This window comes from Gossypium raimondii, chromosome 9 (assembly GCF_025698545.1).
Source record: "Gossypium raimondii isolate GPD5lz chromosome 9, ASM2569854v1, whole genome shotgun sequence".
Taxonomy (NCBI): domain Eukaryota; kingdom Viridiplantae; phylum Streptophyta; class Magnoliopsida; order Malvales; family Malvaceae; genus Gossypium; species Gossypium raimondii.
Genome location: NC_068573.1, coordinates 6,766,307 through 6,838,395, shown reverse-complemented (window position 1 = coordinate 6,838,395; position 72,089 = coordinate 6,766,307). Strand labels below are relative to the sequence as shown.

Sequence of the window (72,089 nt, the reverse complement as noted above, 5' to 3'; positions counted from 1 at the left end):
TAAATACGAATAAATAATATAATACATATGTAGTGGGCCATATTATCCAACACACATCATGCAAACACAAATATCAACATTCAAAAATCATAAGCATTAACAATCAACCCTAAAATACATATTAAAAGACAAGGAAGGAATGATAATCAACAAATTACAAGCACAAAATTTTAAAATAAATTCATATGAATTCATAACAGATTCAAAATAAAGCTAATAAAACAGACACTATATAAATAATAGTTTTAAATACATTTTAGAAGAAAATCAAAATTTATAATCATACTAGTACACATATTAATTTAAATAAGTAATAGCTATAGAGCGAACAACTTGATATAAATAATATATATATAATAATATTAATAAGTTGAAATAAATAAAATATATAATAAAGTAGGATTAAAAATATATATAAAGTAATAAATTTAAATAATACAAATATATATTGAGTTTCAAAATAAGGATACATGATAAATTTAAAAATAAGATTTGTGATAAATTTATACTATTAATAATGATATATTATAGAATTTTAAACAAAGTAATAATACCTAAAATTTAAAAACTTAAAACATTAATATATATATAAAACATGAAACAATATTAGATAAAAATTTAATTGTAAAATAACATTAGATTTAAAATAATGGTATTAAAAATAATGGAATATTAAAAAATTAAATGAAACAAGACGCAACATTGGACCAAAATGAAACAAAAGCAAAATATGGCGCTCAATTGAAAAGAATAAAAAATGATTTAAAAAAACATCAAAAATATATGGACCGATCGCGCAAATATCCCTCTCCATGCCAGGACGCGCGGATCTAGCCGCATCTGGGTCGGATCCTCGGGTTGTTGCCTAAACGGCGTCGTTTGGATGCTAGGAACCTTAGCCCAGAACGGCGTCGTATGGTATTATTATTTAAACAAAATTTTCTAAAAAAAAACATTAGCAGCCTTGTTTTTAAAAAAAAAATTCTTCTTGTTTCCTCTGCTAGGGTTTCGACCCTAGCCTTCAGCGCTGTCAGGGACTCCGTCGATCCTCGCCGCGATTACACCGTCAACGGTGGTCGGAGCTGCACCCCTAGGGGCTTTTTAGCTCCTCCTCGCGCGGATCCGAAGGCGTTACTAGGTAAGACTTTCACAAGCGCCGCAAAAAGTGCCTCTATAGACAACGCGTTAAATTAAAGAACATGACCTTTAGCGGCGCTTTTTATCACAAACGCCGCTATAGAACAAACCTTTAGCGACGCTTCTTGCAAAAACGCCGCTTAAAATATAACATTTAAAAAAATTATTTTAATCAAATAATATTTATTTTTATAATAAATATTATATTATGTTTTATTTTTAAATTTGAACTTTAAATATACTTTTAAGGATAAATAAAAATATTATTTAAATTAAATTTTCTATGAAAATTTTAACTTTAAAACTAAATATAAAAATTAATGAATTTAGTTTTAGAATTTAAAATAATAAATTAATAACACAATTAAAATCCAAAAGTTAGAACTCTAGTTGTCATAAATATTAAAGTAAAAATAAAAATTTAGAATCAAAACTAAAATAAATAATACCTATGAGAAACAGACTGACTAGTTGAACCTGCCTATGACTATACATATTGCAAGGTAATAAAAGATATAATACATTAACTTAATCAAGAAAATCTTGTAATGAACTCAAAGCTCTGATAAGAATGGAATGATCGGTAAACCATAAACCTTAAAATAAACCGTAACATTCATAACAATATTTAAACCTTAAAATAAACCACAGGGCTTGCATTCCATTTGTAACATAACATTCGGCAAATGCTAATTCACAAGCTTGCATGAATAGTGGTTACTATCTTAACTTATTCTCTGCAATACCTCGTCACAGCTAGAAGGAACTCAACTTCCCTGTAAACCTACGAGTGATTAATTTTAAGAGTAAAAACAATTGAGCATATCAGCTCTGATAAGAGTGGAATGATCGGTAAACCATCAAGTTCAAGTTCAAATACAAATGTATTTTTATGGAAAGACGAATAAGAGATTCAAATTGGACTCACCGATTCAATCCTGGCCATTTCAACCATATAACTCCAGGGCCTTTCCCGCAAAATTTATGTTAAAAGAATTATTAACACTAAAACAAATAGATATTCAGATGAATCACGTGTTACGAGACCCGATTCCTCACAAAGTTAACATAAGTTTTATCACTTAAAAAAGTAGTAAAAAAAACCACCAAGAGAAGCACACACTTGTTGCAGTTCAGCAGCTTTCATTAGGAGCATTAAATCCCCATACGAATGAGATGTTTGTACAACATTGAGAGCACTTGCCATAGCTTGACTAGTCTGTCGACAAACATACGACTTAATCAATAATCTAGAAAACCCAACACTACATATTTTAAATCGTCTAATAAAATTTTTAATTTTTCAGTATTATTAAAGTAGAAATGAAATTATTCTAATAAAGATGTTATTATATAGTACTGTTTCCCTAATTCCTCTAGCCACTTCTAATATTATTTGTGGTTAATGAGCTTCAATAGACAGTTTTTAATCTCCTCCATTAGATTTAAATAAATTACTGATGAAGAAAAACTCTTCTAAAAAGAACACAATGTTTGTAAAAGATAGATTTGCTGACAAGTTGGGTCTGGTTAAATTGGATGGGATTAAATCAGAAAAAAGAAGTTTATTTACCATAACATTCTAGTTTCATATTTATTCCTAGCTATCTTAAAAATTCAGAATATAACAGATGTGCAACAAATGATAAAAAATAAATTTACTATGCTGAACAATTGTATGAAATTCTCGCTTGTATAAACTCAAACATATCAAAGATATATGTAAGCAGTAATCAAAACTTACCCTCCAAACAAGATAAAACCTATAAGTATATAAGCTTCGTTACATGTTACCTTGGTGGAGCGGACATGTTTCAAGGATGGCTCTAGTTGATGCTCAAGCTCCTTTGAGTTCAATAGACCCAACTCTTCACCAAGGAGATTCCTGTTGAATCAAAGGACCAAACCAGATTGCACATAAAATTTCTCTTATTCAAATACTTTTAGTAATTACAATCATGGAGTAAGTTGAGTATACAATTTTTAAGACACAATCTATCAAACAGTCTGGGGTGTGGACATATGCTGTAACTCGTGATCAAAGAAATTAAAGTCACTGGCCATAGTAGTTTCAACTCAAAAGTGTCGACATGATTATGTATTTGACATAGGCATTTCCAATGTTTTCCCTTTATACTTGGAACCCCAGAACTTTATACAAAATATCTATGCTTTGAGATCTCCAATATGTATCAAGGGTGAGCAAAACAAAATAAGAACCACTCTCAGTTCCATTGTATATGTGCTATTCTGCTTTATTCTTTATGGAACATCTTCTTACTGCCTAAGTTTCATGACTCTGCTGCAATATAACTACCTTTTCGATTATAGAACATATTATATAATAAATCAAGAAACCAAAAAAGGCAGTAATTGCAATTTGTAAAAATCAAATCAAGCAATTTTCAAGATTTAAGTTCACGATTACCAGTAAGCCTTTTATCATTCAAGCATGTAAAAAAACCAGACCAATACTAAGCTAAACCAGATCAATACTAAGCTAAACATATATATATACATATACACACAAACCTCCAAAGCAGCATTGGCATCTCGAATAGCAGCATTGGGCTTTTTCATCTTAATGTAAACACTGGCTGAAAGGAGACAAAAGAACACTAAGCAACTGAATCATTCTATCAAATATAAGAAAATAAAAATAAGTAAATAAATGGTAAGTTGTGATTATTTACCTTCAGAAATGGCATCCACGGCTTTGGCCTTAGCTGAATGCGAAGCATCACGGTTATCATCGGCAACCTCCACAGAAGGGTCTCCCATCTATGAGCACCAAAAACAACACAACGAGAAATAACTTAAAAGAAATTAAACCAAAAATTAATAGAAAGATAAGAAATTAATAGAAATTAATACCTTCGCAACGTATAAAGACCCTCAGGCAAACGCTTTCCTTCCTTTATACAATCGTCTTTAACTTCTTAGCAAGCTCATATTTCCTTCCTTCAAATCTCCAACATACCTAAATTCCAAATAAATTTAGTTTTCCCCATTTTCCCTTTAATTGTTTTTTTTTAAGTACTAAGAGAAAAGGAAACAAACCAAATGAGTGGTTGATCGAGTCAAACAGTCGATTTAACTGGCACCGGCAACAAATATAAGCTTGATTAGGTTGAACCACTGCAAGCCGTGGTATCCACTCACTGTTTCCACCACTGGTTCTGTAATACCTCAACAATTTTTACAGTAAAATATTATCATTGATATAATAAAATAAGGAAATAAAGCGACAAAAAGGGGAAATTTTAGAGTTATGTCAACATTGGGAAGTATATTATGACATATTAGTTAAAGAAAGGATTAAATCGCAAAAGTGAGAAAAGTTTTGTTACCCAAGAGTAAATACTAAAAAATTTGAGGGGTTAAAGTGTAAATATGAAAAAGTTGAAGGACCAATGGTGTAAATATTTTAAGGGTGGAATGATCTAGAAACTAAGGAAAATGAATGGATTAGGACCAAATTGAAAAAGGTGAAGAATTTTGAGGGACTAAATCGTAATTTTACCAAATTAAGTGATGACTCAATGATGAAATTTTAAAAGATCATAAAGGGAAAAATGGTCAATTAGAAGAGAGAGAAATCTAGAAGATAATGATGATTTTGGAGATATTTTATATTAATTAATTAAATAAATATTAGTTTATTAGTATTTTAATTTGATTTTTAAATGATATTTTATTATTTTATTATTTATTTAGTATATATATAAGAAAAGGAAGATGAAGAAGCATGCAACCCACCATTTTTCCATACACCAACGTGAGAAAAAGAGAGAAAGAAAGAAAGTTTTGCTTTTTTTACAATTTGGTCCTTCCATAAAAAATTCACTATTTTCATCTAGAAATCAAAAGAATTTACATAGCCACCAAGAGAGGAAATTGATAAGGAGACTATGGGGATCTAGAATATCGAGTTAGATTCAAGAAATAAAAGGCTGGAGGAGAGAGAAAATCAAGTTAAAGATTCAAATCAATAGAGTAAGGTAAGAACATTAAGATTTCAATATATTTTTGAGTTTGATATTATTGAAAAAGTAGGAATTGATGTTAATGTAGGGATTTATTATATAAGGTTCTATATTCTTGATATGTTAGTGAAGGAAACAAGAGGAATTGATAGAAAATATTGTAGAGAAAGGAAAGGAGGGTGTTATAAATTTGATTATCAACATCTTGCACTAAAATAGTTTTGGAAAGCTGCAGTAGGTTAACTTTGAAAAATCACCATAAATTGTGAAAATTTAATTAGGGAGTGAATAAGATATGAAATGAAATATTAATGAGTCTATTTTTACATAAAAGAAATAGAGTAAGTAAAAGAGTTATATATATTGAGATATTTGAATTTTAGTGAGGCAATGTCGGATTGATTTAGGAATCCCTATTCTAACTTTGATAAATCATTATAAATTGTAAAAAAATAATTTTAATTTGTAATTTATATGCTTAAATTTATTAATGAGTCTAGTTTCAAGAGAAATAAACAAAACTATCATCTGAATTTTGTACTAAGAGATATTTGATTTTTAGTGAAGAGAGGTCAGAAACATCGAGGCGGTGAAACAGGGAATTTTTAAAGAATAAATTGTACCAATTGGCTAAACTAAAAATTCTGAAAATTTTATAGTAAAAAGATATATGAGTCTAGTTTCAGGTAAAATTAATGGTGCATAATTTGGAGTTTTTAGCTCCATATGAAAATAATTTAGTGATATTGACTCGGATAGACAACTTTGAATATACTTAAGGGTGAATAATGAAACTTTAGAAAATGTTATTTCTAAGAGTGTTAAGTACATTAAGGATGTGGAATGGAGTGGCGGATGAGGAAAATATGTGTGAATATTCTGATAATATAAGTTTATTTTAAAATAGCTAATTTACATGTTTTAGGTTCAATGATTAAATTGAATAAAAGTAAAATTTTTAGGGTAATTTTGTAAAAATGGAAAAAATGACGAAATTTCAAGAATTGAATAGTTTTATTATCTAAATTAATAAATTGAATGAAATTATTAATTTAGATCAAGATCAAGTGGAAAGTCGAGGGAAATGAAAAATTTCCAAAATGCCCTTGTATCATGGTATTTCTGCAATTTAGCCTAGTAAGTTTGTATTACTGTAATTCAAATCTAATTAAATGGAAATTTCTAGTGATATGATTTGAATTGTGAGCATGAGAAATTGTGAACTGAATCAAATGGAAATGAAGCATTGAATTGCATGGGTATGTATCGGGTCTCGTAGGCCCTATTTATTATGAATATAATATTTTAAGGATATATTGTGAAGAATTATAAAAGCATGTTAAAAAATTTTGAAAGTTTTAATTTAGATGAAATTTTATAACTCGGTTAAATACGTTTACAAGTGTATGTGTTCTAGTAATGCCTCATGCCCCATTCCAACGTCGAATACGGGTAAGGGGTGTTACAGGTTCCATCTTCTTTTTCCTTTTCCTCTAGTCCTTTAGTCTTTTAGATGAATTTCTTTTTCACAGAAAATGATGTTTGTTAACCGGGAAAATGGAGATTTTAAAAGTTTTCGAAGAGGGAAAAGTAAATAACAGGGCTCAAAGAACAATAATATATTCAACATTGCGAGCTTTTAAATACAAACAAGTAGTAGCCAATTACCCTATTGAAGATGAATCCAGAACTTTTTTATTACAAAGATTGACAACTCTACCTCCGACTTCGCCAATGCTAAACCCTAATTTGGAAACACCTGATACTTCAGTGATTCTTTTACTCGTAAGCATATTAGAGAGGGTAAGATCCGACGAGGTCGCTCTTAACGCCATGGAGACCGAATCGCAACATGTCGTTCTGGACTCCTCCAATTTCATGCCGAATGGCCTTTGGTGCCTCCATTTTCCTCTTCTTTTTTTCCTTTTGAATATAATCGCTTCTTGTTAAATTTTTCTTTTGGGATTTTTTTGTAATGTCGCAGTGAGGGAGGGAGGGAGAGAAAGCAAGAGAGACGGCGTGTTTGAAAAGTTAAGAGTTTTAGGGGGAAAATTAGGGGTTTCACTGGGGGGAATTTGGGGATAAATGGCGGGATTTTTTTAAAGCAAAATTATTCTTTGCGGCGTTTATTATAAAAACGCCGCTATTTCTTACCTTTTGCGGTGTTTTTAAAAAAACGCCGCAAAAAATCATTTCATTTTGATTAAAACGACGTCGTTTTGCTATGCTAAAAATCTCTTATTTTGTCTGTTAAAAATTATTAGTTAAGTGTTTTTATAAAACATTTATTATTACTATTTTTTATAAATTAGATTTTTTTAAATACCAAGTTATTAAGTTAGAAAACAGATATCGTATATTTTAATAAGAAAATAAATGATTAAATGGTTGTAATTAATTGTTAAGTTAGAATTATCCAAAATAAGCAATCAATCTCTCACATATCAAATTTCTATTAAAGATTAAGACGTTAATCATGATTTTATATTATTCTTTTCGATCTAATCTCCATTTTATTAGAGATATTTCTTCTTAACTAAAATATATACTATTTTGCTAGATCTAATTAAATTTAAATATAAAATAATTTTTATTGTTTTAAACAATGAAATGGGTGATTCGGTAAAACGAGCTTGAAGTTGGAAAAGTTTTTAAAATATGTATTAATTTGTCTATGTTTAAAATTTTAATAAATGAAAAAAATATAATTAATATATATTAAATTAATAATAATACGAGTGGTCTAAAATGGATTTGAGTTAGCTATATAAAATAAAGACAAATTTAGGTAAAATTAAGACTCGTATTTCAAGTTAAGCTAGGCTTGAACAAATATAATGCATGTTAATAGAATACATAGGTCCGACAAAACGCAACCTATGATCTCTTCAAGTTAGGTTTTAGTTAAAATTAATTTTAATAGAGTTAATTACACCATACATCCCTAAACTATAATTTTCATTTTAAATTGGTTCCCAAGTCTTTAAAATATTCTAATTACATCTTTAAACTAACGAGGTTATATCAATATGGTCCCTCCATTACTAAAATCATTAATTTAATAGTTAAATGAGACGTCAAGCCTTAAGTGGCATAGTTTAAAATGAAAATTTTAAAAATATTGTAAAAATCTTATTAAAAAAGGGATATCCACGGAGCGAATAAGAATGAAAATTAACCTGTACTTATTAAAATGTTGTGAAACGATTTAATGTCAAATTCTTTGAAAATATTTAAAAACTCAGTATTCTGTTTTATTATTCCCTCAACAAATATAATGCACTTTAATAGTTTTAAATACACCAAACGATTTTGAAGAACCAAATCTTCACACGTTTTTGAAGAACCAAATTAATATTATCTATTTTTCAATTATATAAGAAATTAATTAATATATAAATTAGAAAACACTAGTTAATCTAAATCTTAAACCTTAAATCCTAAAACCCTTAACCCTTAACAAATAACCTCTAAACCTAAACCCCAGCCTTTAAACCGTAAACCATAAATCATAACCCCTAAACCCATATTCCATAAACCTTAAAATAGTAACTCCTAAACCTTAAACTCTAAACCATATACCCTAAACCAAAACCCTTAAACTATAGTGATAATTAATTCAATATTTTAAAATTAATACTATCTCTTTTACGATTATATAAGAAATTATTTAATATGTAAATTAAAAACACTCGATAATATACCCAAAAACTTTAAAATTATTTTAAATAATAGTATTTTAATTTTTCCATTTTAGCAAATATTTTTCTATGTTTTTATTTCAAATTATTTCTTCGTGTCATTATTTTTTTGAAGATTTTAATATTCAATTAAAAATAATTTTAATTTTAATTAATATAAATAAGAAAATTAAATAATTTGAATTTTTTGCGGCGCTTTTTCAAAAACGCTGCTAAAATAGAGCATTAGCGCCGCTTCTTCAAAAACGCCGCTAAAGCCTTAAGCATTAGCAGCGCATTTTCAGAAACGCCGCTAAAGCCCCGAGCATTAGTGGCACTTTTTTAAAAACGCCGCTAAAAATAGAGTATTAGTGGCACTTTCTAAAAAACGCCGCTAAAGCCCTGAGCATTAGCGGCACTTTTTTAAAAAACCGCCGCTAAAAACCTAAGCCCAACGACGTCATTTTCTGAGTTTGAAATATTTGAAATATCATACCCACAATGTAGATGAAAAATAATTATATTTGAAATATTTTACATATTTGAAATAATTATTTGATTTTATAATATTAGAAATTAACATACCCCCATAATATAGGTGGAGAAAGTAAATATTTGGTATATAAATATTATATATAAAGAAAAATACATCTAAAGAATTAGTTGATGTTTTAAAAATAATTACATATTTATTATTTTATTTTATAAATAAAAGAGTTATTAATTTAAAAAACTTGAAGCAAAATGAAATAAAAATATATATTAAAATACTTATAAGAGGAATTGAATTTAGACTCAAGGATGAAATCACAATTACCTAACCTTCTAACCAAAAAAGCTAATGTGTCAAAAATATTAATTAAAAATAAAAAAAACCTTAAACAAAATGAAATAAAAAAATTATAAATGTGAGTAGGAGAGAAATCGAACACGGACTCAAAGAAAAACACTAACATAATGCATCCTATAAGACGCATTTTATTTACTTTCTCTAAAAACAACATAAATCGATAAATTAAAAAACGTTTTCTCAATTTCTTTTATTTTTAGCATTTTTTTATAATTTAACCTATATATTTTATATATAATTAATATTATGGAATGGTAAAAATATAAGAGATGCTTTTGTTTGGTAAATATTTTAGTATAAAATTTTACAAAATTTGAATATATACTCCTCAAGTAGCCAAGCCTCCAAATTTTTTAGGCAATGAGAAAAGAAATCATGACACATAATAAGCATAAAAACGATTGCATGTTCATTATTGTTAGGCTTTTTTACTTGAATATTATTTAAAAAAATACCTAAATAGTATATTAGGGAGCTTATGTATCGGAATGGTACATTTATGCAAGTGGAGGGTGGTGCATAGGTGACACCACCCTAAAAATCAGGTAAACTTGGCCAAGAAAAAGAATATTATTGTAATAGTGGTGCCTACCTGATAGGTGGCACCACATTTGTACTGGACTACGAACCTATTGGAAACTAGTTATACTTCGTGAAGTTTATAATCTCTTATGGAGTAAGGAAAATAGCGAGACAAAGTGTAGGTTCGCGAAAGTTGACTGGGAAGCAAAATGTGTTTGACATACCATGGATGGATAAATTAGTTGTTAGAAAATTACCAAGAGAATTTCTAAATTCAATACCCGTTATAAAGATTGAAGAGGAAAAATATCCTGAGGAATTTCCAAATTGGATTGTAGAAGATGAATTTGAAGAGAAATCATAATTTAATATAGAGAATTTTCCCGAGGAAGATACAGGATAGGAGATGGAAGAAAATGTAGAAATGAATTTAGGTGGTTAAATGTAAAGATAAATGTTGTTCATGTACAAAATGAGAACAGAAAAAGTCTGAGCTTATGAATGAAAAAAATTGCATATTGATATAATTTTGGTCTATTTTTATTCATTAAATTTTTTATGTAAGTATTTTTTTGTTGTTCGAAATTATTTTGAGAGTTTTTATTTCTTTTTTAACAAATTGAGTATTGAAGAGAATAATCAATTTTTCATATGTGTTTATTTCGATAGAATAATCTTGACAACAACTGTTGAATATATATCTGAATGTCGCCAACAAATAGCAATGAGATTTAATAGAAATGTCTCGTTCGATGATATAAAGGAAATGATTAGTGCAAAATTTATTAGACATTGTGGGACAAGGATCTCGAAACTTTTCTACAAGTTTCCAGTTTCGACAGATCCCATCAAATTCACCAAAATGGAATTTGTAGACGATGAAGACGTGGAGACAATGGTCGCTCTTTATTATGGGAATCGGAGTGACCAAAATGCATCATTCAGTTATTTGTTGAGTTAGATGGTGTGGAGCCAACTGAAGATCTCACTCCATTAGGTGAAGAACATAGAGCTCAAGAACTGTTTATGGTGGCTCCGATATCGTAAGTTGATGGTCAATCGAATATACGCGGGATCGATATCGATCTTAATGTTACACCTGATATTGATGTGGTTGGTGATGATGGATATGATAGCAGTAATCCTTGTGATGACGAGGTCGATAGTGATAGTGATCTCGGTGTGGACGCATGCCCCAAGTCGACGCATGTGCGAGGGGACTACAGTCGATAGCGCACCAAGTAAATATGGTTTTCCCGTACTGGTATGCCATTGTATGTACTCTAACGATGGTTGCAAATCAAAAGAAATATCCATCTGAGGTCTCTGCGCCATCTGATTATCCCACACTGTAATATATTTATGGTGCATAATCCCCTAATTATTTCCATGTTTTCCTTTCTTGTTAATCCCGTGGATCTTCCCCAACTGCATTGGCAGAGCTGATATATACTGGATGCAACCAAACTGCCGGAGTACTCGATCCCCATTATACCACTCGATTGTCTGGAAATTGATAATGGGTGCGTTAATGCACCACATGTGTGAATGAATGTGGGAAGACGAGGGTCTAATTGCCACAATTTCCAGTCTTCAATACGGCATCCAGATGAACTGCACGATTAATAATATGGTTAAAATTTAACACGGTTCGAGTAAGATATACAAAGTAATTACATGTCACGAATATTGGAATAACTTACCCTTTCCCCGACATATTGTTCAATCATTAGACGATATATCGGAACAATGCATGACCTCCCGATACCCGAATTGGTACTCCATCTACGAAAACAAATTACATGTTAGAATAGTATCATTTGAATAATATCATTAAAAAAATATGACACTTAATTGCTATAAAAAGTAAAATTTTGTCACATATTCACCAGTGGAAATACGTATGCTTGGTGACTAACCAATGCCAATAATGACATCCGGTAAAGAGCCCAATACTGCAGCAATATGAGGCATCCACCTATGTCTACGATATCAGGCTTTGTCATCCGACAAAACTCATGATACAACATAGCCAAAACTGTGGAACCCCAACTATACAAGCAAACATTCTGCAAATCAATTAATAGGGTTAAATACATCAAATGAATCCTATTGTTGTTCATATCCGACATCAGTACACCCCCTATAATATGCATAATGTATGCTCAAGTTTCGCACATCACCTCCTGCTCAGTGGCATTAATTGATAAATGTTCAAAATTTGCTTTCAGCCATGAAAATCTCAAACCCGTAAATTTGGACTCAACATCATTGGGCGAGACACCTAGTAGGCTATAACAAAGGGCGGCCGGCTCAGATATCATACTTACGCCTGTTATGACACTCCTGTCAATTAGGAGCCTAAGTTGCAGTGCAACATCCTCCAGAGTGACGGTGCACTCCCCACACGACAAATGAAAAGTGTAGGTCTCCGGGCGCCAATGCTCGACCAATGCGGATATTAAATCATACCGCAAATCAAATATCCGGATCAATGCTGCTGACCATAATCCAGCTAACTCCAAGTATGACATCAATCGTTCATCCGGGGGATATCCTAAACCATTCACCCAACCCCTCAATGCACGGTACGGGCCTTGACACTATTAAATTACAGAAAATAGTTATTATAACATAATTTATTTCTATAAATGACGTGAAACTTTTTTAAGGGAACCCGTGAATAAAAAATAACAATATATTACCATATTATTAACTGTGTTTGATATGTGATCATCGTTCTTAATCAATGAACCCATTTCGATACTTGCAATTTCAAAACACATTTCGATAATTAATTTCTAAGTTTGATGCATTTTAAATATTTATCAAAATACCTAAATTGTATATATTACTTTTAATTACAAAAATATCAAACAGTTTTGTCCACATCATATTTTTTGCTATACTACATTAACAAAATAAATATATCTTATAAATTTCAACTCAAATTCCAACTTAATGGTCCCATTCACAAATTCCATCTCAATCGTCTAATATTTTACCTACATATAAAATAAAAAAATCTATTAGAATAATAAAATAATATATCAGTCAAAAAATATAACAGAAACATAACATAAATCATCTCAACATAATAAATACGAATATTGTTATTATTATTTTAAAATGATAATAAGTAAAATGTATTGGTTTAAAAGATAATATATATAATAACATGCCAACTTAATTATTGTCAAAAATATTTTTTTTGCATAGAAGGATTCAAAAGAAATTTCAATTATAATATTTATAAAAAAACATAAAATAAAATTTAAAACACATAAACTCTTATTCTCAATTATAAAATCTAAAAAAATTAGAACACGTAAACTCTTATTCCTAATTTATCTCATAAATTCCAACTCAATGGTCTCATTCGAAATTCCATCTCAATGGTCTCATCTTTTACCTACATAAAAAATAAAAAATCATATTAAAATAATAAAATAACATGCCAAATAAATTACATAAAAATAAATCTAATAAACCTAAAACACACATGACAAATAAATTACATAAAAAAATAAAACATTCTTTCTACATAACATAAATAGGCTTTTTACTTGAATAAATATTAAAAAAACTTATAAATGAAAATATAAAATAAATACAAATATACCTTAATAGCTCTTTTAACTAAATTATACCTTACAAAAATAAAATTAAAATTAATTCTGAAATAAATCAAAAACAACAAAAAATAACATTTATTTATAACAAAACAAAATTAGTAAATAAAAAATGTCTTTTGAAAAATAACAAGAATTGTGGGAATTTTCTCTGTCTCTCATTCCTCCCAAAATCAAGAACATATATACATGGTAAAATACAAAGATAGAAACCAAAATATTATCTCCTAAACTTTAGCATCTAATCTCCTAATTAAACCAAAATATTATCTCCTAAACTTTAGCATCTAATCTCCTAATTAAAAGAAAAGAGATATACACAAAAACTACCATACATATTTACAGAATTAATTCCAATACCCCCCTCAAGTTGGAGCACGAAGATCACGGATGCCCAACTTGCAAAGGAGAGAACGAAAAGATGTCTGACCAAGAGCCTTGGTAAATATATCTGCAAGTTGTGACGTTGTTGGAACATAGGTAGGTTTCACATTGCCTTCGAGAATTTCATCCCGAACAAAATGACAATCCACCTCGATATGTTTGGTATGCTCATGGAAGACCGGATTGTGAGATATATGAAGAGCAGCTTGACTATCACAAGCAAGCGTTATTGAGTGCAGATGAGAGACTCCAAGACTACCTAATAATCCCTTTAACCACTTGAGTTCACATGTGGTCACAGCCATGGATCGATATTCGGCTTCTGCGGAGGATCGAGACAGAGACACCGTGTGTTGTTTCTTTGTCTTCCAAGATACCGGAAAAGTGCCCAAGAAAATCAACCATCCTGTGAGTGATCGTCTTGTCAACAGACAACCAGCCCAATCCGTATCGCACCAACCGTACAACCGCATATCACTTTTGCTACTCAAAAACACTCATTGACCCGGAGTTCCTTTCAAGAAACGAACAACTCGAAGTGCTGCATTCCAATGATCAATGCATGGTTGTTGCATGAATTGAGATAAAATATGAACACTGTATGCAAGCTCCGGTCTTGTGAAGCATAAATAAATAAGTCGTCCAACCAAACGACGATACGGTTCTGGATCATTTAAAAAAGAACCTGTAGCAAGAGCTAACTTATGATTCTGCTCAATAGGAATACTTGCTGGTTTGGCTCCTAAAAGTCCAACTTCCGAGATGATGTCAAGAATGTATTTGCGTTGATTCAAAACAATCTCCTCTGGAGAACGCGCAACTTCCACCCCAAGAAAATATTTTAAGGGTCCTAAATCCTTCATATGAAAACAATCACTGAGATAAGATTTAAAAGACTCAATAGCTTCATGATTATTACCTGAGATAATCAAATCATCAACATAAACGAGAACATTGACTTGAGATGTATCTCTTTGCAAGGTAAAAAGAGAGTAATTCGAATGCGATTGTTTGAATCGATAATCTTTTAAGGCTGTCGAAAGCTTGGCAAACCAGCATCTTGGCGCTTGCTTGAGCCCATAAAGAGATTTTCGAAGCTTACACACTTTTCCCGGTTGTGTTACTCGAAATCCGGGTGGTATCGTCATATAAACTTCCTCCTGAAGATCACCATGTAGAAAAGCATTATGCACATCCATTTGATGTAATTCTCATTACTTGGCTGCAGCAATAGCAAGAAAAACTCGAACAGTAACCATCTTTGCAACTGGTCCAAATGTATCAGTGTAGTCAATTCCAGCCACTTGATGATTACCAAGAATCACAAGACGAGCTTTGAATCGTTCAACGGAGCCATCAGAGTGATGTTTTATTTTATACACCCATTTACATCCGAGTGCCTTTTTCCCTTTCGGAAGATCCTCAATCTCCCAAGTTCTTTGCTTTTCTAAAGCCTCAATTTCACTTGACATGGCATCACGCCATTTTTTGCTTCTAGCAGCTTCAGAATAAGATTTCGGCTCTCGTTCTGCGGTAATGGCTGCAAGAAAATTTTGATGTTGCACAGAAAATTTATCACAGTTCACATAATGTGCTATAGGATAGGGCTTACCTTGCGAATGTCGTGGAGGGGAGAATTTCGGGGATGGACTTTTCTTCTGAATGGTGTGTATGACAAAGTCCCGCAACCGAACTGAGGACTGCTTTAAACGCCATCCACATCCCAACTCTTCCTCACTATTTCGAGTATCAGTTTCGCTACTTTCATTTTCAGCCTGCTACTCATCTACGTCAGTAGCTTGACTATCATTTGAAACTGCTACCTCATTCCATGCCTCGTCAAGTCCTTCACTTTGAGGGAGTGCAATTGTGTCGATCATGGACTGATTTGCAAAAGCTGTAGCAAAAGGAAATTGATCTTCAAAGAAAACAACATCTCTAGAGACAAAGAATTCCAGTTTTTCTAAGTCATATAAACGCCAACCTTTCTTCCCATAAGGATAACCCATGAACACACATTTTCTACTTCGGCTGACAAACTTATCTCTAGTCTTACAGTGAGCGTAACACAAAGATCCAAAAATTCTTAGGTGACCAAAATCTGGTTGTCGACCATAGAAAGCCTCATATGGCGTCTTTCCATTTAAACCCGAACAGGGAGTTCGATTAATTAGGTAACTGCGGTCAAAATGCACTCACCCCGAACTTGATAGGAAGTGATCCTTGAAATCTAAGAGCACGCAAACATTTAAGATGTGCCTATGCTTTCTTTCGACTCTCCCATTTTGTTGTGGAGTGCCGGTACATGAAGATTGGAAAATAATACCATGTTCCACAAAATAATTCTCCATGCAAGTAAATTCTTTCCCGTTGTCACTACGTACCATCTTTACTTGTTTATCAAATTGTCGATTGATCATAGTGAAGAAATTTTTAAACATTAAAAGTACTTTAGATTTATTGTTGATCAAGAAAATCCACACACTCCTTGAAAAATCATCAACTATTGTCAGAAAATATGATGCTCCATAAGTAGACAAAGTGTTATAAGGACCCCATAAATCACAATGTATTAATTCAAAAATATCATCTGCACGATGTTCACTTAAAGAAAAAAACTTCTCTAGTTTGTTTTGCTCGAAGGCACACATCACAACATTTATTCAAAATCTCATCCCTACTATCTCTATCTACCTTCGAAACAAGTTTAGTCATCTGTATAGATGGATGACCTAACTGCTTGTGCCACATTTCTAACGAGTTACTGGCAGTCAACCTCATTGCCTTGATCCTTGGAATTTCCTGAAAGTAGTAGAGTCCATCCCTTTGTTCACCCGCTCCAATCAGTATCCTCGAGGTACGGTCTTGTATAACACATAATTTTTCTGTGAACTGGATAAAGCAAGAATCATTTTCCATAAGTTGTGACACAGAGATAAGATTGCATGTCAAATTCGGCACAAATAGAACATTTCACAACAATAAATCTCCTCCAAGAGCAACAGATCCTTCCAAAGTAGCCACAGATTCACTCCCATCCGGTAACCCAACGGGACAATTAGGAATTTTATGAATATTATGTAAAAATTTTAAATTACCCGTCATATGATTTGACGCTCCTGTGTCAATAATCCAAGACAATTTCTTACCCGTCATCTTCTCAGTCGTAGTTGAGCTCATACCCTTTAAGATTTGGAAAAAAACTTGCCATTGTTCATTGCTAAGCCCAGGCAAAGTGTTTGCTTCCGTATCATCAGTGCTAGCATTTGAAGATGATACTCCCTCTGTGTGGGTCCGGACAGCATTAGCTCGCTGCCCCCCTCGTCCTTGACCGTTTGATTGACGTTGGCCTGAATCCTTGCCACAGCTTCCACCCTTCACAGTTCCTCGGGGTCGATCTCCCCACCATTCAGGATACCCAATAATAGCAAAACAATTATCAATATCATGTCCGGGTTGTTTGCAATGGGAACAAACCCCCTTTCTCCTTACTTTCTCCACGGCCTTGACTTTGCACCGCCATAGCCATCATATTGGGGCGATCTTCCATCTCACGAGATATGGTCTTCACTCGTTCTTCCTGAATAACCATCGAATAAGCCTTGCTCAAGGATGGAAATGGATCGTTAGCCAAGATGTTGGATCTAACCGTGCTATATGTCCCATCCAATTCCATCAGGAAGTGGTGAACTTTTTCCTCTTCTCGTCGCTTTTCCAACTCGGCTGATAGTTGACAAGTACAATTCCTACATTTACAAGTCGACAATTGATCAAAAATCACCAATGCATCCCATATCAGTTTCAATTTTCCAAAATAATTGACAATAGTCAATCTTTTTTGCTTGCATTCTACAAGATCAGATCTGAGTTGTTAGATTCTTGGACCATTGGCCATTGAAAATCTCTCTCGGATATCATCCTACAAATCCTTAGCCACCTCGACATGAGATATGGTGGATCGAAGAGTTGGTTCAATGGTATTCCGATTCCACGAAACTAGCAACGAGTTAATGGTCCACCAATCTTCAATGTCGTCTGATGTATCATCTAGTTTTTTAATCGATCCGTCAATAAATCCGAACTTCTTCCTAGCACGCAACGTCGTTCGGAAAGAACGAGCCCATTCTTCATAGTTTTCCACTTTCAATTGTACTTGAGTGATTGCAAGTCCAGGATTATCAAGCGAGGTTATATCGTACGGAGAAATCATTTTTCGCACAACCGCCACTTCGCCGAATTTGTGACCGGAATCACCTTTCCCACCAGCTATTAGCAAAACTTTACACGTTCAAAACCTGCTTTGATACCATGAAAAAATAACAAGAATTGTGGGAATTTTCTCTGTCTCTCATTCCTCCCAAAATCAAGAACATATATACATAGTAAAATACAAAGATAGAAACCAAAATATTATCTCCTAAACTTTAGCATTTAATCTCCTAATTAAACCAAAATATTATCTCCTAAACTTTAGCATCTAATCTCCTAATTAAAAGAAAAGAGATATACACAAAAACTACCATACATATTTACAGAATTAATTCCAATATCTTTTATTCAACATCAAATCCTTCTAACCCCAAATATAACTTCTTAATTAATTTTTTTCAAACCCTAAACACAATCCTAATTTTTTTTCAAATCCCAAACACTTCTTTTCCTTCCCTTTCTCCTTTCCTTTTCTATTTTTTTTCCTTCCCTTTCTCCTCTCTCTATTATGCTTCTCTTTTCTTCTTTCTTTTTTTCCCTTCCTTCCCTTCCCGCTCTATTATTCTTCTTCTAATATATTTTCCTTTCATTTGGCCAAAATGGGGACATTGGGGACCTTATAATGGTCCCTAAAACGTAATTCACGGGCATAGTCTCGTCCTATCGCTGCCACTATTGTAGGGGTCAAGAGTGTACCGCCTATGAGGTTGGCTTCACCACCCCAGTGCCACCTATCCGTTAGGCATGACCAGGGGGTGTGCCGCCTACCTATTAGGCATCACCAGTGGTCCTATCACCTCAATGACAGCGAGTCGATAGCGGGTCAGGTTTTGGTCGTATACGGGTCGTAAATGACCCGTATTTCTTTGGTGCCGCCTATTTAGATGGTATTTCTAATTTTTTTAATAATTTTTTTAGTCAACTCAATCAGATTTTAGGGTGGTGCCACCTATGCACCACCCTCCACTTGCATGAATGTACCATTTCGGTACATAATCCCCCTGACATACTATTTAGGTATTTTATTTTATTTTTTATAATATTCAAGTAAAAAAGCCTTTTGTTAGACTATGTTTAGCGATGTTTAAAATTAAACTTTTTTTGCTTGAAAATACTTCCAGAAAAATTATGCTAAACAAGTAACTTTTTGTTGAAAAAAGTAACTTTTCAAAAGCATTTTTACTCAAAAACACCACACTTTTACTCTGAAACTAAAACTTTTAGCTGTTTTTTAGCTAAAAGCACTTCTAGAAGCATTATTATTTTATCTCTCCATGTTAATATTAATATGGCTCATATATTCAAATTACATTTTAAAACAAAATCATTAATTAAAAATTTAAAAATATTTCTTAAAATAATACAAATATGTTGATATCTAATTACAAATATTTAATTATTATATTTAAATATTTAAAATATAGTTTATATATTCTAATTAAATTTTATAAACATTTAATATTGATTACTTAAAATATTTAAAATTTATATTTCATATATTAAAATATTAACAATAAATTATAATAAATTATTTTTTATATTTTTGCTAAAATATCATAATATTAATTAATTTAAACATTATTTAAATGCATATTTATTACTTTATAATACCATGTCTAAAATGAATATTTTATTTCTTAAAACACTTTTTGACAGCAATACTATATACTTAAAACTAAAATATTCAAAAATACTCCCTGAAAGCATTTTTTTCATGACACCTTTTATAAAAAAATTTAAAATCAATTTTTAAAAACAATACTAATCCAACCCTTATTCTAATTGAAAATTCATGCTGTTTAATTTGTTTTTGTTCTGAAGAAGAGATTCAATTCGAGTGATCAGACGGTAGCCATTGCAGCGAAATGAATTTGAGTATCAGTATATACAACTTTGAAATGGTTAACCATGGTCCTTCAAAATGCCTGGAAAAAGGTTTTCTAGGAGGAGCATACCTTGCAACTCTTCCTACAGTATCCCGTAAACTCTTCGGAACCTACCATGTAAGCCGGGTTCTTTTCGCACTCGCCAGCCTTTGCCCAGAAAGGGCAGTTCCCATTCTTATCAACACAGTCTTCGGTCTGGCTCTCCATGTTATCAAAGGACTGGACATGGATCCACTTTGTGGCGGACCATTTCTCGCTCTTTATCACCGGGCAACTTCCATGTAAACTCTTGGGATCAGTAGTTGTATCAGGATGAAGATTGAAGAACAGCAATGTATCGGCTTTTCTGGGTTTCACTGCAAGTACAACCGATACAGTTGAGTTAGATACCGATGGCTTTAAGGTTGGATTTCTAGCACAACTTATCTGAGAACGATTAAACAAGAAACTAGCCAATCAATTAGACATCATGTTCCAACTACTCCTAGTTAAAATCGCCAAGGGTAACCATAATACTAGCATATCCCGTTTTCGCACAATCTGACCAGCTGTCGTCCTTGGGCTGAGTAAGTTTTCCCTGCAGAAGACAAACAATGAGCGATGAACAAAATAAAATGGATACGTGTAGTATAGGAAGAAAACAAATGTTAATAAAAGAAACCAAAGACAACCAGAGAACCGGATTCACCGGCAAATGCGTACCTCTGAATTTGGAAATACAGTTTTGCCACTACTCTCAACGTCAGACAAATACATCAGTACAGTGGCAATACGGTGACCACCCCTCTCGAGGTTAACCTTGTCATAAAAATAACCAAAATGTTGTTCATATTTCTGACCATGCTGATAGTGCAGTATTTGTAGTGCCTCCCCATTCTCTGTTTGTAACGCCGTGTCCAAGTCAAATGCGAAAAGTCCTTACAATTGGATGAAGAAATTGTAGAGCATGACTAGCATGTAAAAGAAAAAACAAAAGTACCTACTGGATGGAAGGTCCATGCTGCAGTCCTGGCTTCAATATCAGCAACTACTTCATCCTTCATACGAGATACCGCAGAAACATTTGAAGTTCAAGAATCAGCACATGCAATGATGAAATGCTTTCCAAACATGATCCATACCATAAATATAAACAATCCTAATAATAAAAATAAGCATAGAGTAAACGATTTCTAAACTCAAAGAAACGCATAACTAAACCTAAGCATGATTTCATCCGCGATAGTATACGGCACAGGTCTGAAAAGGCTTTTACTAAACAAAAACAATGTGGCTAACTCGCAAGTTATATTCTTTTAGAACCATTCCTTCAATGAGGAAACAGATTCTTTCGGCAAAGACCTGGTTTTCGGATTAAGTTTGAATGAATCATGAGGGGAAAAATACACAATGCATCACCCATGACATTTTAGAATACAACTGCTTTCAGTACAAACACTTCGGAATACAATACACTTCGGATTAAGTTTGAATGAATAATGAGGGGAAAAGCCACACAATGCATCAACCATCACATTTTGGAATACAAGTTTTAACATCAAACACCTAGCATTCTGCCATTCAAGTGATTAAAATCTCACAAGCACCACGCAAATTTCAGTTCATATAGTCAGTCTATATCAAATACATGTTCTCAAAAACAGAACAATCTCAAACAGCTACGACCAGTATCCCACGGAAGGGGAAAAAAAACATGAAAGTACTAATACAATGACATAATTATAAACAGCCAGATGCTTCATCCTTTCTTAAACAAAGCAAGAATCACATTGCATAAAATTACATAAAAACAAGATCATATGGATAATAGATCAATTCTTTTTCCTTCTAAATTCAACAATTAGACTCATAAATTGAGCATTCCTCTCTTAAATTAACATAAATTCCAGCTAATTTCACAGCTTTAAGCTAAAAAAAAGGAATGAAAGACAATTCATTTATATACCAGAGCTTTCTCAAGAAACATGCCGGAGCTGGTTCGAACTTCACTTTCAATACTCTGGCCTGATACATCATCTGCCACCATTGACTTCTCTAACTTATCCTTAGCCTGAAATTAATACAATTTCTTTTTTTATATGTTGAAATTCTTCAACAACAAAAGAGAAAAATGGTTGCTTACTAGAATAATAAGGTGATCACATTCCTCACTTGATAAAAATCCTTTGTAAATAAAAGCCCTTCAAGAAAAAAAAATCGTAAATTTCAAAGTTTTGAATAACCTGAACTAAGGATTTAAATTGCGGTCGCGGTCGCATTTTCGGTCGCGTCACGTTTATTGCGGTCGCGGACATAACGGACGCTATTGCGGTCACTGCGGGTATCGCGGTCGTGAATTTTTTTAAAATTTGCACAACTTATTGTAAAACATAGTAATTATAATTATAATTATAAAAAATCACTTTTAATGATTTTTAGAGTGTTTTCTAACACTTATGAACTCTTAAGTGTAAAACATAGTAATTTTTCTTATTATGCAAACTAAATTATATTTAGAAATCATTTTTTACTCTCTTAAGTTAAATCTAAAGTTTTTTTCTTTATTGGGTTAATTTTACTAATAAATGAGAAGCCTTTCTAAAGCTTCTTCTTCTTCTTCTTCTTCTTTTCTCTCTAATATGAGTTTATAAATATTTGGGTCATGCAAGATTCTTCTTTAAATTTTGGGCTCTTTCATTTATTGTTTCTAAATAAAACGAATTTGTTTTTCTCTTTTAGTCCTCTGCTTGTCCAATCATTTATTGTGTTCTATTTACTTAATACTATTTTTATTTATAAGCTAACTAAACATCTTCATTTTCTGAATTCTTTCAAAAGGAGTGTTTTGTTTCTTTTCTTAGATATGTTTTACTTTTTTTACTTTGTTACAATTAGATTCTTAAATTGCTTAACATTTATATTTGAAGGTACCATTTCATTGGAAATTCCATAAATCCTTTTCTAGATTCTTGTGGACAAACATTTACTTTATCAACAAACATATGATAAAATTTCGTGTTTCAAATATTTTTAATTTTTAATATATGAATGTTTGTTCATAGATAACAAAGACTTAAGGGACTTAAGGGAAAATTAACTATAAAGACTTTATTACATGTCATACTAAAAATTGTGTCAGAGATTTATATATATATATATATATATATATTTAAATTTAATAAAGAAATTTTCTCATAATTGTTTTAAGAAAATTTTTAACAATTTAGTGATTTACTTTATTAAAAATTTATAGAAACTTTATGGTTACCATTTCTCAATAAAAGCACAATTTACATGGCTCTTTTCTAGTGGATAAAATGAACGGTGGCTGCAAATTGACAGAAACTTTATAGTTACCAACTTACCATTTCTCAATAAAAGCACAATTTACATGGCTATTTTCTAGTGGTTAAAACAGACGGTGGCTGCCCCTAATTAATGAGTAAAACAAGAACCAAAGAAAAACAAAATAGAGCAGCATGCCATAAGCCATAAAGCCATAAACCAAAACAAAAACAGAAAAATTAAAATCAAATGAAACGATTCTATTCCCTAACCCTAACCAGTAGCCTCCAAGGCTCCAACTCTCATCAGACTATCAACAAAAATGGCCGAATATGTTGCCTCTACTGCTGTTGAAAGTGTGAAAAACCAGGTAAAGGAATACTGGCTTAGAAGGGCTGAGAAAGAGCTGGAAGAAACCTAGAATTTCGAAGAGGAAATAGATGGGGTCCGTCAAGCGGTTCAAATGGTGTCCTCAATTCTAAAGAACATATTTGCACTGCAGATTCAAGACAAACAAGCAAAAATCAAGATAAAATTTCAGGTCCTACTTACTTGAAAATTATCAATCTCTGAATGTGCAAGTGATTAGGGCAGGGTTTGCTTTTCAGATTCAAGTCCTCGGCTCCTTGGTTTCATCTGCTGCTTGTTGTTTGCCGAAATATAAGAAATAGAATTTCATATTTTCTATTGCTTTTGAGTTTTGATAACTTTTTTCTATTTATTTGGACTTCTTTTTACTTTTTTTGATTGAAAGCTCTCTGATTTTGCAGGTTTTTGTTTAGAGGGGATGACTTTTTTTTTAATTTACTGTAATGGAAAATAACGGGAATAGCGGCCCGTTATTGCCGCAATTGGCCGTTACCCATTAAATTGCGGTTGCGATCCACCGCTATTGGTGTGACTCCGCTTCACACCGCTATTTTCAGCAAAAGCGATTTCGGACGGTGCCGCTACCGCTATATAACAGCCGCTATTCTGATATCGGACTGCTATTTAAATCCCTGATCCTGAACTGCAAAAAGGATTGGAATTTGAAGTTACTTGGGGTGCCATGAGAGTTGAGTAACAGAAGTGGGATCAAATTGAACAGAAGAAGTTCCTCCTCTCATTTTAAGCACCGATCCATTAACCTCAGCCGGAACCAAAGAAAAATTGATCAAAAGAAGAAGAAAGAATCCGAGAAAATACCGGGAATCCATGAGAAAAGAAATTCTATTTGTTTGGATCCAATATTCGCAAAAGAATTAATATGTTTGTTTGTTTGCTTCCTTTTTGGTTTTTCCTCAAATCATCTTCCCTTTAAGAGTGAATTTAATTGGCGGCCATGGATTTGGCCAAAATATTTAATGTTTCCGTAAGAAAGCTTCATAAAATTTCTGGCAGATGTCAAAAAATCTCAATTGGAAACAATGAGTTCTTCACTTTATTTTGGCTTATCCTAGAAATCCGTCTTTAAACTTTGTTGTTTTTCACTCATACTTAAAATTCTTTTCGTTAGTTAATCGGTTAATTCCATTTAGAGAAAGATAACTAATCACACTACACCAAAACAGACTTTTAGCAGCGTTTTTAGTGGCGTTTAGACAAAAAAACGCCACTAAAAATCAAGCAGAAAAGCGCCGCTAAAGGTCGAGCATTAGCGGCGATTGTCTGAAAACGCCGCTAAAAATAAGCATTAGCGGTAAATTTACAACGAAAACGCCACTAAATAACTGATCAGTAATTCACACAAATGATATTATTTTCTCTTTATTTTGGGTAATTTATACTACTAATCATCTAATAATTATTGTGTTTGTGTTATGGACATCAAACTATAGTTTTTTAAATTTCGTCACTAACGTTTTAGATCGTTTCTATTTTAGTCACTTTCCATTAAATGATTAACGAGAATGATTGACATGGTCCTTTTAAGCGGTATAATAACATATTTAGTCCTCGATATTTACACATTCTATCAATTTAATTCTCAAACACATATAATTAAATATAAATAAAATTAAATTATTATTATATATTATAATAAATAATAAAAGATGAAACTTTACCAAAATGTTGAAATCGATTAGGGTTTTAGTTAAGAAAATAGTTTTGAATTTTTTTTTAACAATTTCATTACCTGTTTATATCTAATTTTTTGACACGATGTCTAAAATTATTTATAGCCCTTTCTTAACCTATAAATAGAAAGACAATACGCTTCAGCACACTCGATCTCACGTTTTCTTACATTGGCAACAATACCCCCACATGTTAAAAAAAAAAGAAGAAAAAGCCCAAAATCTAAACTCAGCCCATTTTCAATTATTAAGCAATTCAGCCCATTTCAATTCTCTAGTCCCAGTGGTAAACGCCGCCGTTGCAATCTAGGGTTTATAGCAACCTCCCCAATTAGATCTATAAATACCATGAAAACCCAGACTTTCGCCACTGTCTCCTCTTCTTCACAGCTAGGTTTCATTTCGTTTTTTTCAGCTTTCAGATCTATGGCTTATGGTTTTCATTTCCCCGAAATTTTCTTTCCTTCGTTTTGTTTTTGTCATCGATCAATTGATGAGAAGAAAAAAAACTGCAACAATATGAATGGATTTATTCCATGATTACTTGTATTTAAGTCTCTGATGATCGTTCCTTTGTTTTATTTATTTATTGAAATTTATGAAACAATTCTCCATTTTTTCGTTGTAAATTTCTTTAAAATTTTGAGATATGATGAGGTTTAATTGGTCCGTGTTTCTGATTCAACCGTGACAGACAATTTTTTTTTACCAAACTCTGATCTCAAAATTCAAGTTGCGATATTTTTTCTATTTTACTGGCGATTAAAATTCTTTTTTTTTGGATTAAAAGTTTCAATTTGTGTTTCCAAGTTGAGAAGTTAATTTGATTAGCTCTATGATTAATCAGCCTAATATGGGCAATATACGCTATTCCGATTTGCAGAAATGAGCAGAAATTTTGAGAGAAAGAATGAGAGCTAATTTTGAACATTGTTTTGATTTTATCTTCTGTTAAAATGCTTTGCTGTGATGAATTATGAAATAAATTCACATGTCAGACTTCAGAGATTTGTTTAAAAATCTATGAGAAGAAAAGTCATGTCTTCTGAGCAGATATGTATATTTTTGATAATCCTCTATTTTATAAAATGGATTAGTTCTAGGTTTTTTATTTTAATTTAATAATAATTATAATTAATTAAATATTATTGAGTATAAAGATCGAAGATAATAAAAATAAATGGAATATTGTATTTTATAGACTAGTGAACTCTTTGTTAAACCTTACAAAAGTGATTGGGTATTTTTCAAATCACAAGGACTAATTAGATTTTTTTATCAAAAGATTTTATTACTTTTTCTATATATATTTATTTATATTGGATGGTACATTGATAATATAGAATTTTATTTATTATTAATAATTTAAATGATGACACATCAATTAAAATAAAATTAATTTACAATACATAAATTATACTCTCACTATGTCAAATTTTTTAAAGATTAAAATTAGAGTAAAAATAAATGGACTAAACTTAAACAGAGTGTTAAATTTATTAAATTATTTAAAATTAGGTTAAATTGATAAAATATGTAAGTATTAAAGACTAAATGTATTATAATAGTAATTAGAAAAAAATTTAACAATTTAATAATGGGCAGCTAAAATATAAATTAATTCTAAAATGAAAATTTTTAAAATTGAAAGATGAGCCAATTAAAATATTAATTATGAAAGTAAATTATAAATTAAAACTAAAAAAAAACTTGTACATAAAAATATATATCTTGCGACTTATATAATATTATAATAAAAGAAATACAAAATCACAATAAAAACAAAATGTTAGTTACATAAAAAAATTATATATCCTAAACCTTAATTAATATATATAACTTAGCAAAATTATTTGATGCATTCGAGCAAGGGTAAAATGCTGCCATGTGTTGTAGGGTACATTGATAATATATTTTTTAAAAATATTTTTAATATTTTACTATTTCTCTATTGGATATTTGTGAACTACATACCTTGATTATGAAGTATCAAATATTTTTTAATATTTTACTAGTTCGGTTCAGTTAACGGTTAAGGGTTTAAAATGATCGATTAATTCAATTAATGGTAGTTTAGGTCGGTTAACCAATTGAACACTCCTATATGCACTAAACCTTACTCGTGGAATTAAAAAACTCCATTAGTAGTGGACAGAATACTAATGCCATAACTTATCTAAAATTATAATCATTAAAAAAAATTAACACTTGAAAGCATTTATAAAAACAATAAAAAATTAAATATATAACTACTTAAAAAATTTTAAATATACAAGGAATAATTACAAGTGTGATTATGGCTGCAAATGAACTGAGCTTGAATATGAACAAATCTCTGTTTATGTTCGTTTGGCTATTTTTAAGCTTGTTCGTGTTTGGCTTGTGTTAGTTAAGAAATTCAAATTTTTGTTCATGTTCATTTATTTATAATTTTGTTTGTTCATGTACGTTTGTTTAATGATTTTAATGATCAAGAACATGTTCATTTAACTTAATCGAACATGTTCATGAACAATGTTAATAAATAATAAACAAACAATAAATAGACACAAACACACATATATTGTTTAGATATAAAATAGTCAAACATAAATATTAATAATTATATTATAAATGAAAATAAGATATAGATCAAGATAATTTTATTAATATATACTAATGGAAGTTTTATAAAAAAATATCATTAATAAAGAATCGAGTCATAAACAAGCTTGCTCTAGTGTCACGGACTTAGAATTTTTCCACGCGATCCGTGCTGCCTTAGGCAGTTTCTTTGCTTAAAAATGCCTAAGTCAGCCTAACTCGCAATGATAACAGATTCAACAGTAGAAACACATAAGTCAGCTTAAACTCGCAATGATAAAAGATTCAACAGAATTCCCTCAAGGCACCCACGAAGAACAGCAGAAGAACGAAGTAAGAACGAACTTTGAAAGATGAACAAAAGCAAGAACACTTGGGAGAAAAGTTTGAGTAAACACTCTCAAGATTCTTATTAACAACTAAATGAATTACAATGAGCAAAGAGGTCTCTATTTATAGTTGAACCTCAAAGTACATCAAGGGCTACAATTAAAAGCTGCATACAATTAGAACTCTAAGACACAATTAGAAGATGTATACAATTAAAACTCTAAGATTACATAATCATATATTCTTGGATCACTCTCCATTTTTACCAAGCTCTTGAGATGGGCTTTTAATCTCTCCAGGCAACGAACCAGTTTGGTTGGGCCAAATGACCTCCCTCAAATATGATGGATCGCACAAGTTTGTCATGGTTGCGTGCTCCCATGCGCAACCCATGACACTAGACCGTAAATGAACCGAACACATCTCTATCCATGTTCGTTCGTTTACTAAACGAAAATAAAAAATTTATTCATTTACATAAATAAATATAAATAGACGTTATACAAATGGTTCACATGATTTATACCCTTGGCGTGATAACTTTATTTATGGAGGAAAAGAATGGCTTAACATTTTCTGGAAAATGACACATGACTCAATTTTTGAGGGACTAAAACACAATTATACCAAACATGTCTTTTAACTAAAATTGTATAAAAATCTCAAATTTCATTTTCTTCATCGACGACAATTTCAGTATCTTCTTCTCCAAAATTTTCTCTTTAAAAAAGTTGATTTGGCAACTTTTATGGTTTAGCTTTTGGTTTCATTTTTGTCACTTGTCATCCAATGAAAGAAAAATGAAAGACCTAGCAATCTTCTTCCCTATTCAAAAACATCTTCCAAAATATCAACTTTTCACGGAGATATATTTTGACCACAATTTTTGTTGGTTTCATCCTAAAAGTGAAAGAAGAACAACAAAATCAATTTCTCCAAATCAAAACCAATCAGAAATCTTAATTTTTTAATTTTATTTCCCCAAACTAAAATCCCGAAAGCTGGATGTTCTCTTCATAAATCAAAATGGGTGTTTGAAATCGAAACCTCTAAAGGTTTTGAGATGGAAACATGATCGAGGCCATCAACGACGACGCTGAGGAAGTTAAAACCTGGAACAAGATTCGCCATCGTGACTGGAGTGAAGGACTTGACGAAGGTGAAGACAAGCTTGAGCTCTGCGATTGTGGTGGTGAAAAATGAAGCTTTGCATTTGAGTTGTGGAAGGAGAGAAATCTATGGGCTTCGGGGTTGAAATTGGAAATTTTTTAAGGCTTGGGTAAACAGTCCTCAAATTAAAAAAAGAAAAAAAAGCATTAGAGTTTTTTTATTTTTACTTAATTGAGCACTTAAACTTTTAAAATGTACTAAAAGCCTTCAAACCTCTTAAAAAAATTAAACCCTTATTTTTTTTAACTCAATTGGGTATTTAAACTTTTAAAATACATAAAAAACCCTCAAATTCTTACAAAAAGCAATTAAGTCCTTGCTCTTATTAAAAATTAGAAAAAATTTATAAAAATAATACATTTTAAATAAATTATTAAATTTTAATAAAAATATAAAAAATTTAAAATTTATTAAAGATTAGAATTTTTTACAAAATAGTAAAAAATTTGTAAAATTTTATAAAAATAAAAAATTTAATGACCCTAGTTTTTTAAATTAAAGAAATTACGTATTGCAACACAAATGACATATATGCGAAAAATGATTAAAAAAATAAAATCAATAAAAGTTATAGAAAAATTTAAAATGCTTCTTTTGGTATGATAATTTTATAATTTTTTACTGAAATTTATATTTCTTTAATTTTATATAATTTTCTTATGACTTTATAAAATCTTATAATCTTTTATACTTCTATACATTTTATAAATTTGTACGATATTTATAATTTTTATATTTTTACGATTTATATATATATTCTAATTTTAATAAATTTTTAATATTTTAGATTTTTTATTAAAATTTAATAACATTTATTGCTTTTATTGATTATAAATTTTTATAATTTTTTCTAATTTTCAATAAAAGCAAGGGCTTAATTGTTTTTTTTTTTTTTAAGTTTGAGAGTCTTTTTGATACATTTTGAAAGTTCAAGTACCCAAATGAGTGCAAAAAAAAATTAGGGCTTAATTGTTTTTTTTTTTTTAAGTTTGAAGGCTTTTTGCACCATTAAGCCTTTTTTTTAATTGAAAAAAAAGGGTAAAATTGTTTCAAAGTCCCTTGACTTGGCAATTTTTTTGCAAAAATGTGACATGTGGCGTCATAAGAGTGGTTCACATGTCCTGGCAGCTCATGCATTAACGTCGTTAGACTCAAGTACCTTTTTCGAAGACGGAAGCAAAGTACAGGGGCACAATAAACATTTAGAAACTTTAGGTACCACATTGAAAATTTTGCTAAAGAAAAAGGGACAATATATGAAATTATACCAATATATAATAATTCATTTCTAAAACATATAAATAAAATTAAAATTAAAAACAAAAATACAATACATATTTATACAGTGGTGGAACTGGGCCCATCAATGGTAAAGAGATAGAATCATGATTAGAGGTGTGCATGGGCTGGGCCGGGTCGAGTTCAACTAAAAATTTAGGTCCATTTGTTAAGTTCGGGCTCGACTCAGCTTGCCCATATTAATTTTTATATTATTTTTTGTATAATTTTAAAATATATATAATACATAAAAATACTAAAAATATCAAAATAAATATTTCCCAACAAATTGAAAATAAAATTAAAAAAATATGTATACTTAAATAACACTAAGATAGATGCAACTTAACAAGCAAGTGCCTCTAAAAGAATAACAAAATTAAAATAAAATAAGTTTTATACAATATCCAAATAATAACAACAAAATAGTAGCAACATAATAGTAAAATTGTAGCAAAATAAGGAGAAAGCAATAAGAAAATAATATTAAAAAAATTTATCCTTTAATGAATTCGGGCTGAGCCAGGCCCAGGTCCGACCCGTTTTTTAAACGGGCCTTATTTTTTTGTTTAAACCTATTTTTTGAGCATATATTTTTACCAAAACCTTTCTACATTTCGAGCAGGTTTTCGAGTTGGGCCATGAACAGGTCTAATCATGAACAATCAGATATAACAAAAACCAAGCTTTGAAGCTTTTTTGGGCTGAGAGTTTTCCTTAATTATTTTAAATATTTGTATACTTTTTAATAATTAAATTTTTTATTTTTTAATATTTTTAAATTTAAAAAAAAGTTATTTTAGTAGCTAACGTTATAAGAAACAATAAAAGCAATATTAAAACATAATTGTAACTTCCAGAAGAATTAAAATATTATAAGAAACAATTAATAAATAATAAAATACAATTTAAAACAATTAATTAAAATAAAATTTAACAATAAATTTTAAAAATAACATAATACAAATATTTATTATTATTACCAAATTTCGGAGAAAAGTAATAAAATGTAAAATTTTATAATTAAAAGTTATCCAAAATCTATATTTACTAAAAGGGTGTGAAAATATATTACTATATATTTAAATAATGATATGTAAAATTTTAATTGTGATAAACAAGAATTAAAGTATTTAAATATTGAGAAAAACATATAAAATAAACATTAATAAGGGTTGGAGAATAGTTGAAAATGAAAAAGGTCAAATCATGCTATTAGACCTTGTACTTTGTGTAAATTATGGATTTAGTATCAATACTTTAATTTGATCAATTTTAGTCCCTATACTTTTCAATTTTGAAATTTTAGTCTTAACCCAGTGATAATAGTTAAATCTATTTGGTTAATTGATGTTATTAGTCCTGTATTATATGTAATGTTATAAATTTAGTCCACGTTCACTAATTAGATCATTCTTCGTGGTTATGTTTTTGAATTTCAAAATTTTAGTCTTAAAGCAAACGACACTCGTTAAATTTATTAACTGTTTTTTATGAGTAATATGTGAAAATAAAAAATAGACATAGCATTGCACATGTGATAATATGTTTGACACATTTTAAAAATAACAAAACTTAACTTAATAAATTTAATAGTTATCATTTGGTTTGAACTAAAATTTTAGATTCTAAAAGTACGGAACTGAAATGACCAAATTAAAGTACATGTACTAAATCCATAACTTACATAAAGTACAAGGTCTAATAGAAAATTTTGACCAAAAAGTACTTAATTAAAATAATAATAAAAGTTTAATTTACCCGTATAAACTCTTTTAGAAGCTGGGAATATATAATATTAGGAATATATCAAAATTTAAGATATATTAGATTAACTAATCAAAATCTCAAAATTTTTATTTTTGTCAAAAATTAATTTTGATTATCACATTGTTAATTGTTTTATATATTTTAAAAAATAGAATCATATCCATAATTTGATAGTAGTTATAGAAAATCTTTTTTTTTAAAATTATTAAAATTTATTTTATTATTTTACGAAAGAAAATCTTTAATTTATAATCTTTTCATTTGTTTCAATTTCTAAAAATATTAGTCAATTAGTTAGTATCGACATTGTTGCCGGTACAAGAGGATGTAGGTTCGAATGTGCTGAAGCGCATTATCCTCTTAATTAAGGATTGAGAAATGATTATGAGTAGTTCTAGACATCGTATTAAAAAATAAAAACCAAAAATCGTGATGCTGCACTCATAAAAAATATATGACGGTTAAAGACATTATTATATATTTAGCATCATAATATTTTATTGATACTAATTTTAATAAAAAAACATAATCTTCTGTCATAATGTTTATGAATTAGATTTTGGAAATTTATAGATTATTTGTAACAATTATTAAATTAATTGTATACGAACAAATTTAAATAATCTATACAACGGAAAATTTTAATAAAAATTAGAAACTTATACAAATCTAATTAACTATTTTCAAAATACCAAAAGTATCCCTATCAACTTTTTAAATACTTAAATTACCCTATTAATTCTAAAGACTCTATGTGGAGTTAGACTTACTCATGGGTCGGGTCACCCACCCGGACCCGCTTGAAAAATGAGAAGATTTTGATAAAATATGAGGCTCGAAAAATGGGCTTGGGTAAAATTTAAGACCCGTTTTCTATATGGGTCGAGCCTTGGGCAAGACTTTTGGCCTGATCTCGGCCTAACCCGAATATAATACATTATAATCATATGTGTTAAATAATAAATATAAATAAACCCAATAACAATTAAACCCATTACCCAAAACCTAAAAACACACTTATCGAACTAAATAACCTAACCCAAAATATAAAATTTTAAAATTATATTTAATACAATAAAATATTTATTATATTTATTTTTTTTAATGTAATAAAATATTTATTATATTTATGGTAGTTTTTTTTAATACAAATATTTTTAATATATTTTAATGTGTTAGAAAACTTTATTTTAACTCTTTTTTGTGCATTTAGTGTATTATATATATATTTTAAAAATATTTTAAATAAAAATAATATAAAAAAATTAAATATGAGCGGACTAGGTCAAGCTCAAGTTTACCTTTTTTAAATTGGTTTGGTTTTAGACAAAAAATAATCCCATTTTTGGGCTGAGTTAGACCCAAGATTGAAATTTTGATCTAGATACTTTGTGTAGGCTCAGCCCGACCCATGAGTACATTTATATCGAATTGATTTTATATTATACTTAGCATATAATCTCTACGAGATTGATCTTATAATAGTTTAATATAAAGCTAATTTTTATTGATTTCATATTTTTATAAAATGATTATATTTCAATTTTAAAGCTTTTTCTGCTTGAATCAAATTTAAAGTTTGAGATTAATAATTTTTAAATATTATGAATAGTAAATTATACTATTATTACTGTGTAAAATGTAATGATAAATTGAATTTAAATGTAAAATGTAAAGCTTGAGATAAGTACATTGTTAATATAAACCCAAAAATTGTTTAAATGCTAAATAGTATATACAACACATTTGATTTTTTTATAATGACTTAATTTATCTACAAAGTCTTTAGATGTTTTAATTCAGAGGTTATATTTTTATATATAATTTATAAATATTTAATGATTTTAAAATTAAATTATCTCTTATAAAAAAGTTGAAATGAGCAAAAATAACGATTTAATAATTAGCTTAGCCTTTCGGGGAAAAAATATACCTTAGTGTTGCCCATTATAAAATATTACATTACCCACTATTACTATATAATTGAATCATACTAACTTCAATAATAATAGAACATGTTTTTTTTTTTTAAAGAAAAAAACATTATAAAGAACTACTTAGAGATGTACCTAAGCCTCTTGGGAGGCGTTTTAAAAAATTGAAGGCCACCATTATTGCCAATAGTCATTTTTGTTAGCCTACCAGCATCTTTGTTGTATTCTCTGGAAACATGATGAATCGACTAATGCACAATTTTAGCCATTAACAGTTGGATACTTCTAACCAAACGTAATTCGAACCCTTTGTAGAACTACTTTGTAAAGCTTTTACCGTCTCTTGACATTTTGAAAAAATTATCAGTCTGTTGAATGCTCTATTGAGTGCAATAATCAAACCATTCCAAATACCCCATAATTTCTGCAGCAAGATAGAATAGATTCCCAAAAACCAATTATAGCCAAGAATCCAACTCCCGTGCCTATCTCGTAAGACCCCCAATCGTGGCAAACTCGAAATCCTCTTTTACTGCACCATCAGTGTTAAATTAAATTCAATTCTCAGATAAAGGTGGGACTAAGTTTGAAACTTGCCATTTAGATACATTTACCTTATGGCATAAGGTATATTGTTTAGCTCAAGGTATATTGTTTAGCTCAACTGTATGAAACTTTAACCAACTCCTCGACACTCCACGTTATTCTCTAGAAAACAACTAAGTTATGATTCTTCCAAATACACCATGCAACCATTCCAAAGAAACATTGCCAATCCATCCCTTCCAATTGCATTCTAAGTTTATTTTGTAAGTTGGCAACTAACCAATCATGCAAACCCCCAGACAAAAAAGCATTAAACTTGTCTGTTGGTATTCTACAAGACCATATATCTTTACTTGCAGGACTATCATGAATGATGTGTAAGATATCTTTAGAGGCCCATCCATGAAAACCACAAGAATCATCCGACCCAATCCCGCTCTTTAAACGCTTCGAATTTGTAACATCCCAAAAATCGGGTTAGTAATTGAGGGTTTGAGTCAAATGCCAAAATTAAGATATTAATAATTAAATAAAATATTAAAATAATAATCAGAATTAAAAATTTAGGGGAGGAAATTAAAATTAGGTGCTTGATAATTAATTAAATTAAAACGAATTTTGAAAGAAAAATTAGATTTGAAAATAATTAAGGAAATAAGCTTTAATTTAAAATAAAGACCTATTTGAAAAAAAAAAGGAAAGAACTAGAAGGGGAAAAAAGCGAAACAACCTAATTTTTAAAAATAAGTTGCTTATTTAAACACTCCACTGTCCTCTGCCCTCTCATTTGATCTCTCATTCAAAATTTTCCCCAAATCTAAATATGAGTGTAACAACCTGTTTTTCAGTAGTGACAGAACATCGATTTCAGGACCACAAATTTTCATCTTGTCAGCCCATAAATATTATTATAGAATATTTACGAAGTCATTAGAGTCGTATTAATTTTTGGTTAAGAAATTTCAACGTTTAGATAGCTAATTAAAAAAATAGAACTAAATTGAAAAAGGTGCAAAACTTAGTAATTATTGCATTTAGATGATCAAATAGCTTAATTACTAAATGAGGAAGGACCTATGTATAAATTAGCACCTAGTTATTGTTTTTGGACGGCAATTGGAATGAAAATGATAAAATAACATGTGTTTAATGACAATTTTGTAATTAAATCAAAATTAAAACAAAGTTAAATGAAGAATAAACATTTTCTTCTTCAACTTGCCGAAGCACAGGAGACTCAAAGCTCTGGTTTCATCTCCCTAGTGCATGTGAACTCAATTCTCACCTATTTCTTACAATTTTTATGTTTTTGAGATTGTTGCAACTAGGTCCAGCTAGCCTGTACCTTCATTTTTGAATTTGTTAAAAATTTTAAAAGTTGACATTGATGAATATTGAATGTTTTTTATGATAATTATGTGTTTGAAGTTTTGACTGTGGTAGTTGGTTGTTTTGTGAAGTGATTTTTATTAGATTTTAATTTAAGGATTAAATTGTTAAAATGTTAAAATTTCAAGGTTTTATGGTGAATTTGAGGTATAATTGGGACTTTTAAGGGCCTAGATTATTCTTCTATAAATTTTACTTGAAAAATGGTTAATTTGATGGTTTTTGGGTTAAAGGACTAAATTAAAAAGTTGTAAAAGTTAGGGCAATTATGTATTTTGAAATATAAAAGGGTATAAAATGTAGAATAAATTGGAATATGAAATGTAAGCTAATAATTTGGAAATTTTACATTTTAGATCAAGACCATGTTGATTTACGTGGAAAAAGGGAAAATTGCAAAATAGTCCCTAAAATTTTGCAACTATTATAATTCAGTCTAGGTAAGTTCGTTCGGTTTGTAATTTAATATTTATATGAATTTTATGATGATATGATATGAAATAGTGGATATTAATTGTTTAATTGATGATATAAAGTTGTTTGGAAAAATGTTATTGAATTTTGGTACTTTGGCCGGATGAAAGCGAAATATAGTACAACTAAATGACGGCATGTTACATGGGGCTGGAGTGGAGATTGATGTGGTGTGTTATATATATTTTCCCGAGTATACCTGGTTTAGCATTTGTTGCGAACTCTTGTGTTATACTATCCTATTCAAGCGTGTTATGGGGGAGGATGTATAGCCTACGGGCTAAGCACTTATTGCTGAGGCGTGTTATCAGTTGGATTAGCTCTCATGAGCGCTTGGCGTGTTATTGTTTGGATTAGCTCTTATGAGCGTTTGGTGTGTTTCGGTTGGACTACTTGTGTACTCGTATCTGTAAGTAGTTCATTAGGTCGTAAATTATTGTATTATAACTTGTTTAATGACTTTGAATGGCATGACATGAACTTGACATCTTGAATTGACTCCGTTGTAGACATGTAAGTTTTCCTAGAGATTATCATCTAAGCTTTGGATTGAAATATGCAGTTCACCGATTTGCAATTGTGAATGATAGGAAACATGTATTGTTGAATCATTTTTTATTTGATTGTTATATTTACTTTGATAAAATTTATTGTTTCTATCGATCGAACTTACTGAGCTTCAATAAGCTTACTTGTGTTAATTTCTGTTCTTGTAGATACTTTTGAAGGTTGGATGATCGGATTAGCACTCAAATCACACTATCCATCCATTTTCGGTAGTTTTTGAATGTTTGTTTTTGATTATATGACATGTAATAGGCTTGTTTTGTCATTACTTTTGTTTTGGTATGTAAATATATTAAGAGTGAGCCTAAGTGCAAGTTGATAACGTATTGTGATATATGTGAATGATGGAAAATGTCTTTGGTATGAACTTTTAGCATATGTTTAACTAATAGATTATATTGTATTGTTGTGAATTGAGGTGCCTATGATATATGTGAATGATCGAAGATGTTCGTATGGCTCACACGGCCGTGTGTCCAGCCCGTGTGGAATGACCCAACCCGTATGGCTCCTGAAACTTGCTCCAATTTTTTGATTTTCGCTCTATTTGCTCCCAAATGCTCTCCTAAGTATAGAAACACAATTTAAAGGAATAGAAGCATATAATTCTCCATTTTAAATCGAATGATCATCCAAAAACACATGAAGAAACATGTTACTTTTGGCATTTATCAGCCTCTACACAGATATGGAAACTGGGGAGCAAACCTTTTGTATAAGTTCGACTACCAAATTTTTAACTTCTTTAGTCATTTTCAACAACTAAATGAAATAGTGCAATTTTTAGTCCGATTTGAGATCAAAGAGAATTGAATCCGATAGGACATGCTCTTCGGTGAAGACTTAGTCTCCAAACAATAAACACAAACAAATTAAAGACCTTGTTAGCACCCAGTAATCAATTACACAGAAGTAGAAGAAGTGACACTTCTTTTAGATGGCATTTCATATTTCATATTTTTTCATGGGAACTTTTTTTCTATGATGACTATAATTTACATGATGTTATTTATTTATTTACACCACATAGGCTGATAATATGGTTTATGGTATAGGAACTGAATTATGATTTTTATTTTTGTTTGCACTAAATTGGTTGATAATATGGTCTATGATATATGAACTTTTTACTATCATGACAATGGTTGACAATATGATACATGCACATTAGTTGACTATCATTTTGGTATAATCACTATAACAACCATTGGTTGATTGTCAATTTTGGTATTATTTTGGTAATGCAATTAGTGATTAAGTCAATGCAATTACAATTTTATGGCAATGCAATTATAGTTTCAAAGGAATGTAAGTGGCAAGCATGAGTTCACCATTTATTAATTAAAATACCAAATAAGAATAGAGTACTCTTTTATTTAGTAAAATTGATTTTATTAGTAAACTCAAGTGAATTAGAAATAACCAACAATTACAAGAGATGCCAAATACAGATACATCATCTTAGCATCTCATAATAGAGTAGAACATAAAAATGAAATCGTCATTTACGAAAAACCCACGAAACATCTAATTTCCTTTAAAGCACAAAATAAATTTCTTTTTAGTATGTACAAAGTTGCATGGCAACTCATTGTTTGTATATTCTATTAAAGAATCGCCTCAATACAACATATGATCACCAATAATGTAAGCCTAAGTTCCACCAATATGTCAATTAGATCGATAGGTCTTGATCATGATAACTAATTATACTTTATTGACAACAATTACAAATATCACACATACCTAATTAATTCCATGATTCTGACTGCAATCAACAATCTTTGGTATCATGCTCACCTCATAATGTTCCAAAGATAGTTCCATAAGTTTATAGATATCATGAACAACCTTCAATATTTTTAGCATAAAACCCCATGTATCCTCCTATAAATGCAAGAATGGATGATATATTTTAAAACATCTTCTAATCAAGGGAAAATCATACCAACATGAAAATGTTAGGTTGACACATTTAATGAAGAAATCTATATAGTAAGCATTTATATGTTTTCCTTAGCAAAATTTAGAGCTAAACACTATTATTGATTCAGGAAAACTTTTTCCCTTTAATATTCTGTACGAGAAATGAAAAATATTAAGAACTCCGTAAGGAACAAAGTCGAGGCGTAATGGTCACTTATATCTATTTCTGATCACAGTGTAGTGTTGAGATCAAGGCAAAGACCACCACACGTTACAGTACGGGCATGCACGTCATCCAAGTTGAAATATGTGTAGGAAATCGTCAAATGCCCAACTCCTTATCACAAAAAAACATGTAGTTCTCATCATTCCACGTTTCTTTAAAAGTATTTACTTTAAAAAGATTTTATATTTTGCAAGTATTTTTAATTTAAATTTAAATTTTATACTAAATTTTTATTTTATGTCTAATTATCTAAGCCAAACGGCAGCAATAAGATCCAATGAATTACAATGATCAATTCATATATTAACGGGGGTCTTCATCCACCTTTGCCACACCTTTCTCTTTGATTTCTTTCACATCTTTACCGCTTTCTTCCTTTTCTTCTTTCTCAGGTTTTTGCCTCTGTTTTTCTTCTTCTTCTTTCTCCGCCATTAAACGAGCTTCATCCTCAACCTTCTTCTTTGCTTCCTCCTTAGTATCTTTAAGAGCTTCCACCAATCTCTTCAAACAAGTTTCCACATCGTCATAATCTGATTTCGGCATCAAATTCTCCGCAACATCAGCTGGTGTCATATTTGTTTCCCCCAACAATGATTCGATTTCTCCGAACAATGAATGAGAATCAACCTCCAAATAATTCTTCGCAAATACCTTGAATGCATCAAAGCAACAATAAGACAGTTCAATGTGTTTATCCATTCTTCCCCTCCTTATCAATGCCGGATCAAGCTTCTCAACATAGTTTGTTGTAAAAACAATGATTCTTTCACTCCCACAAGACGACCAAAGTCCATCTATACAATTCAAAAGTCCCGATAATGTAACCTTACTCTTCTTTTTCTCTTCTTTTTTCACCCTTTCGGTGACCGGATCCGAGGGCTCGTCTTCGTTTCCATCTTTCTCCGTCTTCTTACCCCTTTGGCCTGTGAGATCGATAGAGCAATCAATATCCTCGATCACGATAATCGACTTGCTTGACGTATCAAGCAAAAGCCTTCTCAACTCCGTGTTTTCCTTCACTGCAGTGAGTTCGAGATCATAAACATCGTAGTCCAATAGGTTTGCCATTGCCGCAATCATCGATGATTTCCCAGTTCCCGGAGGACCATAAAGGAGATATCCACGTTTCCAAGCTTTCCCAATTCTGGCATAGTAATCTTTCCCTTTGCTGAACTTGTTCAAATCGTTCTTGATTTCCTCTTTCAATTTCGCATCCATAGCCAGTGTATCAAACGTCGCAGGATGTTCGAACAGGACGTTGCTCCACTTGTTGCTTCGGTATCCGTCCCAGTTCTGGCTCGGATTATTCGAATAAAGCTTCCGTTTCCGGTTTCTCGTTTCGATTTCCTTGCCTTCCTTCATAACATGGCTAATATAAGATTGAGTGATCAATTCTATATGGCGTTTATGAACTGTAAGCTTGTAAGATTTCTTTTCATCGTCAACAGGGTAGATTGCAATCCGTGGTGTTTTTGAAGGAATTCTGTTTGCAGACCACCAAAGTTTAACCCCTTGAAATTCTTCAGTAATTTCTTCATTGTAATCCATGCTAAGGATTACGGATTGGCTACCTTTCACAACATCGGCCTTGAGACGCTTGGCCGATGCCGTTGACTTGTCGCTGAGGTAACTTTTGATTCTGGAATAGGCTTCGCTGCGCTTCATGCGTTCGCCAGTGAACTCATCAAAAGTAATTTCGACATAAGGATATGCATATCTCACAATTCTATTGAAATACTTTTCGAAAGAGACTTGAAGCTGGTGAGGGAAGAACTGTTTAAAAACGGTATAAACAAGCATCAATGTTGCCATTGTAGAGCCTAAATGAGACCACATTTCTCCCACCATCGCCATTTTTTCTGTAACTCTTTAAAGTTACTTGGAAGTGTTTTTGAACTTTGATAACTGCTCTATATATATTGGAATAGAGGACTACCTATGACTTGGTGTTTAAGGTATAATTTCCTATATGATTCATGCTGATAGTTTCCAAGCAATTTCCAGAGTAATTTCTAGGTCGCCAATAATGACCAATGGCTTATCAGATAAAGCAATTGGCGATGTGACTTGAGTAATGCATTGCAGAGTCAGCGAGACAGTCATAGGAGATTTTATAAGAGTTTCATGTGAATTTGATGTGATTAGGTGGCGACTTACGTAAGAAGGAAATGAAAACATTTAGTCGGTGACCATTTTTATGGTCCTCTTTTTGGTTAAACCGGTTGACCCAATGATGTCATGCTGCTAGATATCACAATTTGTTAGAAAAATAACTTATGCACGGTAGAATTTAAAGTTTTCCATAAAAATTGATGATATTTACAGTTTTAAATTTCATCAAATTGAATATTTGTGTTTTCTGAATTAAGGAAATTTGCCAAAATTTGAATCTAGTATTTAAACATTTTTGACTTTTAATCGAATGATTTTTCTTTCTATTTTCAAACATTCAATGCTTAGAGAGTGAGTTTTATTTAAGAAGATGAAAACGAGACTTTCTAAGTCTCTCTGAGAAAATCTAAAGCTAATGTATTCAATCTCAAAAATTGGAATTTTAATTGCCAATGAATATGCAATTATAATCTCACAAATTTTAATAACAAGTACTCACGAAAAATAGAATTTAATTGAGTGGGTTTTATTTAATAAGTGTTTATTTGACTAATCCTCAATCTTTATTTATAGAGAAAATAATAAGAGTTTTAGTAGAACAAAATTTAACTGAATTGTAATATTTTACGAGGAAACACGACCCCCACAAGGAGTGTATATGAAGGGGGTAGCTAGGGGTGTGAAAAAAATTTTAAACCGAAAAAATTGAAGTGAAACGAACTGATGTTGTTTTTCGGTTTAATTAGTTTTTATGCTTGGTTTATTTGGTTTAATCAATTAATTTTCGATTTTGACATTTTAAACCGAATAAATCAATTAAGGTCATAACTCATAAAGCAATAAGCTTATAACCTATTTATATACCCAAACTCAAATTTAAACCTTAAACCCAAATACTCATTAAAATCAATATTTTTAAAAGCTGAATCCATTAAAATTTAAAACTCAATACCCATTAATATTTAAAACCAAAATTGATAATTTAATTTTGATCATTTAATATATAAAAGATCAAATTGATATATACCCGTTAACAAGAATAGAAGACATGAAAATGATATGTTGACCATGGAAGAAAATCATTTTTTAAGTTCCTTAAAATTGTTTGATTTAATTTTAATATTTTATAATAAAATTGAAATAAAATTAAAAGTAATATGTTATACCAAATTGAAGAAAGAAAACAATTATGTAACAACTCAAACCCGGCCTAAACGTTAGGATCAAGTCTGAAGAGTTACATTAACGTTATTAGAAAAACTAGCTTTTATAAACACAGTAAAAAAAAAAACGTCTAAAATATTATAACATTCCTAAAAACCCAACCGATAATTCAACAATCTTAGAAAGTCCTAATGCAAATAAAATACTAAAATTACAGATAACATAAAAGGTGATAAAGCAGAATGACCGAGCTTCCATTACACCGACCTGATCAAGACTGTGAGTTACCTATAATTCCATCAACAGAAAAAATGAGTTTATAACTCAGTGTGTAACCGATATAAATTCAATTAGAAGTATAAATATAATAGTATATTCCTAAACTCGTGTTCAAATCAGAATCAGAGGATATCCAGTACAGTCTTAACCAGTCAAAGGAATATCAGAACAGTTCAAGTTCAGATACAGACCAAATAAAAAACAGATGCAGTTTTTCCTACCCCCATCCTCTACACACGATCTCCGACCAACCCAACACACCATTAAGAGAATTTAAATACCCATCTAGCCCTACACACCACATAATGTTGGTCTGACATGTTCAACGTGATTGTAGACTAGCTGCCAGATCAAATTATGATAAGACACCAGATTCACATATAAATTGTAGCTTAGCCACTGAACTAGAACATATCACTTCCTCTTTTACAAAATTCCCACCCAATGTAAATGTAGATTACGAATGTCAAATATTAAGAACGTATACATAGTTATGCAGATACAGTTCATAGTCAAGTAGTATAGATCAATATCATCAACAGTCATCCTAATTAGTATGCATTTAGATAGTGAATTATTCAGTCTCGGACCATTAGATAACAACTTATACGGTTTAAATCAAGTCATATGTACACTACAGAGGCCTACTCTCGCGTCAAACGACGCTTACAGCCCCAAGGATAAATCTCACTTTTGATCCACACGCCCGTGTGAGTTTACACGGCCTAAATGACTGGCTTGTATGGTTTACACAGCCTGACACACGCCTATGTCGCATGCCCGTGTAGTCTTGAATCGCAAACAGTGGGTCACATGGCCTGGACACATGCCCTTGTCTCTAGCCCGTGTGGTCTTTAATGACAAACAATGAGCCATACGGCCTACCACACGACTTAACACATGATCGTATGATGCACACGACCTACCACACGGCCTGGCACATGGTCGTGTGGCGTTGATAATCATGGTTTTCAGAGTCTAAATTTTGCAAAGACTCGGGTTTTTAGTATGCACCTGATGTAGTTTTTGATGTAAGAGTAACGTAGAGGAACCCCGGACCCTAGAATGACCATCCAATAACTAATTCAACAACTATTCTCAATGAACACAAGAATTAACGTACAAAACTAAATCTTATGTCGAAAAACTTTAACATGACCTACCTACTCGGATTTCAACACTCACCTCGTATGCAATTGTGAAAATGGAACTAACGTGTTGGTGAAACAGAGAATTCGAGTAGCAAAATAATTTCAACCAAAGAAAAAAACCAAAAACTCACAGAATGAAAAGAATTTACGATAGAACTTACACAGAGATCTTTCAACGACGCAATGAACAACGTAAAACCCTCAATTACTCCCGGTAGCCACTTTACAGACATATCAAAAAGAAAAAAAAAGAGAAGGAAATAAAAATGAAAAAGGGAAGGAAAGAAAAGAAAGGAAGGAGAATGGAAAAGAGAAAAGAGAGAGGGAAACGTTAAATTCTATTTTAACTACCGATAAGATTTCTAACATTTAGCAAAAATATTCCTTAACGCATACGTTGAGAGTCAAATATAGGATCAAGTAGAATACAGAAGCTTAACTAGTGAACCAGCAGACTCATTCTTGACACCAATTTACATAGAATTAAACTTATGTAAATAGTTCAAGGATAGATATTAACTTAGAATAAAATAACAAAATTTTCCAAAGATGCGACTCAAACCCCTGACCTCAAACACATAAACAGTAATACATAGCCACAAAAACAAAGATCTAATTACAACAAAATTCAACAGTTAGACATTCAAATTTTTGGGGCGTTACAAGTTATATGAAAAAAATAAGTGAAATAAAATTATAAGTAAATTAAAATTTCTTTTTCCAACTCAAAAAAATCTAAAATCCAAAAATCTAAAATCGAAAATTTTCGGTTCATTTTATTTGGTTTTGCTCCTTAGGTCGGTTCGATTTATTCGGTTTACATGGATAATTTAATTTATTTGGTTTTTGGTATAAAAAACCCGAACCAATCAAATGCACACCTTTAGCGGTAGTAGCAACACTCTTTTGGAACTAGGGTTTTGCCTCCCCTTCCTTCTAAATCGGGGCTATTAGGCCTTGTCATGCATCGGGTTAATTATATGTGTTATATGGTCTTTAAACTAACTCATATAATTTGTCTAACCCAATGGATATATTTCCTAAACCCAAAAATATTATTTATTCATTTAATTAATTAAATTAATTAAACTAATTAAATTATACCCTAAACCAACCCAATTTTAATTCCGTTAAAGTCATGTCAACTTTACCATACTAAAATCTATGAGCAAGTTAATTTGATTAACTTGTTCTTATGAAACTATTATGACTTAATTAATTTAATTTCCACTTAGAACTCCAATAATTTAATAACAAATTAATTAAATAACAATTCAAGAAATTAATTAATTTTTGAGTCAATCTCTTGTTCATATTGAGAAAATGTATTCATTGTAGATAGCGATACATGCGATCTATTTCTGTAGTTCGTCATTTCACATTTTTTTAATATTTTTTTAATGCAAACTATCAAGGTTATATTGAACTAGTGGAAAGACCCATTAGACATATATAATTAGGGCTCAAATAATTTGTGATTAGGTTTCGACTCTTCGTCTATTAATTACAACATTATTTAATTATGTGATTCCACTAAAGTATCATAATTAAGGTTCTGTCCGATGTTCTGTCAGTCCAAACAATCATACTTATATCCTCTTGCATTACAATCTGGCCATATAATGCAACTTAATATTAGTCAAATCTTAAGCAATAAAAAAAATCAATATTTGTTTATACATTTTACTTTAAGTGAAAAAATCATTAAAGACAATCATATAAAAAATTAAATTAATCATATTAAAATATTTATTTAGTCAATCATATGAAATTTACAATTAAATAATGATGGAAAAATTACACCAAAAGCACAAATCCTAACGTTAATCCTAAAACTAAGGAATGTTGAGTTATTTTCTAAAGTAACAAATATCACTTTACTATTCAACATCTTCTAATTTCTTTCGGTTCCCAAAATGAGCATGGGTTAAGGTTTGTATCAAATACAACCATCGAATTTAGAAAGACACAAAAACCCAAAAACATGAAAATGAGACCACCTTTATTGGCATCATCAAAACCTTATAATATTGAGAGAATATGGGTGAGTCTCCTATCCCAAAATTTTATTTTATATAATAAACTACCTCGTTAATCCTCTTAAAATATTGTCATTCCTATTTAATCGGAAAGATGACTGGGCATGTAATGTGATCAATCCTAGTTTAAGTAAACCATTATTCAAAGGCCAGAAGCATGGCTTCCCCACGTACCAAGCCCGCTTCCCTTGAAAACTAAGGTCTTCATCTCGCTAATCTCTATCGTTACTGACACCTCGTGCCACTTCGATGGCACTATCAACCGTTTCCTCCTCCGCTTACTCGACTCCCAATCCCCTACTAATCCCAAGCCCACCAACTCCATCGCTTCTTCGTTGTGTTTACATATATGTACTCCAAACAAAAACACGAATGATAGAAATGATTTCTTCTTTCCCTTTTAATTTGCAACTGGAAGGGGAGGCAGTGCAGGGAACAAGCTCAGAGTGTCGCGGGGTTTATCGATGGTGGCTACGGTGAATTGCATGAACAAAATGGGAGCCAAGAATCTCTACATAATTTCAGTCAAAGGAATCAATGGGTGTCTCAACACTCTCCCAGTTGCGTCGGTGACATGGTCATGGCCACCGTCAAAAAAGGAAAGCCTGATTTGAGGAAGAAGGTGTTGCCCACCGTCATCGTTTGACAATGTAAACCTTGGCGTAGAAAGGACGACGTCTGCATGTACTTCAAATGTGAAAAACAATTCCTTTGTTTCCCCATCTTTATGTCTTCAGTTGCTTCTTTTGATAATGGGGGTACCAGATTTTGATTTTGGTTGCTCTTTAATGGGAAGCATAGAGTAAACGAAAATCACCAGTTTTAAAAAGCATGATGTCGTTCTTTATCTATCGCATTGTGTTACTGGTATATTTGAATTAGTTGTTACCATGTAAAACTAATATTTGTGTTTCATTGTGAAACTTAGTTTGGGTTATCTATATGTTTACAGATAATGTTGGTGTTATTGTCAATCCCAAGGGAGAAATGAAAGGTAAGCCAACCCATCATCTTCATTCTATTTTGACACACCTAGTTAGAATAATATTTGCTTATATAATTGTGGGGTTCCAAATGGAGTTTCTGGTTCTTTTGCTTTTGCAATGTTAGATATGAAATTCGAGAATATAGTTAATTCTATTGTTTGAAGTATCATGTTGATTTCATGGTTTGTTAAGTTCTGGAAACAAATCATTATTGAGTTTTGTAGCTAGGTATGTGTCTTTTTTACTCCATTAATGCAGTTGCAGCTGGAATGGGAGAGTGGGAAAGTAATGCCTTTGATGCCATTATTTTGATAATCAATTGCCACATGGATGAAGTTACTATATGGCTCTTTTACTTGACTGCCTCAAATAGAAGTTAAGAACGATGAATTCGACGTTCTTAAACGAAAACTTTGCCAGTCTTACTAGAAAATGCCTACTTATCGTAGTGTTTCTTAACCGGAGATAGCGTAGGCACCAACATCACTCACCATCTAGCAGTCTAGGCTTGCAGAGTTGGGTTTGAAACATTGAAGGTGATGGGACTTATTTGCATTCATCCATTCTTTGGTGGAAAGGAGAGAACAGCGGAGGAAGAAGAGCTAATGGGTGCATTCTTGGCGTTTGTTCTGAGAACAATGTTTTGCTGGAAGACGGTGTTATCCTAATGTTCGGACCACGATCACAAATTATTGAATGTGAATGAATGAGCGCTTCAAAAGTACTTTTGAAAAAAAATCTGTGTTAAATAAGTTGTTTTTGGCCGGAATTTTTTATTTTCTAAAAGTATTTTTGGAAAGCATTTCTGAAAAGCAGAAGTTAAAATTTTTCGCTTTTCCTGTTCCAAAAATATTTTTGGTGCTTAATTACTTTTTCATCCCTCCAATAACATAGTATTTTTCTTTTTTTTCTTGGTGCTTAATTACAAATGTATTAAAATCATTAATTAAAAATAATTTTTTTAAAAATACTAAATACAAATATTTAATGGTTATATTTAAATATTTAAAATATAGTTTATATATTCTAATTAAATTTTATAAATAATTAATATTTATTGCTTAAAAGATTTAAAATTTATATTTCATATATTAAAATATTAACAACAAGTTATAATATTTTTTTATATTCTTACTAAAATATAATAATATTAACTAATTTAAACATTATTTAAATGCATATTTGTTACTTGATAATAACATGTCTAAAATGGACATTTTATTTCTCAAAAGCATTTTTTGACAGCAATGCTAAACACTCAAATTTTAAACCAAACTTTTCAAAAATACCTCTGAAAAGTACTTTTCCACAACACTTTTCAAAAGCATTGCTAAACTAGCACTGAATGCTGAGGATATATCTAGGTTGGATTTTTCGAAGATATGAAGAATCCAGAAATACGATTTAGGGGTAAATTTATATTAGCATATTATTGATATATTTTTTTACAATCCAAATCGATCAACTTAAAAATTGATATAATAAATATTATAATAATAAATTATAATAAAATTTAAAATTATATAGCTAAATAGCTAATTGCAATACAATCATTCATCTTTAGTGGAAACAATGATTATTTAATTAATAAAATATCAAATGCTATATATATATATATAGAAATTTAATTAAGAAATACTTTAAGATTTACATATTCATATATAAAATCTTAATAAAATTATAAACCCTAAACCTTAAAATTTGAGAATTTTTTTGAGTATTTATAAATAATATAGAAGTATAGAACTATAAAAGAAATTAAGTAAATAGGTCAAAATATTTAAAGAATACCTTGAATTGTTTTCTTGTTCTTCTTATTTGGTGATAATATCTTCTTTATCTTATAATTTGTTAATCACTTTCTCCCACTTCTATTTGTTTTTAGTTTGTTCTAGGTTGTTTTCTTTTTTAATTTTATGGGCAAAAGTTTTTCTCTTTATATATTTAAAATTGATGATTTATTTTTTAGTGTAACTTCCTTTGAAAGCTTTAAAATTTGAAATTTCTAAAATAAGTTATTTTATAAGACATAAATATATATTTATAAATATTTTAAACTTTAAAAGGAATTGATGTTTTCTTTAGATCGGGGGTAGAATTTAAATTTTTAGAAGGTTTAATGTAATAAAAGTTCATCTTAAAGAGAGTATTATATAAATTTCTAAAAAACTAGGGGGTAATGACCCCACCTGCCCCCTTATATCTGCCAATAGCGGTGGTGGGTGGAATTGACCCATTGAAAGATTGGAAAGGAAGTACTAAGAATTTATTTTCAATTTAGGTTTCTCAACGTTTTTTGCATGTAAAACAAAATGAAAACGAATATTGACTCACTGATTATCTAAATGTTTAACTAATATTAAGTAGCATTACGTGGTTAGATCGTAGTATGAGAAGACAACTTATATTAATAGATAACCTAAACACATCTTTAGTCTAATTGAAATTGAGCAAATCGATTGAAATATTAATATGCTACCTATCAAATCTAAATGGAAGGTACATTGTCTTTGGTATCATAATGGATGACTCCCAGAAGATAAAGACATGAATGTGACTGACTGGACTGATAGTACATCGAACAAGACCCAAGTAGAATATCCTAGATTCGTTTATGAATTTATCCACTTGTGATATTCATAATGTGACTTACTTCAATTCTGAGTAAATGATTGACTATGTGTGCTTGACTCGTATACTTTGATGTATTGATAGTTTTTGTTCAATTGATAATAGAGCCGAAAGCTAGTATGTAGGGTATAGAACTTCTACATGACATAGCTTCACCTGCAATAGTGGAACCAATAGCCCAATAAATGGTAATTGACATCCTCTCATCGGAATTACATGATAGATAAAAAGCAACATGGTCACGAGTTATTTGTCTTAAAGATAAATGATTTAATTGCTATTTGTTAGTAATTGACATTTCATGAAGGAAGATGTAATGATTACCATAAATAAAATAGGATCATATTGGGAGAACAAATTTATCCCAAATAGATGAAGGATATCATATGAGGGTGACAAACTTATGACAAGGTCATTGGACGAGCATTGAATAAGTAACTTTCATAATGATATATAATAAGGGAGAGTTCAATCATGATACCATAGTGGAAGGACTCCATGATTAAATAATGTTGTAATTAATATGTGAAGAGCCAAAACTTAATTACAATTATTTGAGCCCTAACTATATATGTCCAATCGGTCCCTCTATTAGCTCAAGATAACCCAGAACGAATTGCATATAGAACCAATATTGTGTAATGAATGAAAACAACAAGAGAAATGGATCACATCTATAACTATTTACAGTGAATATATTTTCTCACTAAGTACAAAACATGACTTAGAAATTAATTTAATTTCTTTGAATTATTATTTAATTGATTGTAATTAAATAATTGAAGTTCGATGTGAGAAATTAAATTAATTAGTCATCATAGATTTATTGAATGAGGTGATTAAATTTATTTCCTCATAGATTCTAATATGGTAAAGTGTCATGACTTTAATGTAATTAACATTGGGTTGAGAGAATAATTTAATTGGGAAAATTAATTTAACTAATTAGGTTTAATTAATCAATTAATTAGTATTTTGGGAAATAGATAATAACTATTGGGTTGGATAAATTATAAGTGTTGGATAAAAATTCGGATAACACATAAAATTTATTCAATACACGAAAGGCCTAAAAGGCCCCATTATTTGAGAGGGGCGACAAACCTTAGTATTCCCTAGGCTATGTCGTTGCCCCTTGTGTTGCAACTCTAGTGGAACACCATATTTTCTGTTAAATTATTATTATTTAATTATGAATTATTCAAATAAGAATCTTGTATCATTTCTCTATAAATATGAACTATGAGCTAACCTATTTACATAACTTTTGTATGTGTCATTATTCTGTCAGAAAATAGAAGTAAATTATTTTAGATTAAATTCTATTTTTTGTTAAAACTCATAGTTTCTAGTTCTACAGAGACATTTAACTTTCCCACTGAAAGTTAATTTTTTTTTCATTATGTGCACTTGGCTCGTTTTGTTTGAGTCCACTCTTAAAGCAATTCAAGGTTCAAGGATAATGAAGAAGCCCATTCGGTAGAAAGCCGAGAAACGATTTAGGCGCCTCGTACAAAGCACATGTACTAATTTAGTTAAAATGTTTATTGCTATAAATACTATAAGACTCGGTTTTAAGGAAAAAATTAAACTTCTAGTATGCCTTAAAATATTATTTTCTAATCCAATTTTTCCAACACGGTCATCTTTTTGTTATGGAGAAAATGGTTGAGTGACCATTTTGGACAATTTTCTAATGGCAATGACTAAATTTGACAAAAAAGATTTTGAGTGACCAAAATAGAAACGACTCTATTTAGGTTGACTAACAGGGTAGTTTATCCTATTTAATGTTGATCAATAGTGAATACCTAATTACTAATATCAGGGTTGTAATAAATGTGGACGCAATCGCTAATTCAAGATGAAAATGGTTGTGATGAGCTCGACTTTTGTAACTCCATAGTCGAGGAAGCACTTATATCTAAAGTTGTCCATGGGTCAAGTTGTTACCCGATATCGAAAAAGAAATTTAACTTTAGGCTCATTTTGGGCTACCCTAGCTCATCTCATAAGTCCATTTCACTGTTCATAATATTAATAAAAAATTTAAAATATATTTTTATATTAATATATATGTATAATTAAAAAAATATATTTTTAATTGTTTAAATCAAATTTGATCCTTGTTGAGTTTGCCCAAGACAAGAAAATCCTAGTCCAAACTCGGTCTAAGTCAATTTGAACGGGTTGCTCGACCCTTGAACAATTCTACTCATATTGGATTTATTTGAATTTTTTTTTATAAATTTATGCATTTTCGTTATAATTTTTTTTGAATATTTAAATTATTTTGAATTTATTTATGCATTTTTAATTTCTTTTTTGAAATTATCAGAATTAGAATCAAATTGACATAATCTATGAATACGAAGGGCTAAATTTATTATTATATAAATTAAAAAGACAGACATGTCATTCTTTCATTTTCTTTTTAATGTTTGGGTAACCAAAAAACTTATTAGATTTGTATAGAAAATAAATATTTTAATAGAATATTTTGGTCAATTACTTTTAATAGTTTTGTTGATGGATTTTCGATTCTTTCGAAAGAAGTCTTTGAAGTGTCATCCATATTAGAGTTGGTAAACCTTTCAATAGGTCGGTATTTTCTTCGGTTGTTTTCTAGCTCTGACAAGAGCTTGGTTGCCTTGAAAGGCTGTCTAAAGAGAAAACAAGTTCAATAAAGTGGGAGCACCTTGATGTCCACGGAACCAACTAAAAATTTGACTTAGGCAAGTGCACTTATCAATTAATAGTATAGCTATGGTGAGTAAAGATATCGTTTCAACGAAGACTAAAAATACTAGTAATTATTGTCTTTTTATTATTTAATCGAATAATTCGAGTGATTGATTAAAAACTAAAATTAACTAAATTAATTAACTAACGAACATGGCAAAGAACAAATCACGAAAATAACTGATTAACGACCAAGAAGTGAAACAATACTTAGGAAAGAATTCACTTGGATTTCATTTGTCATTATCAATCTAAATTTCGCAAATTCTTTACTTAGTAACTTGATTAATAGAAACCCCTAAATTATGCTAATATCTCTTTCGAGAGTAAGAGCAACTGACTCAAGGTTGATTAATTGAAATTTCTTTCTAATTAAAACTCATATTATCACATTAACTCGTACTATGGATTCCCCTATTAGATTTGACTCTAATCCGATAAATTTATGTCATCCTATTTCTAGGATTGCATGTAACTCTACTCAATTACGCAAGATCTACTCTTAAACAAGGTCTATCCAACCTTTGATTTAAGTACATCAAACATGGATTAATAATCTAGAAATTTCAAACCAAGAACTAAACACATATAATTGAAAATAAGAAACTAACTATTTATTATGTAAAATAAAATCAAACGACAGAATCCATCATAGGGTCCATCTCCCTAGGTATTTAGAAAATTAGTTCATACTTGAAAATAAAAACATCCAAGATACAATATAACTGAAAGAAATAAAGAAACTCATGACAATCTCCTAAGAAATCAACTAGTAATATTCAATCTTGACGAAAATCTACTCTAGAGTTGGCTTCAATGGTGTTTTTAAGTTGTTTTCTTGAATATTCTATGACGGCTCTCTCTTATCTTCTTATTTTTGTCATTATACGTCTTAAAATGCCCGAAAAACCTAAAAATCATGATTTTCCGTAGTTTAGAGTGCAAATCTGCGAAATCAAGATGACTTACCACTTGGCTGTTTGGAATGGGTTAGCCTGTGTGGCTCTTGTAGCTTGCTCTGATTTTCTGGTATTCGCTAGTTTTTCGCTCCTTTTGATCCCAAGTGCTTTATTAAGCATAAAAACATGAATTTAAAGGATTAGGAGCATAAGATTTACAATTAACATTGAATAATCACCCAAAAATGTATTAAGAATGAGATTAAAATATGTTACTTTTAACACTTATCACACCTTGTCAGGTGCCTGAAGAGGTGGACTGTACATGCACGCACGACCACCTATCAAAAGAAATCTTGACATTTGCAATTGGTAGGATTTGAACCCGTGCTCTACAACATATACAACATTTTTGAGCTAACTAGCCTAAGTGATAGTGTTCTTGCCCATAGCTACCTATATTCTTTATAGCATGAATTCGAACCCCACTAAGCATAAAAATTGATATTTTCTTGGTGGGTGACTATGTGCCTTGAACGGTCTGCCTCTTCAAGCACTTCCACTCTATTGAACCTGAAGCCTCTTTAGGCACCTGAGCTTTTGTTAAAGTTGGAAGACAAAATCCTATAAAAAAAAATACTTACTGTGTTGAGGAGTTTATTAACTCTAAGTAGACGGCACTTCGAAAATTTCTCCTTAAATTCCTCAATAAATTTATTTAAACAGAGTTTATACATAATACATAAAGATAGTTATAGATGATTTATAGTTTCACATAACGATTCGAAAACCAGCACATGCTTTCCGAACAAATTGATTGCCAAACTTTATCATGTAAGATCATTTTATGCAGTTTCTATTTGCAAAAATCGTCTGAAGAATGAAACAAAACTTTACTAAGATTATTTTATGTAGTTTCTTTTTAGGTAACTTGGGTTGTATGTGGGCAAAATTTTTAAAAATTTCAAGGACTTAAATGACGTGGGAAACACTGAAATAGAATTCTTTCTCAATGGACTATATAGCCAAAGGAAATCTTCCTGGCTTTTACTACGTTGTGAAGGGCTGCTAGTCTTTTGGCTTTATTTAATGGCCACCTACGTAATTCAATACTCCTGGCTATGAAAAAGATATTATAAACAAAGACCGTGGAGACTCTGGAAATTAGAGTCAGTACTTTCAATATGAATCCTATGAAAAATTACAACTTTTAGGAGTTGCAGAAAAAATTATTGCTGATGACGCGAGAAATGTGTTCTTATTTAGGTTCAACAACTATTAGACTCGTAAATTAATATATATATATATATATATATATATATATATAAATTTATTATCAATTGAAAAGAGGGTAATTGTTTAATCTAATAAAGTATTGAATTACATTAGATTATGACGCATTCATTATATAGTATTATTTTAATATAAAAAGTTTAATATAGAAATATATTTATAAGAAAAATTATAAATAAATAAAAATTTAAATAAAATGGTGAAGTTGAGATATTTAATATCTTATTGTTTTAAGTTCAAATCCCATTATGTGTATATTTTTCTTAATTTTATATATAAAAAAAATCCTCATAATAATAATTGTTACTTTATAAAAATCTAGATTTGGGTAAGTGTTAAAATAGTTGAACTTGTAATGTGCCAAGGGAAGTGTCCACTTCTTTCACCACTGCGAAAAAACAACACCTTGCCATATTTTGAGATTAGCAATTTATTGAACCAGATAATTGGGTTGTATTGACATCGTGGAATGATTTATGCCCATCAATGAAGATCAATTCACTTGGAGTAACACACCCAAAGCATCGGATCAGATTGCTTATATCAAATCCCTTAGGTCAAGGAAGTTGGGTCAGATCAAAACTAGAAGATTTATCTGCCAACAATCCATTTTACTTTGCTCATTAGTATTATATTATATTTAGCTATTTTAGTTGTTCTTTAGAGGGATCGTGTGTAACACCTCCTGCTTAACCCGATTGCTGGATCTGAGCTACGGGATGCCACATTCATTGTTGGATCAACTACAATCTCAAGTCAACAAGTTACAAATACTATAATATTCAATATGTATTTATGACATGTTACATAATCAATTCTGGGGTTTAAATAAGCTTACAAAAGCTCTTTCGATAACCCGAGGCCATTTGAGGAATTAATATAAAACTTTCAAACTTTCTCAAGTTGGCATCGCTACCATGAAAGGGTCACGTCGCGACTTCAATTATGCAATGTTGTGACTTTGAAGGTAGGAGGGTGACGTCGCGGTGCTGAGGCCTAATGTCGCGACTTCCATAGGGTGGTGTTGCAACATTGAAGGCAGCTCCCTACAAAAAATTACATAATTTGGTTCAACCTGCCAATTTGCAAATCTTATTTGGTTTTTAAACCTTAAATTGCAATTCTACTCAACATATATTCCCATTCACATAACTTAAACATTTCAACCTTAAGATACTTACATATATATATTTTATATACAACTCATGTACCATAAGTCAAACCAACCATTATGTCCAAAATACCAAATTAACAATTTACTACTTAAAATAGACTCAATCCTGGGTACATGCCACATATTGAAACATAAAGAACTGTACGAACATTGTTGAGTTGAGAGTTATGGTTTGGATGTTAGATCAATCGTCAAGACTTTGAAATCTTCTAATACCTGTGCACGAAATAAACAAATTGTACGTCGAGCGATAAAGCTTAGTGGTACTTCCATGATTCAAGTTAATAGCATAAGCATTAACATGAAGAGAATATAATCAACATATGATCAATTTTCAAACATTTCATTTATCATTCATGCATCAAATGCGAAAATTATGTACAATCTCATTCTACGAACCATATGCATATTTCATATATATAAATACATGATATACCAATTTTTATTAACATCCTATAGCCCTTATTTTTACTCATGTCATCCTGGGTTGCCCGGCAACGATGAATTTTAGAATTCAAATGTTCTACCATCCTAAGTGGCCTAAAAACGATGGCTATCACTGTTTTTATATTCTACCATCTCGGGTGGCTTGACAACAGTAGTTCTCTCTATTTCGATTTTTTATCATCTTGGATGGACCATTAATGATAGCTTTCACTGTTTGTATATTCTACCATCCAAATGGCTCGACAATGGTGGTTCTAATTATTTACATATTTTATCATCTTGGGTGGCCCTACAACGATGGTTTCCACTATTTGCATATCCTACCATCTCGGATGGCTCGACAACGATGATTTCCATCCTAAGGCATGCCAACTAACTTGAATCTACTTGGGACAGTTAGTAGGGTAACCATTGAATCAATACACATCATAACCACACATCATAGTGTTAGAACGCCAACACCCCTACAGCGCAGTGAAAAAAATAAAACATCCGGCGATCCTAACCATGGATCCATGTGTGAGGAACGAATCGGGGTGAAATAAAGATTTTGAATTACCAAATCTTTATTCTGAGTAGACAGCGACGCCTCGGGAATGAGTAATCTGATCTACTATCGAACCAAGCCGCAACCTATCGTGACTTCGACCTCTACGTAATCCACCCAGTTGACAATGAACGGAAGGAATCTCCAAAACTGTTTTGGAGAAGACTTTGCTTTGACGGCTGCTAGACCCACCAAACAAAGAAAAACAGGATTTTATATCTATTTTTAGGGTTTCTAGAAATTAAATAAATATAACAATGTTTTTAAAACGAAATTATAATTACATTAATTATAATAATGATTTCGGTAAACTATATATTTATTTGAATTTATATACGAACCAAATTCATGTTCTCATTATGTGTACAACAACCTTGTACATATAATGTATTCGATATTTGATTACCCAATTAAATTAATTCTATAATTAATTCAATTCAAGCGACAACCAAACACAATACCAACTATGTTTTATTCCGTTCATTTCAACTATAGGGTGTGACCCTGTAGGTTCTTGTAGCATTAGCAGTAATACTAGAACGATTCCAATGTTACAAACAATGAGTGGCACCTAGCAATGCATCATTGCTACCTAAGTCACAAGAAATCATGATTCTACATAACCTTTTTATAATTAACCTTTCATGCAATAATCCTTAAGTCCTTTATCTCTGGATTTGACACAAGTCATGGAATAGTCACACTTGCATAGTCCATTCCATGTTCCTTGATATCTTAAGTAGACTATGATATACAAATAAGTATGACATCTCATATCAGCTTATTTGAGCATGTCCATGCATTTCTAGTCTCACTCAATCAAGTAGCCTAAGATATTACTCCCATTATGTAGGAGGGACTTATCCTGTATCGATCAACCATATCCTTTTACATAGATCGTGGTATATCCAACATCAGCCTTTATAGAACAACCAGTTACGGTGTACATTTGACTGTATCAAAATATACAACTCACTATGTTGGGATTATGATGATCTCAAGTCTGAGGATCATATACATATTAATCACTATGAGTAATGTTCTGACAATTACATAATAATCTAAGAAAGATACTCATAACGGGTTAGTCCAATATGCTTTTCTCTAACACACATATTCATGCATCAATTTTGACACTCCATATCAATAACAACTCTTTATCATCAATCAACTACATGTTAGTCTTAATGCATTATTGTTGTCCTAGCCAACAATAATACTTGACTAATGACCTTTAAGAATAATCATATTATTCTTAGGACATTATTATAAAACAGTTTATTTATACACACAAAAAGAAACTGAAATAATAATGGTAACGCTTTATATTAATAAACATGATAAATCAAGTATGTTATTACAACCATCTCATGATTGATCTTTGGGCATACTCTAACACATAGTTTGTATCAAGCTCATTTATGTTACATTCAATCTAATCCTATTCTCAACATTCGAGACCAACATATAAATTAACTGAGTCATACAATAGTAATAAACAAACCTCAATAGGTGGTTTGCAACAATCACATATATGTATATATGCATATGTATGTGTTCATGTATTGAACTCAAATCATAAAATTAAAAATCAAAATTATTCACTACTAGTCTATGACTTTTGACTTTTCCTTTTCTTGTGAAGGCCCTGCGTCGTCTTTGGCTATGTCCGATAATTCAATGATAGAAACAAAATTAGTTTACATCCAATTAACATTCAAATACATAGTCAAACATATTTTGCACTTTATTCAATTTAGTCCATATATTATAAAGTTATCTAACAAGTTCAATTTACTTTTTAATTTAGTCCTTATCATTATCTAAGCTTATTAACTATCAAATTCAAACCTAATTCATCAATTTCTCTATAATGGAAACTTGTTGAAAACTTAACAATTGAACAAATTAATACATGGGCTAGCTAAATCAAGATCTCATGATTCAAATTCCATAACCATCAAAGAAAAATAGATTAAGGACCTTACTTGAATAAAAATGGTTGACTGGTTGAAGGATGAAGTTTTCTCTCTTGTTCTTTAATGGTGGATGGTGGAAGAAGATGAAAAACTTCATCTTTCCATCCACTATTTGCTATTTATACTAAGTTTATTTCTTAATTAAACTTAATTAAATTAGTTAATTATATTTTTTTTACTTAATTAATCTTAATTACAACAATTTATATGGTCATCATCATCATATTCTACTAAATTTAAAAGAGCAATAGTTTAATAACCATTTTGATCCTTTGGATAATTGCTACCTAGGTCCTCAAGTCTTTCTAAAATAAAACTCAATAACGATTAGACTTTTACAATTTAGTCCTTGATTTTTAATTAACTATATTTTTGGGTAAATTACTTAACCGACCTTCACTATATTTTTATAATAACTCTGTAAATGTTCCCATTTTACCTTTACAGACTTGGTTTATGAAAATAGGATTCTGAAACGACACCACTGAAAATCAAGTTGTTACACCGTGATTGATCTTCATTTTGTAGCAAGTCTCAAAAATCTTATATAATAAAAGCAACTTGTATATGTTTTGTATCGAGTTTTTGAGAGCACTTATTTGTTCAATTAGGAACGCTATATGTGAGAGTGTATTCTATTGGATCTGGTGCCATAAGTGTAGTATTTTCGTTTATGTACACTTGTAAATTTTTTGAACAGATTGGTTAATAAAATTATTCATGAATTACGTTAATACCCTTTGTATACTTTCCTCACATAGTTTTTGTGTGTAAATCAAAATAGAAGTAAATATTAGTTCATTGGTTGTCTAATGTTTAAACTAATATTAAGCGGTATTATTTGGTCGGATCGTAATATGAAAAGACAACTTATATTAGTAGATGAACCTAAATATGCCCTTAGTTTAATTAAAATGAGAGAACAAATTGAAAGAATCATATGTTGTCTATCAAGTCCAATTGGGAAGATACCTTGTCTTGGACATCAGAATTGATGACTCCCAAAAGATAGAGACATAGATGTGACTGACTGAACTGACCGAACATCGGACTGGACCTAAGAAAAATAGATTCTGAATCTGTTTATGAATTTTTTCACTTGTGACATTCAAAGTGTGGTATACTTCAATCTTAAGTAGATGATAGACTATGTATACGTGACTCATATACTTTGATGTAAGTAAAAGTCTGAGTTCAAATAGATAAGGAATCGAAAGCTGATGTGTTGGGTATACGACTTCTACGGTATTTAGCATCATTCACAATAGTGGAATTCATAGCCAAAGGCACAGGTAAATGATATTCTCTCATTGGAATTACATGATAGATGGAAAGTAAACATGACCATAAGTCATTCGTCTTTATGATAAATGACTTGATTATTATTTGTTAGTAATTGACTTTTCATGAAGAAAGATGTAATGGTTACCATAAGATAAAATAGGATCATATTGGGAGAGTGGATTTATCCCAAAGAGATTAAAGATATCCTGTGAAGGTAATGCACTTATGATAAGGTCATTGGACGAGTATTGATTGAGTTGATTTTGTAATGGCATGTTATTAGGGAGAGCTCAGTCATGATACTATAGTAGAATGACTTTGTTTTGATTAGGTTAAGAAAATATAATAAAGTCATTTTGATTTTGATGGAATTAGATTGGGTTAAGAAAATAATGTAATTGGAATAATTAATATATTTTGAGAATAAAAAAGAAGTTAATTGGGTTAGATAATTATATAGCTTGTTTTTAATTTACTTTAAAACTAGATTGCACATATCATTGTATCAATACATGAAAGGTCCATGGAGGAGCCCAATTATTATGCAATTGAGTGGCACACAGGGGTAGAACTCCCAATATGTGTCGCCTACCCCAATTAGAGTTCTAGTAGAACTCCAGTTTTCTATGATCCCATCTTCTTATTCTAGTAGAATTCTTGTGATTTTTTTCTATAGATAGGGTTTAGGGGATACCAAAAATTATAAGAAAATATATAAGGATACTCTGTCAAATTTTAGTGAAAATTTATTTGTGTTATTTCCTTGAACTCAATTAAGTTTTATTTTTCATGACAACTTGTTATTGAAATTTGTGAGATTATAATTGCATACTCCTTGGCAATTATAATTCTAATTTTGAGATTAAATTTATTAGTTTTAGATTTTCCTATAGAAAGTCTCGTTTTTCATCCCGTGTTTGGTTCTTAAATAAAATCCACTCTCTAAACATTTGAAAGTTCAAGAATAATGGGAAAAATCATTCGGTTAAAAGCCAAAACAATTTAAACATTAGATCTAAGTTTTGACAAATCTCTTTAGTTAAAAAAACACAAGTATTAAGTTTGTTGAAATTTAAAAATATAAATACCATAACCTAGGTCTAATTTTATGAAAAGCATTAAAATTCCATTGTGCAACTAAAATTATTTTTCATAACTAATTTTCCAACAAATTGTTATATCTAACCACTTTGCTTAAGAGGTCTCATTGGGTTAACCACTTTAACCAAAAAGGAGTTTGTCTGTAAAAATGCTCACCCAACTAAATGTTTTCATTTCTTTCTCAGGTAGGCCGCTACCTAATCCCATCAAAGTTCACTTAAAAAATTTTCGTGTCGCATCCTATAAATCTCCCATTACTTTGTGGTTGACTCTATAAAGCATACTCAAATCACATCTTATCACATATCTATATGAATTCATGAGAAGGGATTGCATGAAACCATGATTCTACGTTATCGCAACCCTTTCCAATAGGAGAATGACAAATAAGCTTTTTTCTCCTAATTTTTAGCATTTTGTTTGCCTGTAAAAATGTTCACCCAACTAAATGCTTTCATTTCTTTCTCAGGTAGGCCGCTACCTAATCCCATCAAAGTTCACATAAAAAATTTTCGTTTCTTATCCCATAAATCTCCCATTACTTTGTGGTTGACTCTACAAAGCATACTCAAATCACATCTTATCACATCTCTATATGAATTCTTGAGAAGGGATTGTATGAAACAGTGATTCTACGTCCTCCTTACCCTTTCTAATAGGAGAATGACAAATTAGATTTTTTTTCTCCTGGTTTTTAACATTTTTAGTTGGATTTGAATTTTTTCAGGAGGAGAAGGTTGAAAATGATAGGAAAAATCTAATTTGTCATTTCTCCTATTGGAAAGGGATAGAGATGACGTGGAATCACAATTTTATACAATCCTTTGCCGTGAATTCACTCTATCTACAAGAAGAGTCAAACAACTGAGAATTACTGAAACTTTACCAAATCACCTCAACAACTCTCCAAACGCTCAGATCACCGCTAGAATCTCTTTCTTCCTCCAACTCTTCATTGTGTACAAACAAACAAGAATGCCAATATTAGACAATATTTCTATATAAGTATTTTTTTTCTAATTTTAAATGAAGGGTACAAAAAGACGTTTCTACTTCTTTACTACATTTCTAAATGGTGCTAGCCTTTTACCCAGAGGCGAATCTAGGGGGGCTGGCAGCATCCTAGCCCCCCTAAAATGAAAAATTGTTGTTTGATCCTTAAAAATTTTAAAATTTTAAATTATTAGAGATAAAATTGCACTTTGACCCTCTAAAATTATGAAAATTTAATTTAATCCTTTAAAAATTATAAAGATATAAACTATTAAAAATTAAAATTTTTTGAGGGGAATAAAGATTTAAACTATTAAAAATTAAAATTTTATTTCGGTTCCCCTCGAAAATTTTTCTGACTTCACCCTTATTTTTACCTTCCTCCATTTTCCTTACCTAACGAGCCAATGGTCATTAATGGCGGCCTACATAAAGACAAACAAATTAGATTACGAACTATTAAAATATGGAAGAAGCAAATACCTGTGGACCACTTGGGAAATTGTATGGAAACTTGCAGCATGAATCATATCGAAATTACAACTTGAACACCAAGTAATAGGTAGTCCTTTATTACAATATATATAAAGTAGTTACCACAGTTCAAAAACACTTCCAAGTAACTTTAAAGAGTTTCAGAAAAAATGACGATGGTGGGAGAAATGTGGTCTCATTTAGGCTCTACAATGGGAACTTTGATGCTTGTTTATACCCTTTTTAAACAGTTCTTCCCTCACCATCTTCAAGACTCTTTTGAAAAGTATTTCAATAGAATTGTGAGATTTGCATACCCTTATGTCGAAATTACTTTTGATGAGTTCACTGGCGAACGCATGAAGCGCAGCGAAGCCTATTCCAGAATCAAAAGTTACCTCAGCGACAAGTCAACGGCATCGGCCAAGCGTCTCAAGGCCGATGTTGTGAAAGATAGCCAATCCGCAGTCCTTAGCATGGATTATAACGAAGAAATTACTGATGAATTTCAAGGCGTTAAAGTTTGGTGGTCTGCTAACAGAATTCTTCCAACTACACAACGGATTTCATGGTATCCTAATGATGATGAAAAGAAATATTACAGGCTTACAGTCCATAAACGCCATAGAGAATTGATCACTCAATCTTATATTAGCCATGTTATGATGGAAGGCAAGGAAATCGCGACGAAAAAACGGCAACGGAAACTTTATTCGAACAATCCGAGCCAGAACTGGTACGGATACCGAAGGAGCAAGTGGAGCAACGTCCTGTTCGAACATCCTGCGACGTTTGATACATTGGCAATGGATGCGAAACTGAAAGAGGAAATCAAGAACGATTTGATCAAGTTCAGCAAAGGGAAAGATTACTATGCCAGAATTGGAAAAGCTTGGAAACGTGGATATCTCCTTTATGGTCCTCCGGGGACTGGGAAATCATCGATGATTGCGGCAATGGCAAACCTATTGGACTACGATGTTTATGATCTCGAACTCACTGCAGTTAAGGAAAACACGGAGTTGAGAAGGCTTTTGCTTGATACGTCAAGCAAGTCGATTATCGTGATCGAGGATATTGATTGCTCTATCGATCTCACAGGCCAAAGGGAGAAGAAGACGGAGAAAGATGGAAACGAAGACGAGCCCTCGGATCCGGTCACCAAAAGGGTGAAAGAAGAAGAGAAAATGGAGAGTAAGGTTACATTATCGGGGCTTTTGAATTGTATAGATGGACTTTGGTCGTCTTGTGGGGGTGAAAGAATCATTGTTTTTACAACAAACTATGTTGAGAAGCTTGATCCGGCATTGATAAGGAGGGGAAGAATGGATAAACACATTGAACTGTCTTATTGTTGCTTTGATGCATTCAAGGTGTTTGCGAAGAATTATTTGGAGATTGATTCTCATTCATTGTTCGGAGAAATCGAATCATTGTTGGGGGAAACGAATATGACGCCAGCTGATGTTGCGGAGAATTTGATGCCGAAATCAGATTTTGACGATGTGGAAACTTGTTTGAAGAGATTGGTAGAAGCTCTTAAAGATGCTAAGGAGGAAGCAAAGAAGAAGGCTGAGGATGAAGCTCGTCTAAAGGCGGAGAAAGAAGAAGAAAAACAGAAGCAAAAATCTGTGAAAGAAGAAAAGGAACAATCTGGTAAAGATGACAAAGAAGTGAAAGAAAATGGTGTGGCACTGGAGGCTGCAGAAGTGAAAGAAAATGGTGTTGCCCATTAATATATGATTTAATCACTGTTCATATAGTGTTTAGTTGGTGGTGTCTCTATTTACTATGTTGGGTAAGGATTTATGTGTTACATTAGGACTATGTTTAAAAATATGAATCCGAATCCTTGTACTGATGTATTGCGTATTGAATTTGATTGTAAAAATGTAATGGGTTGAATTTGATTGTAAAATTAAATGCATGGGGTATTCAATTTGATCCTACAATTAGGAATATTAAGGTTGATTTCAACAAAACTTTAATTGGGTAATGTCACATCATTTCTTATTTTAACTTAAACACTCATGGTTTAAAAGGTTGGTGGTTTAATGAGTCAAGATGAAAAGTATAATTTCAATTCTTTCAAGACCTCCCAATTTTCCTTTCATGATTTTTAATCAAAATAGTTGTGCAATCCATAAATCTGGAATGAAGGTGGCTTATATAAATTTAGGCAGAGTATTAGCAAGATACTAAACACTTCTCTCCACCCCTTTTCGCCCGTTCTTGGACATGGAGGGGCTTATATAGAATTGCTTGACTAGGTCTTCATTTGGACAAATGTCCTATAATGTTAGACCATGGAGTCCTACTAGTAGAGATGATGTGATAGGATGAGATCTCTATTTTTTAGAGTTAGCCGTAAAATCTTGAGAAACTTTATAAAATGCGATTGTGGAAGCCTTTATATCGACTATGATGTTACTTAGTGGCAGCTCATGCGGCTTAGCAAGTCCTTTTGAGTGAAAGTGTTAGGTATAACAATTCTTCCCCTCGCGAGGTAGAATCTTTCGAGGTTAAAGTGTTCGGAGAGTTGATCGAATTTGGATAAAATATTAACCATATTAAATTTTTTTTTTGAGATGGAAGGATTTATATAGAGAAAATTAACCTAAACTTTTTAAACGGGTGTTATAATATAATGTAATGAACTATTATTAATTAATAGAGCTCTGAAGCATTGCATTAAGATGTGAGTTCTTTAAAAGACTACAGGTTGTGATTAGAGAATGCATGCGTGTTTGGTGAACCTCTCTGAATGAGGGGGTTAAATATAAAAAAGATATACTCGTTATTATTTTATAAAACAAAGGTGGCAAATTCTGTATAATGACTATTTCGTTTTTAACTTTATAAAAAAGTTATTTTAACATTTTATTTATTTATTTTATTTTATCAAATCATCCTAAAAGTTAATGTTTTTTTAACGTTTCTAACCTTGTATATATGTGAATTGTCATGTCAAGAATATATTAGTATTTAATTAATTTTTTAATTTTAAAAATTAAGAATCATTAATCAAAAGAGAACGGCCTTTGACTGCATGCCTTCCGTCAAATTAAATTTGTTTTTTTCCCATGACGTAGAAATTTGGTAATAATTAATGAGAGAATTTTTCCACATGCTCGAATGTCTGCCTTTACGTAAGGGCTCCATTCTGTTTTTTATTTATTATTTTAATAATAAATATCTTTATTTAAATTTAATTATGAAAATATAAATACTCTTAATATTTTATAAATAATGATCTAAATTTACAGGCCCATTAACTTAAACAAAGATTAAATGATTCTTTTGAATAAATTTTGATATATCGTAAATACATAAGTGTCATGCTTTATTAGTGAATCATGATACATTATTATTAAATTAAATTAAAATATTAAGAATTTATAAATAAATACTGATAATTTTAATTAAACATTAATTGTAACTATTATAAATAAATATTAATAACTCTCTAATTTAAAATTTAAAGATTTAATGTTTTAACATTTATTTATAATTAATTATTATTAATTATGTTAAAATAAAGTTTACAATAATTATTTATAAGTTTTTACTATTATTTTTATTTTATTTAATAATAAAATACCATATTATTATTCACTAATATACATCCACAATGTATCAAATATTCTAACTTATCAAAAGACAAACTTCCATTTAAGAATTGTTTAATATGAAAGAGATGAGTAGTTTCCTCCAAAACTGTCACATTTAACGGAAAATTCTGACTACCTTTGATAAAGCATTTTCAACAACTTTCAATGAATATGGCTACCTTTCAAACCATATGTAAAGCAAATTTCTTATCCATACCCATCACACTTTAATCTCTCCATTTCCTACCTGTAAATTAAGAAATTTTTTCTATATTTTTAATAAAATTTTATTAATATTTTAATTTTTAATCATTTCTAAAATTTTAAAAAAAATTAGGCTTAAATAATCAACTAAACCCTCCTAAAAAATTAATTAAGCCATCCACATCAACTCGCCATGTTGGCTATCATGTCATTATCTTTTCCTTGTCAACCACCACACTAACTTGCCATGTCAACACTTAATGGCTTGTTAAGGTCTTCAACAAAAAAAAAAAAAAGATTCAACTTAAAACAAATAATTATTCAAATGGTTAAGTTAGATGTACTTTTCTACAATAAGTTTAATTGACTTTTTCATTATTTTTTGTTTAACCTTTTCAAATTGCAATGAAAAGTAATTCCATGATGCTAAATAATGGGAAAATTAAGCATATATGCCACTTCTAAAAAATATTTAGGGTTTTAGATTAATTTTTTTTGAAATTTAGTGTAACACATTAAAACTCGGCCTAAAAATTTTGACTGAATTCCGGAAATTATATTAGCTACCGAAATGACCCAAAACAAAGCTATATTCAAATTACTAAATTGCTTCTCGAAAACCATTTTCTTCTTATGATTAACAAAATTCAATAAAATCTTGTCTTACGATTTGTAAATTGTGGTTTAATTTTCATTAAACTAAATTAGACCAAAATGATACTTTCCAGAATGGTTTGCAACCATTTTAGACTAAGCGAATTATTATTCAAAGTCTCAAAACATCATTGCAGCGGAAAAATAGTTATTTTGCTATGAATAGAAATTTGTGTTAATAATACTCTAAAAACTTGCGAGTTTATTGAAACAAAACAAACTTAAAATCAATGTCCATGCATGGAAACTCCAATTTTGTTCAAAACTGAAAACCCATAGCTTTTCAATAAGTTTAAGCCAAAATTCAACCAAAGTCCATAAAATTTTCTTACAGTTCAAATGAAATTAGATTATCAAAACTTATGAAAACTTTATTTATTCAAACTAAATTGTGTCATTCCGAGATTTCTGACTTGCTGAGTTCAATGCCTAATTCCTAGAGTTGCCTGAAAAGAGGAAACTAAGTGAGTGAGCTACGAAAGCTTAGTGTGATTCTAAACAAATGTGAACGGACACCGCGGTCATAAATAATCAAATAGACATACAACAACTCAATCTAAACCATATTTGGAAATCGCTTCAAAGTAAAGCACCACAAAACATAAGCATTTAACTGATATTAACAAATAGAATCATATACTAGCAAGCAATCAGATAGTCATTTTCAAACCATATCGAAATAGAACATCACATTGTTTTATCACAACCAAGCCAGAGTATAGAATGCAATTATGCTCAATGTAGCCCATACCAAAATGTCAACCTATCCAACCTCTACACACCATCTCCATAAATCCCCCCCACACACCAATAAGGTATACTAAATCCTTTCCAACCTCTACACACCACTATCTGGTTATGGTGGACCCATCCAACCAATTCACACCACGAAGAGGTCATTTGCCTTGTTATTGTTATGCAGTCACACTGCTGACGAATTTATAATGCAGTTTAACTGCTAAATCAAATTTCCTTTTCTTCAGAACAAATTCCCAAACACAGATGCAAATGCGTATGCAAATATCATAGAACATATACGTATATTGAATAAAATATTCTCACATTCGATAACGAAATAACATAATCCATGAAATGCAATCTTCTGATCAACACATCTAGACATTTCCATATATCAAAATATTATACACAATGTCATTCCATCAACTTAAGTACATAACCAAACCAAATTTGAGAATTACATATATATAATTATTCTAACAAAAACACGCCTTATGAAGACCTACCACAACCAGTATTAAAGTCCCAAACAATCTTATAGAGGCTTGAACATACAAAGGAACATTCAGGGATCAAAATGAATCAATTAGCAAACACTATAGGAAAACTGTAAAAACATGACCACACGACCGTACGGGAGGGTCCAGGCTGTGTGACAGGAGTATATGACTGTGTGACTGAGGGACACACCCTTGTGAAAAAATTACACAATTTTAAAAGCAAGGGAGACACAGCCGTGTGGCTAAAACGCACAACCATATGGCTGAAACACACAACCATATGGCTAAAAGACACACACGTGTGTGATTGACAATGTCTGTAAAAATAGAATGTCGATAATGACAATATAGCACAAAGAAAAGAGAAATAAAAATAAAGAACACACAGATTTTTACGTGGAAACCCTTTTGGGAAAAAACCATGGGCAGAGGAGAAGAAAATTCACTATGTCGAATTCAAATTATTACAAGAGGAGTAGACTATGCCTATTTATAGAATTGTAAAACCATATTCTAATAGGAGTGTAGTAAGATTGAAACACCTTATTCTAATCAATATCAAATAGATGGAATTTAATAAGGTTTAAAAAATCTTATTCTAAAAATAAAATAAAAGAAGTATAATTCTATAGGTATTTTACTTTTATTTTATTTTGCCACTGTATTTGATTTAAATAAGGATTTGATATAGTGTAATTGCATAAGTGTCATGCTTTATTAGTGAATCATAACATGACATATTATTATTAAATTAAATAAAAATATCAAGAATTTGTAAATAAATATTGGTAATTTTAATTAAACATTAATTATAACTATTATAAATAAATATTAATAACTCTCAAATTTAAAATTTAAAGATTTAATGTTTCAAATTTATTTATAATTAATTATTATTAATTATGTAAAATAAAATTTACAATAATTATTTATAAGTTTTTACTATTATTTTATTTTATTTAATAATAAAATACTATATTATTATTCACTAATAATATATAAAACTTATATATCCACAATGCATCAAATATTCTAACTTATCAAAAGACAAACTTCCATTGAGCTAAAAGACTAATACTTTTCTTAAGAATTGTTTAACATGAAAGAGATGAGTAGTTTCCTCCAAAACTGTAACATTTAAAGGAAAATTCTGACCACCTTTGATAAAGCATTTTCAACAACTTTCAATGAATATGGCTACCTTTCAAACCATATGTAAAGCAAATTTCTGACCCATACCCATCACACTTTACTCTCTCCATTTCCTACCTGTAAAGTAAGAAATTTTTTCTATATTTTTAAATAAATTTTTAAGAATTTTTTATTTTTATAAAATTTTATTAATTTTTAATCATTTCTAAAATTTTTATAATATTTAATGATTTTTCAATAATTTTAAAAAAAATTAGGTTTAAATAATCAACTAAACCCTTCTAAAAAGTTAATTAAGCCATCCACATCATCTCGCCTATCTTTTCCTTGTCAACCACCACACTAGCTTACCATGTCAATACTTAACAGCTTATTAAGGGCTTCAAAAAAAAAAAAAGATTCAACTTAATGCAAATAATTATTCAAAGGGTTAAATTAGGTGTACTTTTCTACAATAAGTTTAATTGATTTTTTTTTATTTTTTGTTTAACCATTTCAAATTGATGCGGTCGTTGAAAGCATAAAAAATATCCTATCCTTAATAAATAATGAAAAAGAATAGTAAAAAGGAAGTAGGGTCAAATCCTCAGGGACTGGATTTGCACAATATCTTGTTCCGTGAAATCCCAGGCAGAATCTTGCCCAAGAAAACCTGCGTTTCCAGAAATAAGAAAATAATAGAATTAAAGGTTAGGATTTGGAAACGAAAAATAAAATAAAAATAGAATTAAAAATATTGAATCGAAAATTCGAGAAATTAAAAATAGAGTTGAGAGAAAGGAAATTCTTATGGGAGATTCTAGCCTCCAATTGTCTCGTTCCGCCTTGAGTTCAATCCTCGACTTTTAGATAATCCTTCCCAAACCGAAAAAGCCAGTTATAGTGGAAGAGGACGCCTACGACCACCAGCTCCAAGGATTTAGACTTACGATTTAGTGTAACTTGACTCTAGCCAACAATCGCTTCTGTGGGATCGTCTTATGCTAGATCAACACTTCTCAATGGCGAATCCCACGCCATTTTGTCTCTTGGGCTCGCCAACCTCTGACGCAATAACGAACTGACTATGCGACTTTCCCAAAACATACAAAGCGGCCTCCTTTGCATACGTTGAAAAGCTTACTTCTTAAGGGACATAGACGGAAGCGTCAGCCCCGTAGTGCGGAGAAATGATGAATACTCGGTAAGGAGGCTAAATACGAACTCTAAGCCTCAAGAACCCTTTTTTGGGGAATATCGACAACTTCGGCTAGATGGGTTTAGTGGCTCACGGTTGTGGTGGAAAAGAAAAATACTAAAATAAAAATGGAGATTTTATTGAAAGGAAATATGAGAAGAACAAAAGCCTAGACTTTTGGGGAGAGAGTGTTTACAGAAAAAGATGCCTCTTTTTTGAGTCACTTCACCCCCTATTTATAGTGCTAGGGGAGATAGTTTAATTGTAACAGCCCAATTTTCAGTAGTGTCAGAATAGTGATTTGAGATCACTAAATCTGATGAAAATATTAGAAAAATTTATTAATTAATAATTATAAGTTCAGCGTGATTTTAGAAATATTTTTGAATTAGCGAATTTTGTGATTTAAAAGAAATTATTCGGAAAATTGGGTAAAAAACGAGGTATCGAGACCTCGATATTATAAACTGAGCTGTAAATATTTTTATAAATAATTACGGAGTGTCATTAGGGTAGTATTAAAGTTTCGTTAAGAAATTTTAATGTTCCGATGGTTAATTGATTAAAAAGGACTAAATTGCAACAAGGGTAAAAGTTTAATTATAGATTAAAGAAAAGTTAAAAGGACTAAATAGGTAAATATGCCAAGTCCCATAAATGAGGCGGCATATGCATGATAAAATCTGAGATTTTTTTTAAGTATATTATTATTTTATTGTAAATTATATTATATTATATTATTATTATATTAGGTAAAATAAACCAAAATTTTGACAAGTGTGTGGTAGAAATAAATCCAAGTGTATAAATAAAATACATATATTTGTGATTATTATGTATTTACTTATTGTTTAAGTAAATAATATTATATTATTATTTTATTGTTATTATATTAAACTAATGAAATAAAAGATAGAAAAGAGAATAGAAACAGAATAGCATGGACGAAACAGAG

The 72,089-nt window shown here is 30.7% G+C and overlaps 2 protein-coding genes and 5 non-coding genes across 8 annotated transcripts; 5 read left to right on the top strand and 2 right to left on the bottom strand.

The window, feature by feature from the left end:
• Positions 1-1,579: 1,579 nt before the first annotated feature.
• Positions 1,580-4,347, bottom strand: LOC105798276 (uncharacterized). Of its 2 annotated transcripts, none has more exons than XR_008188693.1 (6): positions 4,012-4,185; positions 3,831-3,918; positions 3,670-3,734; positions 2,932-3,022; positions 2,066-2,356; positions 1,580-1,921 (listed from the first exon to the last, which is right to left on the bottom strand). It is a non-coding gene; the product is annotated as an uncharacterized LOC105798276 (transcript). The 2 variants fall into 2 exon arrangements; XR_008188692.1 differs by adding an exon at positions 4,198-4,347 and having other exon boundaries at positions 1,581-2,356; positions 4,012-4,117.
• Positions 4,348-26,094: 21,747 nt separating this feature from the next.
• Positions 26,095-26,177, top strand: LOC128033003 (small nucleolar RNA Z199). Its single transcript, XR_008189339.1, has one exon. It is a non-coding gene; the product is annotated as a small nucleolar RNA Z199 (small nucleolar RNA).
• Positions 26,178-26,254: 77 nt separating this feature from the next.
• On the top strand, positions 26,255-26,333 carry LOC128032856 (small nucleolar RNA SNORD18). The gene has a single exon (XR_008189196.1). It is a non-coding gene; the product is annotated as a small nucleolar RNA SNORD18 (small nucleolar RNA).
• A 106-nt stretch (positions 26,334-26,439) lies between these two features.
• Positions 26,440-26,529, top strand: LOC128033004 (small nucleolar RNA U54). Its single transcript, XR_008189340.1, has one exon. It is a non-coding gene; the product is annotated as a small nucleolar RNA U54 (small nucleolar RNA).
• A 39-nt stretch (positions 26,530-26,568) lies between these two features.
• On the top strand, positions 26,569-26,666 carry LOC128033005 (small nucleolar RNA R64/Z200 family). The gene has a single exon (XR_008189341.1). It is a non-coding gene; the product is annotated as a small nucleolar RNA R64/Z200 family (small nucleolar RNA).
• Positions 26,667-39,999: 13,333 nt separating this feature from the next.
• LOC105798273 (AAA-ATPase ASD, mitochondrial) lies at positions 40,000-41,787 on the bottom strand. The gene has a single exon (XM_012628274.2). The coding sequence runs from the start codon at positions 41,655-41,657 to the stop codon at positions 40,107-40,109; it is 1,551 nt and encodes a 516-aa protein (XP_012483728.1). The 5' UTR covers positions 41,658-41,787; the 3' UTR covers positions 40,000-40,106.
• Positions 41,788-63,228: 21,441 nt separating this feature from the next.
• LOC105798272 (AAA-ATPase ASD, mitochondrial) lies at positions 63,229-65,050 on the top strand. Its single transcript, XM_012628273.2, has one exon. It carries the CDS (start codon positions 63,269-63,271, stop codon positions 64,832-64,834), a length of 1,566 nt encoding a protein of 521 aa, XP_012483727.1. The 5' UTR covers positions 63,229-63,268; the 3' UTR covers positions 64,835-65,050.
• Positions 65,051-72,089: the final 7,039 nt, after the last annotated feature.

Excerpts from the sequence above, each read along its gene's own strand:
- LOC105798273 (XM_012628274.2), bottom strand. The coding sequence starts at position 41,657 with ATGGCGATGGTGGGAGAAATGTGGTCTCATTTAGGCTCTACAATGGCA.
- LOC105798272 (XM_012628273.2), top strand. The coding sequence starts at position 63,269 with ATGACGATGGTGGGAGAAATGTGGTCTCATTTAGGCTCTACAATGGGA.